At 44.6% G+C, this 51,546-nt stretch overlaps 1 protein-coding gene and 1 long non-coding RNA gene across 2 annotated transcripts; both read left to right on the forward strand.

The window, feature by feature from the left end:
- The first annotated feature begins 12,114 nt into the window (after window positions 1–12,114).
- On the forward strand, window positions 12,115–26,516 carry LOC123723981 (uncharacterized). Its single transcript, XR_006759366.1, has 3 exons — window positions 12,115–12,446; window positions 13,790–13,918; window positions 25,564–26,516. It is a non-coding gene; the product is annotated as an uncharacterized lncRNA (long non-coding RNA).
- An 8,714-nt stretch (window positions 26,517–35,230) lies between these two features.
- gpr157 (G protein-coupled receptor 157) lies at window positions 35,231–45,716 on the forward strand. The gene is made up of 4 exons (XM_014147474.2): window positions 35,231–35,785; window positions 42,105–42,318; window positions 42,626–42,820; window positions 44,460–45,716. Exons 1-4 carry the CDS (start codon window positions 35,409–35,411, stop codon window positions 44,697–44,699), a joined length of 1,026 nt encoding a protein of 341 aa, XP_014002949.2. The 5' UTR covers window positions 35,231–35,408; the 3' UTR covers window positions 44,700–45,716.
- Window positions 45,717–51,546: the final 5,830 nt, after the last annotated feature.

Genomic DNA, 51,546 nt, shown 5'->3' on the forward strand with positions numbered 1-51,546 from the left:
AGGTGTTACATTAGAAGGAACGGAGAGGCAGTACGTGTAATCCTCGTGCGTAGTGGGAGAGGAATCAAACGCAGGAAGCAGCGATACAGGGTAGTGGCTTTTAATGAGCCAAATGGCGAAAACACAAGCCACCCCAAACAGCGATGAGAGCGCACACAAAACAAAGTGCCCCAAACACAGGGGAAAACACAGTCGGCGCAAAAACCACGCACTAGCGCAAAAACACAATCAGCGTGTACACAAGCAAACAACAGAGAAACAATCCCGCACAAAGAGCAGGCGGGCCAGCTAGCTCATATATCCCCGCTAATCAACCCAACTAAGGACAGGTGCAAACAATAACAGAAAGGGGGAAAACAAAAAAGGAATCAGTGGCAGCTAGTAGGCCGGTAACGACGACCGCTGAGCGCCACCCGAGCAGGAGGGGGCGCCACCTTCGGTGGGAGTCGTGACAGTACGACATAAGTACAACCAGAGAATCATAAAATCTGGTGCTTCTGAAGCGGAGTGTGTGTGTGTGTGTGTGTGTGTGTGTGTGTGTGTGTGTGTGTGTGTGTGTGTGTGTGTGTGTGTGTGTGTGTGTGTGTGTGTGTGTACACACTACTGTAATTCTGAAAGGATGGTGTAATAATTTAGCTGTACTATTTAAAAATGAATTAAGCGGAGGATGAAGGAGGATGAGGAGGGACCCTCTCGCGAGGAGTTTGTTGGTTACCCTGCTAGGGGGACAGAGGGGGTGAGTTTAGGGGGAGGGTGGTCTAAGGCTATGCAAACACTATCTGTGTCCCAAATGGCACCCTATGCCGTTAGTTTGTAGTGCACTACTCTTGACCAGGGAATAGGGGGCCATTAGGGACAACACACTGACCCTGTAGGTTACTGCTGCCTTGTTCACACACACACAGTGACCCTGTAGGTTACTGCTGCCTTGTTCACACACACAGTGACCCTGTAGGTTACTGCTGCCTTGTTCACACACACAGTGACCCTGTAGGTTACTGCTGCCTTGTTCACACACACAGTGACCCTGTAGGTTACTGCTGCCTTGTTCACACACACAGTGACCCTGTAGGTTACTGCTGCCTTGTTCACACACACAGTGACCCTGTAGGTTACTGCTGCCTTGTTCCCCTTTAAAAGTGCTGTCCCACTCAGATACGCAGAGCAGCCCTCCTCTCTCTCTCCCCTCATGATGCAGGATCCGCTGTGCTGCAGTAGAGAGAGAGAGAGAGAGAGAGAGAGAGAGAGAGAGAGAGGGCGAGGGGAAATACACTGCTGAGCGGTGCAGTTTGTGCTGCCAGTGAGAGTGCGAAACAGGAGAAGGAGGAGGAAGAGGAGGAGGAGGAGGGGAAGCAATAGAGAGAGCACAGCGCAGGAGAAGGAGGAGGAGTGAGGGATAGAGAGAGAGAGAGCAAACAATGTCATTCTGTTCAGGAGGCAATGCTGCAGTCAACTTTGCGGCGACGTGAAGGAAGCTGCACATCCAGTAATCTCCACCTCCAGCAGCAGCAGCAGCAGCATCCCAGCTCCACTGAACAGACTAAAGACAGAGTCAGTGAGTAACAGAAGTTTCTCTGTCTGTGTGACGCTGCAGCTAGTTCTTCAGGCTTCGTCTTCAGGACTAAATGCTGGTAATTTACACTCTTCTTCTATGGGCTGGATAGCCTTTTGGTGGAGTCTGCTTGCAGTAAGATAGGGTTCATTTCCTCTCATGGTAATTTATTTATCCTTAACATGGCTCTCTCTCTCTCTCTCTCTCTCTCTCTGTGATGCTGACCCAGTGATTCTTAAAGGAGCCTAACAGCTGTCTATGCCAGTCTGACCATAGTAATATAATGACTGTCTGACCATAGTAATATAATGACTGTCTGACCATAGTAATAGAATAACTGTCTGACCATAGTAATAGAATGACTGTCTGACCATAGTAATAGAATGACTGTCTGACCATAGTATTATAATGACTGTCTGACCATAGTAATATAATGACTGTCTGACCATAGTCATATAATGACTGTCTGACCATAGTATTATAATGACTGTCTGACCATAGTATTATAATGACTGTCTGACCATAGTAATAGAATGACTGTCTGACCATAGTAATATAATGACTGTCTGACTCGCAGTCTGCTGTCACAGTTATAGTAGCTCTGAGCGGATAGATAGATAGATAGATAGCATCAGTGTCCCAGGCAGTCACTGCACCAGCTAGCCAGTTAGTGGTCGGCTGTGACAGTCACAGTGCACCAGCTAGACAGTTAGTGGTCGGCTGTGACAGTCACAGTGCACCAGCTAGCCAGTTAGTGGTCGGCTGTGACAGTCACAGTGCACCAGCTAGCCAGTTAGTGGTCGGCTGTGACAGTCACAGTGCACCAGCTAGCCAGTTAGTGGTCGGCCGTGACAGTCACAGTGCACCAGCTAGCCAGTTAGTGGTCGGCCGTGACAGTCACAGTGCACCAGCTAGCCAGTTAGTGGTCGGCCGTGACAGTCACAGTGCACCAGCTAGCCAGTTAGTGGTCGGCCGTGACAGTCACAGTGCACCAGCTAGCCAGTTAGTGGTCGGCCGTGACAGTCACAGTGCACCAGCTAGCCAGTTAGTGGTCGGCTGTGACAGTCACAGTGCACCAGCTAGCCAGTTAGTGGTCGGCTGTGACAGTCACAGTGCACCAGCTAGCCAGTTAGTGGGTCGGCCGTGACAGTCACAGTGCACCAGCTAGCCAGTTAGTGGTCGGCCGTGACAGTCACAGTGCACCAGCTAGCCAGTTAGTGGTCGGCTGTCACAGACATAGTGCACTGCGGCTCTGCTGCTCTCCCATCCATGTTTAACACATGGTAGAGGGCTGCTCTGAGAGGCTTTAAATAGCAGGCAGTCTGTGGGGCCGTCCATGAGGTTTGCTGCACTGCACTCCACTGAGAAATGACTCAGGAGATACACTGTTCTGGTCTGTTCTGAATGTGACGGAGTCTTACATACAAAGGTTATCCCTTATTTACTTTCTTAGCTTTTGGTAAGCAAGGAAGGTAGAATTTAATATAAGTCCGTGGATCACAGCTTTCTGCGTACTTTGCGGTACTCTCTCTGTGAGTTGTCTTGGTATGCTACGTAGCTTTACGGTTCTTTGACTTAGGACAGCCCTCTTCAGTTGGTTCATCGTCTCATTGGCCAGGTGATATGATAGGTAAGTTGTGCCAGGTGAATATTGATTACGTTGATATTGATTACTGCATTTGTTTTGTGTTTGGCGCTTTGCAAGAAAGACATTTCTCTATGCATGTAACATCAAAACATGAACTGATGAACTGATAAGGAGTTGGAGGAGTGAACTCTGAGGCGACGTCGGAAAATAGAACCCTACTCCCTACGTAGTGCACTACACCCAGTTGGCCCTGGTCAAAAGTAGTGTCCTACACAGGGAATAGGGTGCCATTTGGGATGTAACCTCAGAATGAGGCTAGAGGAACGGCCTGCACGGGACGGGACAGACAGAGGGACCTTCTGCTGCAGTGAAGTCATCGCGAAGTTGTGTCATAGTACAGAAGACTGACCCCAAAACAGAGGAGGCAGTGAGTGGACATCATTTTGATGATGTTTGTTATTATTATTGAAGAGAGGGGAAAGAATGAAAGCTGCAGGTAAATGAAACGAGTGGATATCATGGGGGTGAACTTAAAGAGTTGTCTGTATAAGTGTATACATAATATAATATATACGGTTTAGGATCATTATACAGCTTGTGTGTGTATGTGAGCCTACATATTATATACTACCAGCTACCAGTATGTATGATAGAGAGAGAGAGAGAGAGAGAGAGAGAGACAGAGAGAGAGAGACAGAGAGAGAGAGAGAGAGCAAGGACAAAGAGAGAGAGAGAGAGAGAGAGAGTGAGCAAGGAGAGAGTGAGAGAAAGACAGGGAGGTAGGGAGAGAGACAGAGAGAGGTGAGGGAGAGAGCAAGGAGTGCAAGAGAGAGAGAGAGAGGAGAGAGCAAGGAGAAGAGAGAGGGAGAGAGCAAAGAGAGAGAGAGAGAGAGCAAGGACAAAGAGAGAGCGAGAGAGAGCAAGAAGAGAGTGAGAGAGAGACAGGGAGGTAGGGAGAGAGACAGAGAGAGAGGTGAGGGAGAGAGCAAGGAGTGCAAGAGAGAGAGAGAGAGAGAGAGAGAGGAGAGAGCAAGGAGAAGAGAGAGAGGGAGAGAGCAAAGAGAGAGAGAGAGCAAGGACAGAGAGAGAGAGAGAGAGCAAGGAGAGAGTGAGAGAGAGACAGGGAGGTAGGTAGGGAGAGAGACAGAGAGAGAGGTGAGGGAGAGAGCAAGGAGTGCAAGAGAGAGAGAGAGAGAGAGGGAGAGAGCAAAGAGAAGAGAGAGAGAGGCTCATCATTCTCTCAGTACTGCAGAGCAGAACTCTCTCCTAGACTTGTCTCTTTTGCACTTGCATCAAATCTCTATGCGACTCTCTGTCTCATCGCACACTAGGACGCTAGGTTAGTGTATGCTCTGTGGGGTCTACGCTGGGTAATCTGTAAAGCACTTTGTGACAACTGCTGATGTAAAAAGGTTTTTTATAAAATACATTTGATTGATCACGCTAGTGTATCGATATGTGTATTGCTCTTGTGTTATTTTGTTTGTTTGTTTATTATCAACGTTTCTGAGTGAAGGTGAAGTAAGGGTACCTAAACTAGTGCTCACCTGCCCCTACAGGTTCATTGTGAATCCAGGTGGTAGTCTTTCTGATGGTGTGCAGGGTTAGGGTTCACCTTTAGGTTACTGTGTTAAGACCTTGAAAGAAAATGGCCTTTCTTCTGTCATCTCGGCAGGTCGTTGGGGTTTAGTCCAGGTCGTTGGGGTTTAGGCCAGGTCGTTGGGGTTTAGTCCAGGTCGTTGGGGTTTAGGCCAGGTCGTTGGGGTTTAGTCCAGGTCGTTGGGGTTTAGGCCAGGTCGTTGGGGTTTAGTCCAGGTCGTTGGGGTTTAGGCCAGGTCGTTGGGGTTTAGGCCAGGTCGTTGGGGTTTAGGCCAGGTCGTTGGGGTTTAGGCCAGGTCGTTGGGGTTTAGGCCAGGTCGTTGGGGTTTAGTCCAGGTCGTTGGGGTTTAGGCCAGGTCGTTGGGGTTTAGGCCAGGTCGTTGGGGTTTAGTCCAGGTCGTTGGGGTTTAGGCCAGGTCGTTGGGGTTTAGGCCAGGTCGTTGGGGTTTAGGCCAGGTCGTTGGGGTTTAGGCCAGGTCGTTGTGGTTTAGGCCAGGTCGTTGGGGTTTAGGCCAGGTCGTTGGGGTTTAGTCCAGGTCGTTGGGGTTTAGGCCAGGTCGTTGGGGTTTAGGCCAGGTCGTTGGGGTTTAGGCCAGGTCGTTGGGGTTTAGTCCAGGTCGTTGGGGTTTAGGCCAGGTCGTTGGGGTTTAGGCCAGGTCGTTGGGGTTTAGGCCAGGTCGTTGGGGTTTAGGCCAGGTCGTTGGGTTTTAGGCCAGGTCGTTGGGGTTTAGGCCAGGTCGTTGTGGTTTAGGCCAGGTCGTTGGGGTTTAGGCCAGGTCGTTGGGGTTTAGGCCAGGTCATTGGGGTTTAGGCCAGGTAACTGTGAAGAATGTTGTGACAACTGCTGACGTAAAAAAGGCTTTTATAAATAACATTTGATTGATTGATTGATTGAGTCTTCCATAAGAACAAAATAGTAAAGAACATCTCTTCAGTAGCGTGAGGATGAGGATAAAGATCTGTAGTTATTCTCTAGCAGGACAGAGGACAGGACAGAGTACAGGACAAAGGACAGGACAGAGGACAGGACAGAGGACAGGCCAGAGGACAGGCCAGAGGACATGACAGAGGACAGGGCAGAATACAGGACAGGACAGGACAGAGGACAGGACAGAATACAGGACAGGCCAGAACAGAGGACAGGACAGAGGACAGGACAAAGGACATGGCAGAATACAGGACAGAATACAGGACAGGCCAGAACAGAGGACAGGACAGAGTATAGGACAGAGGACAGGACAGAGGACAGGCCAGAGGACAGGCCAGGACAGAGTACAGGACAGACCAGAGGACAGGACAGGCCAGGACAGAGGACAGGACAGAGTACAGGACAGCCAGGACAGAGGACAGGAAGGAGTACAGGACAGCCAGGACAGAGGACAGGACAGAGTACAGGACAGCCAGGACAGAGGACAAGACAGAGTACAGGACAGCCAGGACAGAGGACAGGACAGAGTACAGGACAGCCAGGACAGAGGACAGGACAGAGTACAGGACAGGCCAGGACAGAGGTCAGGACAGAGTACAGGACAGCCAGGACAGAGGACAGGACAGAGTACAGGACAGCCAGGACAGAGGACAGGACAGAGGACAGGACAGAGGACAGGACAGAGGACAGGACAGAGGACATGACAGAGTACAGGACAGAGGACATGACAGAGTACAGGACAGCCAAGACAGAGGACAGGACAGAGGACAGGACAGAGGACAGAACAGAGGACAGGACAGAGGACATGACAGAGTACAGGACAGAGTACAGGACAGAGGACATGACAGAGTACAGGACAGCCAAGACAGAGGACAGGACAGAGTACAGGACAGAGTACAGGACAGCCAAGACAGAGGACAGGACAGAGGACAGGACAGAGTACAGGCGGCTGATATTATAAAGTACTTTCACATCCGTGCCAGAACTGGGGCCTGCCATCATTCTTAACATCTGCAGTTTTACTAAGGAGGGTCTTTCTCTCTCTGTCTCTTATTTTTACTGAGGGGAGGTTCTCTGTCTCTCCTGATTGGGGGAGGGGGGTTCTCTGTCTCTCCTGATTGGGGAGGGGGGTTCTCTGTCTCTCCTGATTGGGGGAGGGGGGTTCTCTGTCTCTCCTGATTGGGGGAAGGGGAGGGGAGGTTCTCTGTCTCTCCTGATTGGGGAGGGGGGTTCTCTGTCTCTCCTGATTGGGGGAGGGGGGTTCTCTGTCTCTCCTGATTGGGGGAAGGGGAGGGGAGGTTCTCTGTCTCTCCTGATTGGGGAGGGGGGGTTCTCTGTCTCTCCTGATTGGGGGAAGGGGAGGGGAGGTTCTCTGTCTCTCCTGATTGGGGAGGGGGGTTCTCTGTCTCTCCTGATTGGGGGAGGGGGAGGGGAGGTTCTCTGTCTCTCCTGATTGGGGGAGGGGAGGTTCTCTGTCTCTCCTGATTGGGGAGGGGGGGTTCTCTGTCTCTCCTGATTGGGGAGGGGGGGTTCTCTGTCTCTCCTGATTGGGGGAGGGGGGTTCTCTGTCTCTCCTGATTGGGGGAAGGGGAGGGGAGGTTCTCTGTCTCTCCTGATTGGGGAGGGGGGTTCTCTGTCTCTCCTGATTGGGGGAGGGGGGTTCTCTGTCTCTCCTGATTGGGGGAAGGGGAGGGGAGGTTCTCTGTCTCTCCTGATTGGGGAGGGGGGGTTCTCTGTCTCTCCTGATTGGGGGAAGGGGAGGGGAGGTTCTCTGTCTCTCCTGATTGGGGGAGGGGGGTTCTCTGTCTCTCCTGATTGGGGGAGGGGGAGGGGAGGTTCTCTGTCTCTCCTGATTGGGGGAGGGGAGGTTCTCTGTCTCTCCTGATTGGGGGAGGGGGGTTCTCTGTCTCTCCTGATTGGGGAGGGGGGTTCTCTGTCTCTCCTGATTGGGGGAGGGGGGGTTCTCTGTCTCTCCTGATTGGGGGAAGGGGAGGGGGGTTCTCTGTCTCTCCTGATTGGGGGAAGGGGAGGGGGGGTTCTCTGTCTCTCCTGATTGGGGGAGGGGGGGTTCTCTGTCTCTCCTGATTGGGGGAAGGGGAGGGGGGTTCTCTGTCTCTCCTGATTGGGGGAGGGGGAGGGGGGGGGTGCTCTGCTGCAGCTGCACTGCCAGAAATCAAATTGCCGCACTCACCTGATGTTCTTTCCTTGCACCTGAACCCTCCCCCTTCTCCTCCTCTCTAGTTTCCTTTTACTGTAGTCTCACTCTCTCTCTCTCCCTCCCTCTCCATCTCTCCCTCCCTCCCCCAATCTCTCAAGAGTCCCATTGCCCCTGCACAGTGCATCACAATCATACTGCTCTGCACCTATGTAATTCAGGACTCCTCCCCCTTTCCTCCTCCCCTTCCTCCTTCCCCCTTCCACCCCTTCCTCCTTCCCCACCTCCTTCCTCCTCTCCCTTCCTCCTACCCCTCCTAAAACCGTATGCAGCAGCAAAGCTGCTGTTCCGTCCCACCATCACCACTCTCCATCATCCTTGAGCAATTTGCCTGAGTGAGGGAAAAGAGGGGGAGCCGGTGTGTGTGTGTGTGTGTGTGAGAGAGAGCATCAGCCAGCCAGCCAGCCAGCAGAACAGAAAACAGCAGCAGCCCTGCAGTGTCCTGCAGCAGTATGAACAGTTAGCTCTGTTGCTGAATTCTGCAGTGCTGGTTGGACTATCGTGGCAGTAGGCAGGCATACTCTAGTCAGCAGTCACATGGTGCAGAGAGAGAGAGAGAGAGAGAGAGAGAGAGAGAGAGGTAGCTACTGGCCGGCTTTGAGCGGTCTGTCTACAGGCTGGGGGTGAGTGAGTTGGGGAGAGGACAAGGAGCAGGGGGGGGAGATGGGGGGAGATGCCTGCGTGAGCAGGAGGAGGCCCAGAAGGAGGGAAGGGGGGGGCATAGCAGTGTACGACCATTAATTTACCAGATCAGCTGCCTGCCTGGCTGTCCTCCTCGCCTCTCATCCCTCTCTCCTCTCCTACCCCTTTCGCCTCTCCTCTCCTCCCCCTCTCCTCTCATCCTCCTCTCCTCCTCCTCCTTTCTCCTCTCCTCCCCCTTTCTCCTCTCCTCCCCTTTCTCCTCTCCTCCCCCTTTCTCCTCTCCTTCTCCTCTCTTCTCCTCCTCTCCTCCCCCTTTCTCCTCTCCTCCCCCTTTCTCCTCTCCTTCTCCTCTCTTCTCCTCCTCTCCTCCCCCTTTCTCCTCTCCTCCCCCCTTTCTCCTCTCCTTCTCCTCTCTTCTCCTCCTCTCCTCCCCCTTTCTCCTCTCCTCCCCTTTCTCCTCTCCTCCCCCTTTCTCCTCTCCTTCTCCTCTCTTCTCCTCCTCTCCTCCCCCTTTCTCCTCTCCTCCCCCTTTCTCCTCTCCTCCCCCTTTCTCCTCTCATCCTCCTCTCCTCCTCCTCTCCTCTCCTTCCCCTTTCTCCTCTCCTCCCCCTTTCTCCTCTCCTCCCCCTTTCTCCTCTCCTCTCCCCCTAATGGTGCATTGTCCCATTCAGACGCTAGCTCCACTTCCTGATGATGTAATAAATGCAGCAAGCTTTGAACTTGCTGGGGTAAGGGTTCTCTCTTTTTTCCTCTCGTTTCCCCCACTGACACGTTACCCTCCAAGAGGGAGGTTGGGGCCTCCTTCAATGTATGTGCCAGAAATGAACGTGTTAAAGCGCGGAATAGGATGATATGATGAGGTTGTAGCAACGGTCCGATTTGTTTTATAAAAATTAAAATTAAAAAAAGAAAAAAATTGTAACGCTTATTTAGCATTCTTTAAAAAAAAAAAGTTCTAAAGCAGATAAATACGCATTATAAATGATTTGGTTATCATGATCTCACCAAACCAAAGATTATACAGCAATGAAAATATAAACTATATCTGATTTCATTTAATGCCACGGTATTAAAATGATCTTGTTCAGTTACAGCCCTATATTATCATCAGCATCATCATATTCCCTCCTGTCAGCAGGAATATACAGATGATTGATACTACAGTAGCTTTTACAGAAGGATCGCTGAGCTGCACTGGAGGGTACAAGGGCATAATATAGCATATATTAAAACATGATACATTTACATTATAAACCCATCTCTGATTTTATATAAAAATAAAAAAAACACTTAATCAACGATATCGTGCACAATCAGCATCCAGCTGGTTATTCTATTCTATAGCTTCTACTGGAACGAGATGTAGTGGGTATCCCAAACTGCACCCTATTCCCTGTATAGTGCACTACATGGGGAATAGAGTGAAATTCCACTCTGAGTTCCACTGGAGGGTACTGTGAGGTCATCACTGCTCTAGCGGAAGTTGATCACCAGGCAGAATTGAGGAGCTGTACCCCTTCTCTGTACCTTACTGGAGCTATACCTTCTCTGGTTCCATCTCTCTCTCTCTCTCTCTCTCTCTCTCTCTCTCTCTCTCTCTCTCTCTCTCTACTGCAGAGGGGTGCTGGGACACACATCCACACACACACACGGAGAGAGGAGAGAGAGGAGAGAGAGGGGAGAGAGAGGAGAGAGAGGAGAGAGTGAGGAGAGAGGAGAGAGAGGGGAGAGAGGAGAGAGAGAGGAGAGAGTGAGAAGAGAGTGAGGAGAGAGGAGAGAGAGGGGACGAGAGAGGAGAGAGAGGAGAGAGTGAGGAGAGAGTGAGGAGAGAGGAGAGAGAGGAGAGAGGGGAGAAAGGGGAGAGAGAGGAGAGAGAGGGGACGAGAGAGGAGAGAGTGAGGAGAGAGGAGAGAGGGGAGAGAGGGGAGAGAGAGGAGAGAGAGGAGAGTGAGGAGAGAGGAGAGAGAGGAGAGTGAGGAGAGAGGAGAGAGAGGAGAGAGAGGGGAGAGAGAGGAGAGAGAGGAGAGTGAGGAGAGAGGAGAGAGGAGAGAGAGAGTGAGAGACCTTATAATTTTACAGTGATCTGGAAATGAGCATTTTACACACAAAGTGACATGATACCGTTTGAGAGTCAGAGATCTACCTGCAACACGTTGCGTGGTGCTCCAGATCCGGTTGCGGATATCCAAGATAAATCAGGAAACGAATTGCCTTGTCTTTTTTTTTGCACGGCTGCAATATTCCTAATTATAGGGAAGGAGAAATATTCTGCGGCATTCCCAATGTAATATCTGGAGCCCTTCCACTGCCATCATCTACCACTGAAGGTAGTTCTTCATACATTTCATAAGACATATAATGAGATTATTTTCTTCAGAAAAAAAATGGTAAATGTTTTTTTTTCTTCTAAAACATAAAACATACACATTTTATGTGAATTGAGCATCTTCATCCACGATGTCATGTCTTAACCATATTAATATGCATGGTTGCCATTGGCAATTAATATTCATGGTTGCCATTGGTAGTTCATGTAGGCCTGTTGGTAATTAATATTCATGGTTGCCATTGGTAATTCATGTAGGCCTGTTGGTAATTAATATTCATGGTTGCCATTGGTAATTCATGTAGGCCTGTTGGTAATTAATATTCATGGTTGCCATTGGTAGTTCATGTAGGCCTGTTGGTAATCGTAGGTTGTCTGCAGTGTGTGTTTTCTGGACGTAAAAGCGCAGCATCAGCAGAGTAAGGGCTCTATTCAATCCGCATTGCGGAAGTTCAGCTTTACAGCGTGATTGAAATTTAAAGGCAGTGTTCGTGCTTTCAGAGGAGACTGTGTTTACGTTGAACGCTACATATGTCTGCTCAATCTGAAATGACCTTCACATTTCTATTATAAAATCTGTTATGCTTCTGCTTGAATAAAGCCCTAGGACTATCCTACGCAGAGACCTTGGGAGAATCTCAATTGCATATTCCTTGCGTCCCTCCCTCCCTCCCCTCGCTTCGTTCTCAAAACCCATTGGAGTGGAAGGTCAGAGGGGGAGGGGGGCCTCTGGGTTTCTCATCCAATGGGTTTTGAGAAGGAGGTTGAGGAGCGAGAAAAGAGGATGTAATTGAGTTTCTCCCCTAGAGAAGGCTACCAGAGTCATGCAGATTCTACCACGATTACATATTTGCCAAACTATTTATAATTCCTGTAGCTGCTGGTCATTGAAGATGTTTTCTGGAAAAGTAAACGCTGAATCAGCAGTTTTGCTCCAGAAAATCCAGTAGATCTATTCCTACGTGTAGTGAGTGACCTCCACTGTAGTCCATCCATGAGGGTGCAGAGAGATGTGAACAACAGACATTAAAAAGTGAAAACTATCTGAAGGGAAAATAGTACATAGGTTTTTAGAGATAAACATCATACATTTACTGACACAATATACGTCAGCTTAAAGCTCCTCCTACAGTCAGTCTTTCAGGATCTTTCCACTTTTGTTGGTTTGTATTCTGATATGCTTCTCAATGTTTTAGAACTATATGACCCCCCCCCCATGTTTTGTCCCTCTGTTTGTCCCTCTCACTCTGCTCCTCCCCTCTCCTCCCACCTATAGTGTGTGAGTAGATTCACTCTGATGGCCTCTGCCTGGGCTGGCTGAGCTGTGCTTGTTGGAACATGCCTAGACTTGTACTGACTCGCCTGGCTGAGGAAAGAGAGAGCCTTGAGCCCTGCCCTCAACAGTTTCACCATGCCCTGCTTGAATTGACCCTCAGGCAAACAAACAAAACCAGCAGAGTGGCTCAACACTGGCAGTTGACTGTCCTGGTGGACATTCAGAGTGGACGGACACACTGGACAGAACCAGAACAGGACCTTGGATCTTCAGCTGTACCCAGTCTAAAATCTGTCCTCAATTCTAACACTACTTTACTGGTAAGTCTGATGTTTAATAGATACCCTCTTGAATGGACTTATTTTAGCTTAATCCTACTGTAGGTACCTTCTACTAGCTCTCTCAAATAACTCCCGGTCTCTTACTTCTACACTATTGAAAAGAGTGGTAATGGTAACCTACTGTTTCACTAGCATGTAGCTATAGTATATAATGGTAGTCTACTGTTTCACTAGCATGTAGCTATAGTATATAATGGTAGTCTACTGTTTCACTAGCATGTAGCTATAGTATATAATGGTAACCTACTGTTTCACTAGCATGTAGCTATAGTATATAATGGTAGTCTACTGTTTCACTAGCATGTAGCTATAGTATATAATGGTAGTCTACTGTTTCACTAGCATGTAGCTATAGTATATAATGGTAGTCTACTGTTTCACTAGCATGTAGCTATAGTATATAATGGTAGTCTACTGTTTCACTAGCATGTAGCTATAGTATATAATGGTAGTCTACTGTTTCACTAGCATGTAGCTATAGTATATAATGGTAGTCTACTGTTTCACTAGCATGTAGCTATAGTATATAATGGTAGTCTACTGTTTCACTAGCATGTAGCTATAGTATATAATGGTAGTCTACTGTTTCACTAGCATGTAGCTATAGTATATAATGGTAGTCTACTGTTTCACTAGCATGTAGCTATAGTATATAATGGTAACCTACTGTTTCACTAGCATGTAGCTATAGTATATAATGGTAGCCTACTGTTTCACTAGCATGTAGCTATAGTATATAATGGTAACCTACTGTTTCACTAGCATGTAGCTATAGTATATAATGGTAGTCTACTGTTTCACTAGCATGTAGCTATAGTATATAATGGTAGTCTACTGTTTCACTAGCATGTAGCTATAGTATATAATGGTAACCTACTGTTTCACTAGCATGTAGCTATAGTATATAATGGTAGTCTACTGTTTCACTAGCATGTAGCTATAGTATATAATGGTAGTCTACTGTTTCACTAGCATGTAGCTATAGTATATAATGGTAGCCTTGTGGTTCTTGTGTCAATAAATCCCACAGAAAGAAACAAAGTAACTCATAAGTTATTACTGTGTCATTACCATTTGACCATGTAATATCTCAGTAAATGGTCATTTTTTATCATAAAATAAGTGCATTTATACAGCGAGTTAACAATTATACACTTCTACCCTCTGGACTGTCCTCTATGAATGACTCAGCATTGTCATATTTCCTTTTGGCTGGAGAAAGTTTATGAATGACCTATCCCCCTGAAAGAGCAAAAGTAAGTCAATGGACAATATTACTAAAGAATTAAAAAGGTACTTATTTTCTCTGCTCCTCTACCTAGCTCTTGGGGATTCCCCTTCACAGTGAAACCTCCTCTTCATCAGCCGAGACAGCAGGCATCCTCCACTAACCTACCAGCTGCCACAGAGGAAACACAACGTTCATCAAGGTGGGAAGCAGGCAGACTTGGGTAAGAGACACTATTCATTTTCTATTTGTGTTGCATATAATGAACAGTGATCTGCCCTTTGATGTAGGCATATAGAAGGAATAAAAGAGAACCCATCTAACAGATGTAATATTCAGTAAGTCCTGTAGTAACTCATTATAGATCAGATATGTGTAGTCAGGATCCCTGGATGTTTTTCTCACCTCTCCAGACTATACAAGCAGGTAGGTAGTTACTGAGGCAACAATGTTAGTGTTTTGTGGTAACGAGGAGTGTTGAAGCTCCCGAGTGGCGCAGCGGTCTAAGGCACTGCATCTCAGTGCTAGAGGCGTCACTACAGACCCTGGTTTGATTCCAGGCTGTATCACAACCGGCCGTGACTGGGAGTCCCATAGGGCGGTCGTCCGGGTTTGGCTGGGGTAGGTCGCCATTGTAAAATAAGAATTTGTTCTTAATTTAACCTGGTTAAATAAATAAAAAAATAAAATAAAATAAAGCTTGATGCATGTGTCTGAGGTAAAACTGTTGAATTGCAAACACAAGCCAAGGTGAGACAGTGAGACAGACATATTGTAGTGAGAACGCAGCCCTATTCAATCCATATCGCCGATGTTCAGCTTTATAGCCCGATTGACAATTAAAGGCGACGTTCCCTGCGGTCACGGTAAACACTAAGTATGTTCCCTGCGGTCACGGTAAACACTAAGTATGTTTCATGTTTCCCTGCGGTCACGGTAAACACTAAGTATGTTTCCCTGCGGTCACGGTAAACACTAAGTATGTTTCATGTTTCCCTACGGTCACGGTAAACACTAAGTATGTTTCATGTGGTCACGGTAAACACTAAGTATGTTTCATGTGGTCACGGTAAACACTAAGTATGTTTCATGTTTCCCTGTGGTCACGGTAAACACTAAGTATGTTCCCTGCGGTCACGGTAAACACTAAGTATGTTTCATGTTTCCCTGCGGTCACGGTAAACACTAAGTATGTTTCATGTTTCCCTGCGGTCACGGTAAACACTAAGTATGTTTCCCTGCGGTCACGGTAAACACTAAGTATGTTTCATGTTTCCCTACGGTCACGGTAAACACTAAGTATGTTTCATGTTTCCCTGTGGTCACGGTAAACACTAAGTATGTTTCATGTTCCCCTGCGGTCACGGTAAACACTAAGTATGTTTCATGTTTCCCTGCGGTCACGGTAAACACTAAGTATGTTTCATGTGGTCACGGTAAACACTAAGTATGTTTCATGTTTCCCTGCGGTCACGGTAAACACTAAGTATGTTTCCCTGTGGTCACGGTAAACACTAAGTATGTTTCCCTGCGGTCACGGTAAACACTAAGTATGTTTCATGTTTCCCTGTGGTCACGGTAAACACTAAGTATGTTTCCCTGCGGTCACGGTAAACACTAAGTATGTTTCATGTTTCCCTGTGGTCACAGTAAACACTAAGTATGTTCCCTGCGGTCACAGTAAACACTAAGTATGTTCCCTGTGGTCACAGTAAACACTAAGTATGTTCCCTGCGGTCACAGTAAACACTAAGTATGTTTCATGTTTCCCTGCGGTCACAGTAAACACTAAGTATGTTTCCCTGTGGTCACGGTAAACACTAAGTATGTTCCCTGTGGTCACGGTAAACACTAAGTATGTTCCCTGTGGTCACGGTAAACACTAAGTATGTTTCCCTACGGTCATGGTAAACACAAAGTATGTTTCATGTTTCCCTGCGGTCACGGTAAACACTAAGTATGTTCCCTGCGGTCACGGTAAACACTAAGTATGTTTCATGTTTCCCTGCGGTCACGGTAAACACTAAGTATGTTTCATGTGGTCACGGTAAACACTAAGTATGTTTCATGTTTCCCTGTGGTCACAGTAAACACTAAGTATGTTTCATGTTTCCCTGTGGTCACGGTAAACACTAAGTATGTTTCCCTGCACTAGTGCCCTTTTCAATGATGACCTCATGTCTGTTCTTTTCTCTTCATCTGTCTATTCTTCTCCTCCCTCATTTTAAAATTTAACTAGGCAAGTCACTTATGAACAAATTCTTATTTACAATGAAGGCCTACACCGGCCAAACTCGAGCCAATTGTGCGCCGCCCGATGGGGAGTCCCAATCACGGCCCAGTTGTGATACAGCCTGGGTTCGAACCAGGGTGTCTGTAGCGACGCCTCTAGCACTGAGACACAGCGCCTTAGACTGCTGCGCCACTCGGGAGTCCTCGTACAGTCCTCTGATCTGTCCGTCCATAACCCGACACTTCCTAATAGAAACAGCTTTCATCAGTTCTGTCATTTCCATAAGATGTTTAAGATGAAGAGATGGTTTAAAGGCATCATCTTGAGTAAGGAGAGACACCATCTAATAGGACAACATGAAGTGTAGCTGGTGTGTGGAATATGGTATCTCAATAATCTATAACATCTTTTTGTTGACTTTGTTCTCAGCCTGAAGAATGAGACGGGAGTGTGACTGACTGCCAGACTGTTGTGTGTGTGTGAGAGAAAGAGAGAGAGAGATAGAGAGAGAGAGAGAGAAAGAGAGCGATAGTTTCCTCAATGAAATGATCAAATATACAGACAACACATTCCAATTGGCTATACTAAAACTATTTTACATCATCCTCAGCTCTGGCATTTTCCCCAATATTTGGAACTAAGGACTGATCACCCCAATCCACAAAAGTGGAGACAAATTTGACCCCAACAACTACCATGGGATATGCGTCAACAGCAACCTTGGGAAAATCCTCTGCGTTATCATTAACAGCAGACTCGTACATTTCCTCAGTGAAAACAATGTACTGAGCAAATGTCAAATTGGCCCTTTACCATAGTATCGTATGACAGACCACGTATTCACCCTGCACACCCTATTTGACAAACAAACAAACCAAAACAAAGGCAAAGTCTTCTCATGCTTTGTTGATTTCAAAAAAGCTTTTGACTCAATTTGGCATGAGGATCTGCTATATAAATTGATGGAATGTGGTGTTGGGGGAAAACATACGGCATTATAAAATCCATGTACACAAACAACAAGTCTGCGGTTAAAATAGGCAAAAAACACACACATTTCTTCCCACAGGGTCGTGGGGTGAGACAGGGATGCAGCTTAAGCCCCCCCCTCTTCAACATATATATCAACAAATTGGCAAGGGCACAAGAACAGTCTGCAGCACCCGGCCTCACCCTACTAGAATCTGAAGTCAAATGTCTACTGTTTGCTGATGATCTGGTGCTTCTGTCACCGACCAAGGAGGTCCTACAGCAGCACCTAGATCTTCTGCACAGATTCTGTCAGACCTGGACCCTGACAGTAAATCTCAGTAAGACCAAAATAATGGTGTTCCAAAAAAGGTCCAGTCGCCAGGACCAAAAATACAAATTACATCTAGACACCGTTGCCGTAGAGCACACAAAAAACTATACATACCTTGGCCTAAACATCAGCGCCACAGGTAACTTCCACAAAGCTGTGAACGATCTGAGAGACAAGGCAAGAAGGGCATTCTATATGCCATCAAAAGGAACATAAAATTTGACATACCAATTAGGATCTGGCTAAAAATGCTTGAATCAGTTAGAATTCATTGCCCTTCATGGTTGTGAGGTCTGGGGTCCGCTCACCAACCAAGAATTCACAAAATGGGACAAATACCAAATTGAGACTGCATGCAGAATTCAGCAAAAATATCCCCCATGTACAACGTAGAACACCAAATAATGCATGCAGAGCAGTATTAGGCTGATACCCGCTAATTATCAAAATCCAGAAAAGAGACGTTAAATTCTACAACCACCTAAAAGGAAGCGATTCCCAAACCTTCCATAACAAAGCCATCACCTACAGAGAGATGAACCTGGAGAAGAGTCCCCTAAGCAAGCTGGTCCTGGGGCTCTGTTCACTAACACAAACAGACCCCACAGAGCCCCAGGACAGCAACACAATTAGACACCACCAAATCATGAGAAAACTAAAAGATAATTACTTGACACATTGGAAAGAATTTACAAAAAAACAGAGCAAACTAGAATGCTATTTGGCCCTAAACAGAGAGTACACAGTAGCAGAATACCTGACCACTGTGACTGACCCAAACTTAAGGAAAGCTTTGACTATGTACAGACTCAGTGAGCATAGCCTTGCTATTGAGAAAGGCCACCGTAGGCAGACCTGGCTCTCAAGAGAAGACAGGCTATGTACACACTGCCCACAAAATGAGGTGGAAACTGAGCTGCACTTCCTAACCTCCTGCCCAAAGTATGACCATATTAGAGACACAAATGTCCCTTTGTACATTAACAATTTGCACATGGTTACAATACTGTATATATACATAACATGACATTTGTAATGTCTTTATTCTTTTCGAACTTCTGTGAGTGTAATGTTTACTGTACATTTTTATTGTTTATTTCACTTTTGTATACTATCTACTTCACTTGCTTTGGCAATTATAACATATGTTTCCCGTGCCAATAAAGCCCCTTGAATTGAATTGAATTGAATTGAGAGAGAGAGAGAGAGAAAGAGAAACAGAGAGAGAGAGAGAGACAGAGAGAGAGAGACAAACAGAGAGAGAGCGACAAACAGAGAGAGAGAGGCAGTGTGAGAGAGAGCGGCAGTGAGAGAGACAGAGAGAGAGAGAGAGAGAGAGAGAGAGGGGGGCAGTGAGAGAGAGGGACAGTGAGAGAGAGAGACAGTGAGAGAGAGGCAGTGAGAGAGAGAGAGGGGCAGTGAGAGAGAGAGGGGCAGTGAGAGAGAGAGAGAGGCAGTGAGAGAGACAGAGAGAGAGAGAGAGAGAGAGGGGCAGTGAGAGAGAGAGAGGCAGTGAGAGAGAGAGAGAGAGAGAGAGAGAGAGAGAGAGAGAGAGGGGGCAGTGAGAGAGCGAGAGAGAGGCAGTGAGAGAGAGAGCACTGTACTGACAAGCAAAGCTATTTTTATTACAATGCATGGTTATGTCAATAAATATCACTCCTAGTGAGGTGATAAAAGAACAAGAAAGAAATTGCCATGGGTTTGTTGTCAAAGCTCATACTTCCCTGGTAACAGCACAATACCTCAAACCCAACTCCCATAGAGCATGTTGAACTGTGACTCAACAGAAGAAACCAATCAGTTATGGGTAACCCAGGGCGATAAGCCATGCCACAAAAACATAACACGCCTAACTACCCTATACAGATAAAATAACAGTCTTAACTACCCTATACAGATAATATAACAGTCCTAACTACCCTATACAGATAATATAACAGTCCTAACTACTAGAGGTCAACCGATTAATCGGCATGGCTGATTAATTAGGGTCGATTACAAGTTTTCGTAACAATTACATTGCATTCCACGAGGAGACTGCGTGGCAGGCTGACCACCTGTTACGTGAGTGCAGCAAGGAGCCAAGGTAAGTTGCTAGCTAGCATTAAACTTATCTTATAAAAAACAATCGATCTTAACATAATCACTAGTTAACTACACATAGTTGATGATATTACTAGGCTAACTAGCTTCTCCTGCGTTGCTTATAGTCAGGGCGGCAGGTAGCCTAGTGGTTAGAGCGTTGGACTAGTAAAAGAGAGGTTGCAAGATTGAATCCCCGAGCTGACAAGGTGAAAATCTGTCGTTCTGCCCCTGAACAAGGCATTTAACCCATTGTTTCTAGGCCGTCATTGAAAATAAGAATTTGTTCTTAACTGACTTGCCTAGTTAAATTAAGGCAAAAAAAAAAAATGCAGTGCCTGTTAATTTATCATCGAATCCCAGCATACTTTGCCAAACGGGTGAGGATTTAACAAAGGTGTATTCATGAAAAAGCACTGTTGTTGCACGAATGAGTACCTAAACATCAATGCCTTTCTTAAAATCAATACACAGAAGTCTATTTTTTTAAACCTGCATATTTAGTTAAAAGAAATTCATGTTAGCAGGCAATATTAAACTAGGGAAATTGTGTCACTTCTGTTGTGTTCATTGCACGCAGAGTCAGGGTATATGCAACATTTTGGGCCACCTGGCTCGTTGCGAACTAATTTGCCAAAGTTTTACATAATTATGACATAACATTGAAGGTTGTGCAATGTAACAGCAATATTTAGACTTAGGGTTGGACTTAGGGATTTGAAATTTGATAGAGCAAACTTTCAAACTTTACTGTGTTTGCCAGCAGCTCTTAGCAATGCTTGATTCACAGCGCTGTTTATGACTTCAAGCCTGTCAACTCCTGAGATTAGGTTGGCAATACTAAAGTGCCTTATAGAACATCCAGTAGTCAAAGGTATATGAAATATAAATGGTATAGAGAGAAATAGTCGACGTGTCATAATTCCTATAATACCTGCAACCTAATATTTCTTAACTGGGAATATTGAAGACCTGGGAATATTGAACCACCAGCTTTCATATGTTCTGAGCAAGGAACTTAAACGTTAGCTTTTTTTACATGGCACATATTGCACTTTTACTTTCTTCTCCAACACTTTGTTTTTGCATTATTTAAACCAAATTGAGCATGTTTCATTATTTATTTGAGACTAAATAGATTTTAATTATGTATTACATTAGGTTAAAATTAAAGTGTTCATTGTTCATTCAGTATTGTTGTAATTGTCATTATTATATATTATGTATATTATATTATATATAAAAAAAAATGGCCCGATTAATCGGTATCGGGGGTTTTTGGTCCCCCAATAATCGGTATCGGTATCGGTGGTGATTTTTTTTTAATCATAATCGGTCGACCTCTACTAACTACCCTATACAGTAAGATAACAGTCCTAACTACCCTATACAGTAAGATAACAGTCCTAACTACCCTATACAGGTATTATAACAGTCCTAACTACCCTATACAGGTAATATAACAGTCCTAACTACCCTATACAGGTAAGATAACAGTCCTAACTACCCTATACAGGTAAGATAACAGTCCTAACTACCCTATACAGGTAAGATAACAGTCCTAACTACCCTATACAGATAATATAACAGTCCTAACTACCCTATACAGTAAGATAACAGTCCTAACTACCCTATAGAGGTAAGATAACAGTCCTAACTACCCTATACAGTAAGATAACAGTCCTAACTACCCTATACAGATAATATAACAGTCCTAACTACCCTATACAGTAAGATAACAGTCCTAACTACCCTATAGAGGTAAGATAACAGTCCTAACTACCCTATACAGTAAGATAACAGTCCTAACTACCCTATACAGTAAGATAACAGTCCTAACTACCCTATACAGGTAAGATAACAGTCCTAACTACCCTATAGAGGTAAGATAACAGTCCTAACTACCCTATACAGGTAAGATAACAGTCCTAACTACCCTATACAGGTAAGATAACAGTCCTAACTACCCTATACAGTAAGATAACAGTCCTAACTACCCTATACAGGTAAGATAACAGTCCTAACTACCCTATACAGTAAGATAACAGTCCTAACTACCCTATACAGGTAAGATAACAGTCCTAACTACCCTATAGAGGTAAGATAACAGTCCTAACTACCCTATACAGGTAAGATAACAGTCCTAACTACCCTATACAGGTAAGATAACAGTCCTAACTACCCTATACAGTAAGATAACAGTCCTAACTACCCTATACAGGTAAGATAACAGTCCTAACTACCCTATACAGTAAGATAACAGTACTAACTACCCTATACAGATAGCAGTACTAACTACCCTATACAGATAATATAACAGTCCTAACTACCCTATACAGATAATATAACAGTCCTAACTACCCTATACAGGTAATATAACAGTCCTAACTACCCTATACAGGTAAGATAACAGTCCTAACTACCCTATAGAGGTAAGATAACAGGCCTAACTACCCTATACAGATATTATAGCAGTCCTAACTACCCTATAGAGTAAGATAACAGTCCTAACTACCCTATAGAGGTAAGATAACAGTCCTAACTACCCTATACAGATAATATAACAGTCCTAACTACCCTATACAGGTAAGATAACAGTCCTAACTACCCTATAGAGGTAAGATAACAGTCCTAACTACCCTATAGAGGTAAGATAACAGTCCTAACTACCCTATACAGATAATATAACAGTCCTAACTACCCTATACAGGTAAGATAACAGTCCTAACTACCCTATAGAGGTAAGATAACAGTCCTAACTACCCTATACAGATAATATAACAGTCCTAACTACCCTATACAGATATTATAACAGTCCTAACTACCCTATACAGTAAGATAACAGTCCTAACTACCCTATACAGGTAAGATAACAGTCCTAACTACCCTATAGAGGTAAGATAGCAGTACTAACTACCCTATACAGGTAATATAACAGTCCTAACTACCCTATACAGATAATATAACAGTCCTAACTACCCTATACAGGTAAGATAACAGTCCTAACTACCCTATACAGGTAAGATAACAGTCCTAACTACCCTATACAGTAAGATAACAGTACTAACTACCCTATACAGGTAATATAACAGTCCTAACTACCCTATACAGTAAGATAACAGTCCTAACTACCCTATACAGTAAGATAACAGTACTAACTACCCTATACAGGTAATATAACAGTCCTAACTACCCTATACAGTAAGATAACAGTCCTAACTACCCTATAGAGGTAAGATAACAGTCCTAACTACCCTATACAGATAATATAACAGTCCTAACTACCCTCTACAGGTAAGATAACAGTCCTAACTACCCTATACAGATAACAGTCCTAACTACCCTATACAGGTAAGATAACAGTAATAACTGTCCCGTGTGGCTCAGTTGGTAGAGCATGGTGTTTGCAACGCCAGGGTTGTGGGTTTGATTCCCACGGGGGACCAGTACAAAAATAATAAGAAAAAAAATGTATGAAATGTATGTATTCACTACTGCAAGTTGCTCTGGATAAGAGCGTCTGCTAAATGACTAAAATGTAAATGTAAAACCTACATCTATATAACCTCATCTGAATCTAAGTCTATATAAGCTGTGTCAGACACAGGGGGCTGATGGTAGGCTGATGGTGTGTGTTAGTTACTGTGTCCCAGCCAGCCAGTTGGGAGGTGGTTGTTTCCCTGAACCAGAGTTCTATTCTGCTATCCTGTATTAGTAAAGGGTTACATCAAGACTAAAGCAGGAAGGAATTCTTGTTGTCATGTGGTTACCGTCGCCACGGCAGCAAGCGTCTGGCTCACACACATATACACAGACAACTGCATTCATTTAGCAACTGCAGCAAAAAGCAGGTCACGGGGTGTGTGTGTGTGTGTGTGTGTGTGTGTGTGTGTGTGTGTGTGTGTGTTATTATATCCTTGTGTGGACCTAAAGTCCCCACAAGGACAGTAAAACAAGGACAATTCTCTCTCATGGGGACATTTCCCACATCCCCATGAGGACAAAGGCAATTTTAATCTTAGGGGTTAGGTTTAGGGTTAGGGTAAGAATTAGGATTAGGGTTAGATAAAATAGGATTTTGAATGGAAATTAAATGTAGGTGCCCACGAGGATAGATTAACATGATGTGTGTGTGTGTGTGTGTGTGTGTGTGTGTGTGTGTGTGTGTGTGTGTGTGTGTGTGTGTGTTCCTTAGTCAAAATATTGGGTCTGTCCCTTGCTATTTTCCTCCACACAAAAAAATGACAGCATCCCCTGCCTAAGGTTAACACTCAGCACATGCTATAAAACACAAGTAAACAACAATTTAACAACAACTCCAACAACTCAACAACAACTCCAACAACTCCAACAACAACTCCAACAACTTAACAACAACTCCAACAACAACTCCAACAACTTAACAACAACTCCAACAACTCCAACAACAACTCCAACAACTTAACAACAACTCCAACAACTTAACAACAACTCCAACAACTCCAACAACAACTCCAACAATTTAACAACAACTCCAACAACTCAACAACAACTCCAACAACTCAACATCGCCAAAATGGGTTCCTTTGTTTCATTCCAGAGGCACATGACCACATGGCTAAACTGTAATGCTAACTCTGTGTCACACTCATAGCTGTGGATTTAAACAGTGATGTAGTCAGAGCCCTCCTCCCTTCAACTATGCTTGAATGCTTCTTCATAGGACAATGTGGTCACATACTCTGGCAGCTAGTGCTTAACACTAATTAATACTAATTTCCCCCCCTTTCATCGTTCTAGTTTAATATTCCAAGGACGGAGCACCCCTTCAGCGATCCAATATATATTTTTAATTCTTAGTTAAGAGAGACAGCCCAGTGAGCAGCAAGAATACTACAGCTATTAAGTGTGTTTGAGTGGAGTGTTGATCTCCCTTCCTTTATGCTCTTGGCAGTACCCTCCCACCCTTTACTGGTCCTCTATGTCTCCCTTCCTTTATGCTCTTGGCAGTACCCTCCCACCCTTTACTGGTCCTCTATGTCTCCCTTACTTTATGCTCTTGGCAGTACCCTCCCACCCTTTACTGGTCCTCTATGTCTCCCTTCCTTTATGCTCTTGGCAGTACCCTCCCACCCTCCCACCCTTTACTGGTCCTCTGTCTCCCTTCCTTTATGCTCTTGGCAGTACCCTCCCACCCTTTACTGGTCCTCTATGTCTCCCTTTCTTTATGCTCTTGGCAGTACCCTCCCACCCTTTACTGGTCCTCTATGTCTCCCTTTCTTTATGCTCTTGGCAGTACCCTCCCACCCTTTACTGGTCCTCTATGTCTCCCTTCCTTTATGCTCTTGGCAGTACCCTCCCACCCTCCCACCCTTTACTGGTCCTCTATGTCTCCCTTCCTTTATGCTCTTGGCAGTACCCTCCCACCCTTTACTGGTCCTCTGTCTCCCTTCCTTTATGCTCTTGGCAGTACCCTCCCACCCTCCCACCCTTTACTGGTCCTCTGTCTCCCTTCCTTTATGCTCTTGGCAGTAGCCTCCCACCCTCCCACTTTACAGGTCCTCTGTCTCCCTTCCTTTATGCTCTTGGCAGTACTCTGCCACCCTTTACGGGTCCTATATATCTCTCTCCCCTCTCACTCACAAGCTACTAGAAGGCTCCCCCATAGCACTACTGTCCTGTCAGCAGAACCTATGCCAGTGAGGGGCTGAGGAGTGTATTGTACTGTAAGGAATGGACTCTCTGCCCGCCTGCTCAAAATAACTCTGCAGTGAGGGAGGCAGACTGATAGCACGCACACACACACACACACACACACACACACACACACACACACACACACACAAGCGCAAAAAAATAAGCTCTGAATCAAAACTAATCTTTTTGTTGCAAGAGTATAAATCACGGCAAGGCTATTTTTAGTTGAGGTGTTTTTGGTTCATGTTGTGTACACTCACAGTGTACAGTGGTTCTGTGCTTTTCCTCTCCTCTATGTGTCGCCATAATAGCAGTCAGAAATGGTTCTCCCAATGCATCAGATTTGTCCCTACATAACTCATTGTCCTGGCATAGCCCCTTGCTTTCAGTTTGCAACTGTGTTACAATCAAATGAATCTTCCCACAAAAGGCTCATTTCCGTGTTGAATATAGCCTGACAGAAACTGATGGAGAGGCAAAAGGTTAACCTCTTAATGACCTTTACCAATTAATTGACTGCCATTCAGATTGTGACCTAACATGACCTTTACTGTATGCATCTGATCTCTTTCAGGAGGACTACAACACTATTCACCCTCGACGCGGAAACCTATTGAACTGACCATTCTCTGACAACATCACCAGGTCGGACCTGATAGTGGCCCGTGTGTGTGTGTGTGTGTGTGTGTGTGTGTGTGTGTGTGTGTGTGTGTGTGTGTGTGTGTGTGTGTGTGTGTGTGTGTGTGTGTGTGTGTGTGTGTGTGTGTGTGTGTGTGTGTGTGTGTGTGTGTGTTAGATTCCCTGTTGGAAACATAGCAGGGAGAAACTGTACCAACCAGTGATGATGAAGAGGCCAGTAACTCAGGATCTGCTGGATGGATGTGGCTGCTGGGAGTGTTTCTCTGGCAGTGTCTTAGCTGGTTGTTGTGAGGGAGAGAACGAAGCAATCAGCAAGTATACTGCCGCAGAAACTCTTCGCACTACGAGCCCAGGCCCCTGGAATCAGCAAGTAGGCCATTGGCCCTGGAATCAGCAAGTAGGCCATTGGCCCCCTGGAATCAGCAAGTAGGCCATTGGCCCCTGGAATCAGCAAGTAGGCCATTGGCCCCTGGAATCAGCAAGTAGGCCATTGGCCCCTGACTCTCAGATGTCATTCCCCCAGAGCGACAGAAGGAATGAGGAAGAGAAGAGCACTATTTTTAGTATGATTATTACCACTGGACTCATGTCGGATGATAGACTGATGATGCGTTTGGGATATGGTAACGTTGTGTGTATAACCTGAGTATAACCTGAGTGCGTGGTATTCTGTTTTAAACGAATGCAATCCTCTAGCGCCATCTTGTGTCTCAAATGTTAAGTTGAGCCAAATTGTGCATACATCAACACACCGATAATGTGTTGATGTATAATGAAGTTATTACAGTTATTACCGGTTTGTATCTCTTAAAATATATATTTGCAATGCTTTTTTGCAATCACTTGCTCTGGGTTATTGAAAATAAACAGAAAATATTGAAAAAAGAACTGTCAATATAGTCATGTCTTGTCTTCGTCATTCGTCATTTCCTGTTTGATCTGCACAGACCCAGGCTTGAAGACGATCTTGAGTCAAGAGAAACATTGTATGGGTGGTAGTTAGTCTAGTGGTTAAAGACAGGTAGTCTAGTGGTTAGCGTGTCGGGCCAGTAACCGAAAGGTTGCTGGATTGAATCCTCGAGCTGACAAGGCAAAAAACTGTCGTTCTGCCCCTGAACAAGGCAGTTAACCCACAGTTCCCCGGTAGGCCATCATTGTAAATAAGAATTTGTTCTTAACTGACTTGCCTAGTTAAATAAAGGTTCAAAACATTGTATATTGACTACAGTTACTTGAGTTTGTTTGACTGTCGGATCCATTTGCATTGTCCGGTTATCATAAAGCAAAATGCAAACATGGGAATATAAACAGGGAAGTTGACATTAGATATGTAATCTGCTAACATTCACTACTGGTCAAAAGTTTTAGAACACCAGTCATTCAAGGGTTTTTCTTTATTTTTACTATTTTCTACATTGTAGAATAATAGTGAAGACATCAAAACTATGAAATAACACATATGGAATCATGTAGTAACCAAAAAAGTGTTAAACAAATTAAAATATATTTCATAATTGAGATTCTTCAAATAGCCAACCTTTGCCTTGATGACAGCTTTGCACACTCTTGGCATTCTCTCAACCAGCTTCACCTGGAATGCTTTTCCAACAGTCTTGAAGGAGTTCCCACATATGCTGAACACTTAATTGACTGCTTTTCCTTCACTCTGCGGTCCAACTCATCCCAAACCACCTCAATTTGGTTGAGGACTCCAGACCAAAGGACAAATTTCCACCAGTCTAATGTCCATTGCCCGTATTTCTTGGCCCAAGCAAGTCTCTTCTTCTTATTGGTGTCCTTTAGTAGTGGTTTCTTTGCAGCAATTCAACCATGGAGGCCTGATTCACACAGTCTCCTCTGAACAGTTGATGTTGAGATGTGTCTGTTACTTGAACTCTGTGAAGCATTTATTTGGGCTGCCATTTCTGAGGCTGGTAACTCTAATGAATTTATCCTCTGCAGCAGAGGTAACTCTGGGTCTTCCATTCCTGTGGCGGTCCTCATGAGAGCCAGTTTCATCATTGCGCTTGATGGTTTTTGCAACTGCACTTGAAGAAACTTTCAAAGTTCTTGACATTTTTCCGGATTGACTGACCTTCATGTCGATGGACTGTCATTTCTCATTGCTTTTTTGATCTGTTCTTGCCATAATTGTCACGGTTGTCGTTGGGAAAGGAGGACCAAAATGCAGCAGGTCTGTGGTTGCTCATCTTGAACTTTTATTAAACTCAAAAATGAACACCAAAATAACAAAACGAACTCACGATCAACAAACAGCCTTCTCAGGCTCACATACGCTAGACAAGAAACGATCTCCCACAAAACCTACACCAAACAATTACCCATATATAGGACTCTCAATCAGAGGCAACGAGGAAGCACCTGCCTCCAATTGAGAGTCCCAACCCCCCCATTAACCTAACATAGAAATACACTCACGCGACTAAACATAGAAATACCTAAACATAAAACATAAACCAAAACCCGGGAAATAATAAATCAAACGCCCTTCAACAAACACACCACCCCGAACCACATAAAACAAATACCCTCTGCCACGTCCTGACCAAACTACAATAACAATGAACCCTTATACTGGCCAGGACGTGACAGTACCCCCCCCTAAAGGTGCTAACCCCGGAAGCACCTCAAGAAAAACAAAAACCCCAAACAACAACAAAAAATCCCCCTAAACTAAAGGGAGGGAAGGGAGGGTGGCTGCCGTCACCGACGGCACTTGTGCTACTCCCCCCCCTCCCCAACCCACCTATGCAGGTGGTGGTTCAGACTCCGGCCTATTGTCCTCCAGAGTACCGACCCGATCAGCCTCGGACCGTAGGCAGACTCCCCCTGCTCCGGATCATGGGCAGACCTCCTCCTCTCCACCCTGTATGCAGACTCATCAATTATACAGTTAATCAAAATTCCTTTTAAATTGTCAGGCTTACTCAGTTCAGGGTTGCTGCTAAACTCCCTTGGTTTTGGGTCATCGGCAGACTCTGGGCCGATGGGCCGCTCCGGCTGATCCTGGCCGATGGGCCGCTCCGGCTGATCCTGGCCGATGGGCCGCTCCGGCTGATCCTGGCCGATGGGCCGCTCCGGCTGATCCTGGCCGATGGGCCGCTCCAGCTGATCCTGGCCGATGGGCCGCTCCGGCTGATCCTGGCCGACGGGCCGCTCCGGCTGATCCGGGCAGTCGGGCCGCTCCGGGTGATCCGGGCAGTCGGGCCGCTCCGGCATCTCCGGGCAGACGGGCCGCTCCGGCGACTCCGTGCAGACGGGCCGCTCCGGCGACTCCGGGCAGACGGGCAGCCCCGGCGACTCCGGGTAGACGGGCAGCCCCGGCGACTCCTGACTGACGGGCAGCTCCGGCGACTCCTGACTGACGGGCAGCTCCGGCGACTCCTGACTGACGGGCAGCTCCGGCGACTCCTGACTGACGGGCAGCTCCGGCGACTCCTGACTGAGCCGACGCACTGAAAGCCTGGTGCGTGGTGCTGGTACTGGGGTTATCAGCCTGGGAACACGCACCTCCAGGCTAGTGCGGGGAGCGAGAACAGGACGAGTCCGACTGGGCTGACGCACTTGAAGCCTGGTGCGTGGTGCTGGTACTGGACGTGCCAGACTGGGAACACGCACCTCCAGGCTAGTGCGGGGAGCGGGAACAGGACGAGTCGGACTGGGCTGACGCACTTCCGGGTCCGCACGAGAGACAGGAACTGGAAACCCAGGGCTATGGAGGCGCACAGGCGGTCTTGATCTTACCTCCTGCACAACCCGTCCTGACTGGATGGAACTAGTAGCCCTGTACGAGCGGGGTGCTAGTATAGGGCGAACTGGGCTGTGCAGGGGGCTGATGGTTGTCGTGCGTAGAGCGGGAGTAGGGTAGCCTGGTCCTAGGAGGCGTACCGGCGACCAGACGCGCTGCGCAGGCATCCTCCTACCAGGCTGGATGTCCACTCTAGCACGGCATCTGCGAGGGGCTGGAATAACTCGCACCGGACTGTGCGTGCGTATGGGCGAGATTGTGCGCACTTCAGCAAAACACGGTGCCCTCCACTCCATACACTCCTCCATATAATCACGGGTAGCTGGCTTCTGGCTCTTCCTTGGCCTAGCCAAACTACCTGTGTGCCCCCCCAAAGAAAAATTATTGGGGGTGCCTTTCGTGCTTCAACGCCAGTCGTGTTCCTCGGTAACGTTCCCGGTCCTTACCCCATTTTCTCCATGGGCCCTCTCCGGCCATAATCTGTTCCCATGTCCATATTTCTCGTTGGTCCAACTCAATTTCCCACTGCTCCTTACAATCCACATGTTGCTCCTTCCTCTGCTGCTTGGTCCTTTTGTGGTGGGAGATTCTGTCACGGTTGTCGTTGGGAAAGGAGGACCAAAATGCAGCAGGTCTGTGGTTGCTCATCTTGAACTTTTATTAAACTCAAAAATGAACACCAAAATAACAAAACGAACTCACGATCAACAAACAGCCTTCTCAGGCTCACATACGCTAGACAAGAAACGATCTCCCACAAAACCTACACCAAACAATTACCCATATATAGGACTCTCAATCAGAGGCAACGAGGAAGCACCTGCCTCCAATTGAGAGTCCCAACCCCCCCATTAACCTAACATAGAAATACACTCACTCGACTAAACATAGAAATACCTAAACATAGAACATAAACCAAAACCCAGAAATAATAAATCAAACGCCCTTCAACAAACACACCACCCCGAACCACATAAAACAAATAACCTCTGCCACGTCCTGACCAAAGTACAATAACAATTAACCCTTATACTGGCCAGGACGTGACAATAATATGGACTTGGTATTTTACCAAATAGGGCTATCGTCTGTATACCAACCCCCCCTCCACAAATTAACTTTTAACAAGGCACACCTGTTAATTGAAATGGATTCCAGGTGACTACCCCATGAAGTTTGTTGAGAGAATGCCAAGAGTGTGCAAAGCTGTCATCAAGGCAAAGGGTGGCTACTTTGAAGAATCTCAAATACTTTTTTGGTTACTACATGATACCATATGTGTTTTTTCATAGTTTTTGATGGCTTCACAATTATTCTACAATGTAGATTTTTTTTTTTTTTAATAAAGAAAAACCCTTGAATGAGTAGGTGTTGTAAAAACTGTGGACCGGTAGTGCAATTCAAATCAGTTTATTGAAAAGTATAGAACAATGAAGATAATACTGTAGCTATAGATATAGAAGTAAAACATTTAAAACACAGGAAGAACAGCTATTTTAGAAAAATAGGTAAAATGTTCTTGTTTTTTTTAATTTACGGATAGCCAGGGGCAAACTCCAACACTCCGACATTTTACAAACTATGCATATATGTTTAGTGAGTCCGCAAGATCAGAGGCAGTAAATGACCAGGGATGTTCTCTTGAGAAGTGCGTGAATTGAACCATTTTACAGTCCTGCTAAGCATTCAAAATGTAACGAGTACTTTTGGGTGTCCGAGAAAATGTATGGAGTAAAAAGTACATGATTTTCTTTCGGGAATGTAGTGAAGTAAAGATAAAAGTTGTAAAAAAATATATAAATAGTAAAGTAAAGTACAGATACCCCAAAAAACGATTTAAGAAGTACTATAAAGTATTTTTACTTAAGTATTTTACACCAGTGCACACTCAAACTAAAGGACAACAGTAGGGCCAAATATAGTCCTTACTGCTTCTTTTTTAGAAGTCTCTAGTGCAGCTTTCCCAACTGAATGGTTTCCAGGTGAATGTTTTAAGGAGAGTCAATGAGGGGTTAATATGTCCAGCAGAGAAACTTTAGTGTTGTCCTACCAGTGTGTGACCAACATTAGCATGAGCAGCAATAGTGCAATCCGAGGTTTGCTTTCAAAATAAAAGCCCCCCCCATTGAAACACGCAACAACATTCCAAATTTGTTTAGAATTTCCCAAACTTTTTATAGTGCCGTACCCCTTCAAACATTCAACCTTCAGCTGCGTACCTCCTCTAGCACCAGGGTCAGCGTTTTTTGACATCATTGCAAGCCTGCCACACACACACACACACACACAATATGATACATTTATTAAACATAAGAATGAGTGTGAGTTTTTGTCTCAACCCGGCTCATGGGAAGTGACAAAGAGCTCTTATAGGATCAGGACACAAATAATAATATTATAATAATCAATCATTTCCCTCTTTATTTAGAACAGAACAGCAGCCTCTGATGAGACATGGGCGGGGACCTTTGCATATATATGCTGGTGCACAATATCTAAAGAAGTCTCAAGGTTTTGCTCGCCTGAGGTAGAGTACCTCATGATATCTGTATTTTTCGTAGCTGTCTACATACCACCACAGACCGATACTGGCACTAAAACTGCGCTCAATGAGCTGTATACGGCCATAAGCAAACAGGAAAACGCTCATCCAGAGGTGGCGCTCCTAGTGGCCGGGGAGTTTAATGCAGGGAAACTTAAATCAGTTTTACCTCATTTCAGCATGTTAAATGTGCAACTAGAGGGAAAAAAATTCTAGACCACTTTTACTCCACACACAGAGACACGTACAAAGCTCTCTCTCGCCTTCCATTTGGCAAATCTGACCATAATTCTATCCTCCTGATTCCTGCTTACAAGCAAAAATTAAAGCAGAAAGCACCAGTGACTCGGTCTATAGAAAAGTGATCAGATGAAGCAGATGCTAAGCTACAGGACTGTTTTGCTAGCACAGACTGGAATATGTTCCGGGATTCTTCCGATGGCATTGAGGAGTACGCCACATCAGTCATTGGCTTTATCAATAAGTGTATCGATGACGTCATCCCCACAGTGATTGTACGTACATACCCCAACCAGAAGACATGGATTACAGGCAACATTTGAAAGGCTGGTCACATCAACACCATTATCCCAGAAACCCTAAACTCACTACAATTTGCATACCGCACCAACAGATCCACAGATGATACAATCTCTATTGTACTCCACACTGCCCTTTCACACCTGGACAAAAGGAGCACCAATGTGAGAATGCTATTCATTGACTACAGCTCAGCGTTCAACACCATAGTGCCCTTAAAGCTCATCACTAAGTTAAGGACCCTGGGACTAATCACCTCCCTCTGCAACTGGATCCTGGACTTCTTGATGGGCCACCTCCAAGTGGTAACGGTAGGTAACAACACATCCGCCAAGCTGATCCTCAACACGGGGCCCCTCAGGGGTGCGTGCTCAGCCCCCTCCTGTACTCCCTATTCACTCATGACTGCACAGCCAGGCACGACTCCAACACCATCATTAGGTTTGCTGATGACACAACAGTGGTAGGCCTGATCACCAACAACGATGAGACAGCCTATAGGGAGGAGGTCAGAGACACTGCCAGGACCAACAACCTCTCCCTCAATGCTGTAGTGGAGCAGGTTGAGAGCTTCAAGTTCCTTGGCATTCACATCACCAACATGGTCCAAGCACACCGAGACAGTCGTGAAGATGGCACGACAAAACCTATTCCCCCTCAGTAGACTGAAAAGGTTTGGCATGGGTCCTCAGATCCTCAAAAGGTTTTACAGCTGCACCATCGAGAGCATCCTGACGGGTTGCATCACTGCCTGGTATGGCAACTGCTCGGCCTCCGACCGCAAGGCACTACGGAGGGTAGTGCGTACGGCCCAGTACATCACAGGGGCCGAGCTTCTTGCCATCCAGGAACTCGGTGTCGGAGGAAGGCCCTAAAAATTGTCAAAGACTCCAGCCACCCTAGTCATAGACTGTTTTCTCTGCTACCGCACAGAAAGTCTAGGTCCAAAAGCCTCCTAAATAGCTTCTACCCCCAAGCCATAAGACTCCTGAACAGCTAATCAGCTGCTGCTACTCTCTGTTATTATCTATGCATATCTATGCATAGTCACTAAAGCCTTATTTGTTCATCATTGTGAATAACTCACCACAGGTTAATGAGAATTAGAAGGGATTGCTTGAAAGGATGCACATAACTCTGCAATGTTGGGTTGTATTGGAGAGAGTCTCAGTCTTAAATAATTTTCCACGCACAGTCTGTGCCTGTATTTAGTTTTCATGCTAGTGAGGGCCGAGAATCCACTCTCACATAGGTACGTGGTTGCAAAGGGCATCAGTGTCTTAACAGCGTGATTTGCCAAGGCGGGATACTCTGAGCGCAGCCCAATCCTGAAATCTGGCAGTGGCTTGTGATTAAATAACATTTTCACAGAACCGCTTGTTGCAATTATCGATGAGGCTCTCTTGTTCAGATATGGGTAAGTGGACTGGAGGCAGGGCATGAAAGGGATAACGAATCCAGTTGTTTGTGTCGTCCGTTTCGGGAAAGTACCTTTGTTATTGTGCACCCAACTCACTCAGGTGCTTCGCTATATCACATTTGACATTGTCCGTAAGCTTGAGTTCATTTGCACACAAAAAAAATCATACAATGATGGAAAAACCTGTGTGTTGTCCTTGTTAATGCAGACAGAGAAGAGCTCCAACTTAATCATAGCCTCAATTTTGTCCCGCACATTGAATATAGTTGCGGAGAGTCCCTGTAGTCCTAGATTCAGATCATTCAGGCGAGAAAAAACATCACCCACATAGGCCAGTCTTGTGAGAAACTCGTTATCATGCAAGCGGTCAGACAAGTGAAAATTATGGTCAGTAAAGAAAACGTTAAGCTCGTCTCTCAATTTAAATAAACATGTGAAAACTTTGCCCCTTTATAACCAGCTCACTTCTATATGTTATAAAAGCTTTACATGGTCGCTGTCCATATCATTTCATAGTGCAGAAAATACAGGAGAGTTCAGGGACCTCGCTTTAACAAAGTTAACCATTTTCACAGTAGTGTCCAAAACGTCTTTCAAGCTGTCAGGCATTCCCTTGGCAGCAAGAGCCTCTCGGTGGATGCTGCAGTGACCCAAGTGGGGTCGGAAGCAACTGCTTACACGCGCGTTACCACTCTACTATGTCTCCGTATCATAGCTTTTGCGCCATCAGTACAGATACCAACACATCTTGACCACCAAAGTCCATTTGATGTCACAAAGCTGTCCAGTACTTAAAAAATATCCTCTCCTATTGTCCTGTTTCCAGTGGTTTGCAGAAGAGGATGCCTTCCTTAATTGACCCCCCATAAACGTAACGGACATATACCAGGAGCTGTGCCAGGCCTGCCACCCACGTCTGTTGACTCATCCAGCTGTGACGCATAGAATTCACTGGCTTGTATGTGAAGCAGTAATTGTTTCAAAACATCTCCTGCCATGTCACTGACTCGTCGTGAAACAATGTTGTTTGATGAAGGCATTGTCCGTATAGTTTTTCTTGGCCTTTTCATCACCCAAATGTACAGCCCCGTTGGAAAATCTAAATGAACTGTTTGAAAATGTGAATCACATTTTTATTTGGCTTACCCCCGACGGCATTGCGCGTACACCTGGGGGTGTATCTCAGTTTGGTAATAGCCTATCTAGTTCAATTTTGTTGTGATTACACATTTGGATCCGTTTGCATGTTTCGATGGGGGACTTTTATTTTGAAGGCAACCCGCCGATTCCACGAATGTGCTCACGCTAATGTTGTTCACGACACACACATGAACTTTACAACTACCTGGGTTACACTACAGTTTTCAGGATCCTTTGACGCGGTGACTTGTTCACCCAAGCAACTAGACGTATTCGTTGATGGAATAAGTTTATATTGGAATGCTGGGAAACTATTCGTGCCTTGTTAGTGAGTGTAGATTGACCTAGCGCCCAGTAGTTTTGGATATCATGGCCGTTGATAATCAGACTGTTGTGTATATTTCAGAACAGATAGTTATTTTGATTTCGTGTGCCCTGTCTTTTTTGGGCTCTTTACTTATTATCTGTACGTACATCATTTGGCCAGATTTGAGAACAACGCCGAGAACACTTCTGGTCTACTTGTCCGTGGCTGACTTTTTGTCTGCGGGCTCGTACGCATACGGAGTTTGGAGTGTCTTTGAATCAAACTCTGTGGATTGCGTCGTTCAAGGAGCGATATCTACTTTCGCCAACACAAGTTCGTTTTTCTGGACTGTCGCTATCGCTATATATCTGTACATTTTAATCGTCAAGTCGAATCAAAGACAAGCTGACAGCTTCGTGTTATGTTTTCACGTTATCAGGTGGGTACGTGCGCTTGATTCATTTTCATATCATAATAATAACAGTTGTATAAACTGTGAAATGTTTTTGATTGATTAGATTTGAGTTTGGGATAGAGTCTGTGAAATATCAAGGCCAAGAGTCACCTGATCCAGCTATGTTGTTTCTCTACTCTAGTATGACGCGTATTATGAATATTCATGAGGAATATATTACCTTCCAATACCTGGGAATTTCAGCACTTCTGACGTTTTAGGCTATTTCACCATGTAACTTGGTATTAATTCTGCGTTCACATGCTAGTCGCAACTATGAAACTGACATTTCCAACCTTCTAACTGGTTGTAGTTATGAACGTGCTGCGTTCAAGGAATCAGCAAGTCAGACATTTCCCAGTTTTCTAGTTCGGGACCAGTATGTGAACGCGGCATATAAATTCTGTCACCTGGTATTGTACATATGGTAGACGTATTATACATTGTACTACGTACTGTAGTGTAAACTATTGATACTATTTCAAACCTTATGAAAATGAGACTCTGAGCATCTTTGGGGCTACACCTGAAACACCTGCACACCTATTGTGTCCTGTTTACTCAATTAGGCTAAATTAACACCGAATTAACTCAATTAATGGTCAATTAATACCAAATGACACATTAGAGCATGTTTTGCAGTACACCTTACATCCAGTCCAGTGAAATAGAGTAGAGTTGAATAGACACCACAGAAACACATGGTAGGTTTCTTATTGATAAACAATACAGAAAGGATAGTCTGCCTTTTGGACAATTCTTCACTGAGTTGCTATTTAAGCAATAAGGCCTGAGGAGGTGTGGTATATGGCCAATATACCTCGGCTAAGGGCTGTTCTTAGGCCCGACGCAATGCGGAATACCTGGGTATATTGGCCATATACCACAAACCCCCACCCTAGGTGCCTTATTGCTATTATAAACTGGTTACCAATATAATTAGAGCAGTAAAAATATATATTTGGTCATACCTGTCATATACGATCTGATATACCACGGCTGTCAGGGCTCGACCCACCCAGTTTATCATTTTTTTTGTATATAACATCAAAACCCTTTCTCCACCCCAGAGCCCAGGCAATGGACATGCCTTGTCACAATGTGTGTTGTGTTCTATAATGAATTCTTCAGTGATCCCTTTTCTATTGAACCTCGCACAACAGAACCATTTTACACAACAAGGCCATTCATAGTACATGAATAATAACAAACGTACAGTTGAAGTCGGAAGTTTACGTACACCTCAGCCAAATACATTTTAAACTCAGTTTTTCACAATTCCTGACATTTAATCAGAGTAAAAATTCCTTGTCTAAGGTCAGTTAGGATCACCACTTTATTTTAAGAATGTGAAATGTCAGAATAATAGTAGAGTGATTTTTATTTCAGATTTTATTACTTTCATAACATTCCCAGTGGGTCAGAAGTTTACATACACTCAATTAGTATTTGATAGCATTGCCTTTAAATTGTTTAACTTGGGTCAAACGGTTCGGGTAGCCTTCCACAAGCTTCCCACAATAAGTTGGGTGTATTTTGTCCCATTCCTCCTGACAGAGCTGGTGTAACTGAGTCCGGTTTGTAGGCCTCCTTGCTCGCACATGCTTTTTCAGTTCTGCCCACCCATTTTCTATGGGATTGATGTCAGGGCTTTGTGATGGCCACTCCAATACCTTGACTTTGTTGTCCTTAAGCCATTTTGCCACAACTTTGTAAGTATGGTTGAGGTCATTGTCCATTTGGAAGACACATTTGCGACCAAGCTTTAACTTCCTGACTGATGTCTTGAGATGTTGCTTCAATATATCCACATAATTTTCTTTCTCATGATGCCATCTATTTTGTGAAGTGCACCAGTCCCTCCTGCAGCAAAGCACCCCCACAACATGATGCTGCCACCCTCGTGCTTCACGGTTGGGATGGTGTTCTTCAGCTTGTAAGCATCCCCCTTTTTCCTCCAAACATAACGATGGTCATTATGGCCAAACAGTTCTATTTATGTTTCATCAGACCAGAGGACATTTCTCCCAATAGTACGATCTTTGTCCCCATGTGCAGTTGCAAACCTTAGTCTGGCTTCTTCCTTGCTGAGCAGCCTTTCAGGTTATGTCGATATAGGACTTGTTTTACTGTGGATACTTTTGACCCTGTTTCCTCCAGCATCTTCACAAGGTCCTTTGTAGCTGTTCTGGGATTGATTTGCACTTTTCGCACCAAAGTACGTTCATCTCTTGGAGACAGAACACGTTTCCTTCCTGAGCGGTTTGACGGCTGCGTGGTCCCATGGTGTTTATACTTGCGTACTAATGTTTGTACAGATGAACGTGGTACCTTCAGGCGTTTGGAAATTGCTCCCAAGGATGAACCAGACTTGTGGAGGTCAACAATTTTTTTCTGAGGTCTTGGCTGATTTCTTTAGATTTGCCCATGATGTCAAGCAAAGAGGCACTGAATTTGAAGGTAGCCCTTGGAATACATCCACAGGTACACCTCCAATTGACACAAATGATGTCAATTAGCCTATCAGTAGCTTCTAAAGCCATGATGAAGTTTTCTGGAATTTTCCGAGCTGTTTAAAGGCACAGTCAACTTAGTGTATGTAAACTTCTGACCCACTGGAATTGTGATACAGTGAAATATCGGTCTGGAAACAATTGTTGGAAGAATTAATTGTGTCATGAACAAAGTAGATGTCCTAACCGACTTGCCAAAACTATAGTTTATCAAGAAATTTGTGGAGTGGTTGAAAAACGAGTTTTAATGACTCCAACCTAAGTGTATGTAAACATCCCACTTCAACTGTATATGTGATTATAGATGCCAAGTCAGACTTTGGTTCCAGTACTATATGAAATCATTTGTAGTACTTTATCTGGCCTTGATTGAGCTTGCCTGCTGCAATGGAAGCAATAGAATAGTTGCAAAAGTGCAACCCCCCATCCTGCACTCTAGACAGACCAGAGCAAACGCTGAAATTATTTGTAAGATGTTGATTAGTATTTGAACCAAGTTTTGATCCCAGTACACTTTTTATATAAACCAGCTCAAAAGGGAGCAGCAATCCAGTCGATTGAGGTTTCTGTCCCTTCAGCTGTGTCCCATTTTACATTTTTTACATTTTAGTCATTTAGCAGACGCTCTTATCCAGAGCGACTTACAGTAGTGAATGCATACATTTCTGGCCCCCCGTGGGAATCGAACCCACAACCCGGGCGTTGCAAACACCATGCTGGCGTTGCAAACACCATGCTCTACCAACTGAATGGCACTCCATTCCCTACAGCGCATTCAGACCCCTTCCCTTTTTTCACATTTTGTTACGTTACAGCCTTATTCTAAAATTGATTCAATTGTTATTTTTCCCCTCATCCATCTACACACAATACCCCATAATGATGAAGCAAAACGTTTTTTTTTAAATCCTTATTTACATAAGTATTCAGACCCTTTGCTATGAGACTCGAAATAGAGCTCAGGTGCATCCTGTTTCCATTGATCATCCTTGAGATGTTTCTACAACTTGATTGGTGTTGTCTCTACCTTCTTTCCCTTTGTGCCGTTGTCTGTGCCCAATAATGTTTGTACCCTGTTTTGTGTTGCTACCATGTTGTGTTGTCATGTGTTGCTGCCTTGCTATGTTGTTGTCTTAGGTCTCTTTATGTTGTGGTTCCTCTCGTTGTGATGTGTGTTTTGTCATTTACTTATTTATTTATATATAATCCCAGCCTCCGTCTCCGCAGGAGGCCTTTTGGTAGGCCGTCATTGTAAATAAGAATTTGTTCTAAATAAGAATTTGTTCTTAACTGACTTGCCTAGTTAAATAAAGGTTTAAATAACAAAAAATTGGAGTCCACCTGTGGTAAATTCTATTGATTGTACATGATTTGGAAAGGCACACACCTGTCTATTTAAGGTCCCACAGTTGACAGTGCATGTCAGAGCAAAAACCAAGCCATGAGGTTGAAGGAATTGTCCGTAGAGCTCTGAGACAGGATTGTGTTGAGGCACAGATCTGGGGAAGGGTACCAAAAAATGTCTGCAGCATTGAATGTCCTCAAGAACACAGTGGCCTCCATCATTCTTAAATGGAAGAAGTTTGGAACCACCGAGACTCTTCCTAGAGCTGGCCACCCGGCTAAACTGAGCAATTGGGGGAGAAGGGCCTTGGTCACAGAGGTGACCAAGAACCCGATGTTCCTCTGGAGATGGGAGAACCTTCCAGAAGGACAACCATCTCTGCAGCACTCCACCTATCAGGCCTTTATGGTAGTGGCCAGACGAAAGCCACTCCTCAGTAAAAGGCACATGAAAGCCCGTTTGGAGTTTGCCAAATGGCACCTAAAGGACTCTCAGACCATGAGAAACAAGATTCTCTGGTCTGATGAAACCAAGATTGAATACTTTGGCCTGAATGCCAAGTGTCACATCTGGAGGAAACCTGGCACCATCCCTACGGTGAAGCATGGTGGTGGCAGCATCATGCTGTGGGGATGTTTTTCAACGGCCGGAACTGGGAGACTAGTCAGGATCGAGGGAAAGATGAACGGAGCAAAGTACACAGAGATCCTTGATGAAAACCTGCTCAGGACCTCAGACTGGGGGTGAAGGTTCACCTTCCAACAGGACAACGACCCCAAGCACACAGCCAAGACAACACAGGAGTGGCTTCGGGACAAGTCTATGAATGTCCGTGAGGGGCCCAGCCTGAGCCCGGACTTGAACCCGATCTAACATCTCTGGAGACCTGAAAATATCTGTGCAGGTCCCCTCTAACCTGACAGAGCTTGAGAGGATCTGCAGAGAAGAATGGGAGAAACTCCCTAAATACAGGTGTGCCAAGCGTGTAGCCTCATACCCAATAAGACTCGAGGATGTACTTGCTGAATGCACTGTATTTATGAAATTTTGGCCTTACCCATGCCTCCTTTAAGACTCTGTAATGTTTCGTCTGTATGTGTTACAAAGCAAAAATGTGTCATATGAAGGTTTACCACTTCCTCTCTAATATGAGTAGTATTTTGAATTTGAAAACATTTTTTTTCTACATTTAATTTATAAATATTGAAAAATGATACATGAATATTGAACTATTTTTCATTTTGTAAATTGTTCAATATATTGTTTAACATAATATACTCTACGAGCATATACATTCCAGAGTGGGATCACTGGGGGGGGGGGAAATAAGATCATTTTTGTATTTATTAATTTGCTAAAATTTCTCAACCTGTTTTTGCTTTGTCATTTATGGGGTATTGTGTTTAGATTGATGGTGGGGGGGGGTTGTAATCCGTTTTAGAATAAGGCTGTTGTGTAACAATGTGGAAAATGTCAAGGGGTCTGAATACTTTTTAATGCCCTGTGTATATAATGCCCTGGTCAACAGTAGTGTCCTATATATGGAATGGGGTACCTGAAAGGAATGAGTCCAGAAATATTCTTCAATTCTATAATGAGTCATGAAATGTTAAGAGTGAATTGAAGATGTTGGCCCCTCAGTGAGTGGAAGATTACCTGAACACGCAGGGCGTCATGCTCTCCCCAGAACTGCTGATCTGCGCTTCAGTGTCACAAGTGACGCAATGGGCTTGTTGAGCTGACGACAGTGCAGGTGACTACCGACTGACTGCTCTACAAATCACCTTGTGTCATATTTAACTGCTCACTTATTATTTTTAGATCAGTTACCATTTACCCCCAATGCATCATGGATTTGATTCTCTCGAACACGGCCAACATCTCATCTTGGGTTTTAAGGCTCAAAATTTAAAGGGGCAGCATGCTGAAATGTTAGCCTTGATCCATTTTTACATTTTAGTAATTTAGCAGACGCTCTTATCCAGAGCGACTTACAGTAAGTGAATACATACATTTCTTTTTTGAAAAAATTTTCTCCGTACTGGTCCCCCGTGTGAATCGAACCCACAACCCTGGCGTTGCAAACACCATGCTCTACCAACTGAGCCACACGGGGCCACACTGAGTGGTTCTGTTTCGTATAGTTAAACAATGTTGAAATCAATTCAGTTTACATACAGGCTACTGGAATGTTACACTATATGTGACTAGTGTGACTTTGCAGGAAGTGAGTTGCAGATTTGGGGTTGCTCCTTCAACATGTAGCAATATAGCGAGCTTTCCTTGGTAGCATGACATAGTTGCACACAATGATCACCAGACTTTAGAGGAAGTGTACGGCTGGCAAGCTAGTCAGGAGGTTCACAATTATATGTTCATGAATTCATTCTTCCTGCTCATCTTCCTCCTCTTCCTCCATCTCTCTTCCCCCCCCCCACCCACCCAGCTGGGGCATCCCTCTCGGTATCACAATAGCAGCTCTGGCTCTGGGCCGTATTGGCTACGATGCATCGGAGGTGTCTGTGGGCTGGTGCTGGGTGAGGATCCAGGCTCCAGACCATGTCCTGTGGATGCTGCTCACTGGGAAGATATGGGAGTTCCTGGCCTATCTCACCCTCCCTGTCCTCTACGTCCTCATCAAGAAGCACATCCACAGAGCAGTGAGGATCTGTTACAATCTATACCCCACTACTATTGATAAGTATAACTGGGGAGGAACGCATGTAATGATATCACTGCGGTTTTACATTGATTTCCCAGAGTTCTCGAGGTGGCTTTACTAATTCCAGTGTAGACTTTACTAATTCCGGTGTAGACTTTACTAATTCCGGTGTAGACTTTACTAATTCCGGTTTCCGGTGTAGACTTGACTAATTCCGGTGTAAACTATCACAGACATTTTCCATGGCAGGTCTCAAGCACATTTATCCACTTGATAAATATTCCTGTTTTCTCTCTGTCGTCCAGCATGCGGCTCTGTCTGAGTACCGGCCCATCCTGGCCTACAGTCCTCTGTCCCAGTCCCTTTCCAATATGGCCGACAGGAAGTTGACCCTTATCCCCATCATCTTCATCGCCCTGCGTATCTGGAGTACTGTGCGTTTCCTGCTGATGCTGGCTGACTCCCCCGCCAGGCAGAACCCTGTGCTCGTCACTCTACATGTGAGTTTGTGTTGGTACATCTCCAGGACTCCTGTTCTATCCTCACCAATGATTGTCAAAACCTGCCGCAGCATGTGTGCAGTAGGGTTTCCGTTAGCGGGTAATAGCAGACATTTGTCCGATTTAGAAAAGCCAATAAATAAAATTGGCACCGGCCCAGTTGTCCAGGAGAAGAAGAAACAATCCCATTGTGAAATAATGTTTTGTAGCCTCTTCATTGATGAAAATACATTAGACTGCTTATCGGTCTGTAGGTTCATTAGCAAAATATAGTGGCATTAAATGGACGTTTGTGCAGTATATTCGTTATGGATCTTATTCATCACACGTGCACAGCATACAGATAGATGACCTTTGAGTGGAACGTCTATCAGACAGCGCAAGAGCTGCTGCTACAGCATCTTATGGTGCTTTCAAGACAACTGGGAACTCGAAAAATACGAGGTCAAATCATGACATCAGTGATCTTCTGGTCGGAAAGTTGGAGCTCTCGAAAGAGGCTTGACTTCCCGAGTTGGAATTCCGAGTAACTGAAGTCTGAGATTTCCGAGTTCCCAATTGTTTTGAACGCGGCATCAAACTACAACGGAAGGCAGGCTTCATCAGCGCGACACACCACTTTGCAATGAGGCGGTATGCATTTTGTCATAAACATATACTTAATCGTTTGAAACCTCAACATTTGAATACATATTAAGAGGCACGTCTTACCTTGCTTTAAAGTAGCTTAGTAGATCTCATCTTCATTTTTAACGGATGTTTTCATCTTTGTCACATGAAACCGCTCGCATTTGCAGTGTGCCCTTTTGACAACGGTGCTTTTCCCGCGAATTGCATTATGGAACAAACATTCGCGTATTGCTCCTCTTATAATGTGAATAAATAATAGTTTATCAACATTTTAAGCTAACTGTTATCTGTTGTATCAGACTCTCTGCTTTTTCAATTTTTTTTTATTTGACCTACTGGTTGTATGAAATAGGGATCCGTCTTCCCACAATTGTCCCAGAGTCTGTTTGGGAATAGACTATTTTGTTTCTCGACAAGCTGATCAATAGACTAGGTAGCCTAAACTTTTCTATTAAAGTAGATTGACATTTCTTTTTGTGCTGTTCATTATTCTTCTTGTTGGCTGAGGAAAAGTTAAATTGGACAGTTATTCTAACATGTTCAAAGTGCGCATCAGAATTCGTTGCGTTTTCGACTCGCATGTTCTGTTAATCTGTTCTAAATGTTTGTCATTTAGAGCACAGTGGATGAACACTAATCATGTTACGCACTGTAAAATGTCCGGTACATTTGAATTCTAACCCCCCCCCCTTAAAAAGATTTAGATGCACTATTGTAAAGTGGTTGTTCCACTGGATATCATAAGGTGAATGCACCAATTTGTAAGTCGCTCTGGATAAGAGCGTCTGCTAAATGACTTAAATGTAAATGTAAAATGTTGCAGGTCAAATGTTCAGCACTACATTTTCCTAATGGAAACCCTTGTATGCAGTATAAGAACCTTTTGCAACAAATATCAGTACCTAACTGTCTATCCATCCACCAAACCCCTCTTTCCTTCATTCATCTTTACATTCATCCTTTAGTCATATATCCATCCGTCCATTAATGGGTTAATCTGTTTCTCTAGGGAATTGGGAACACCTTCCAGGGAGCTGCAAACTGTATCATGTTTGTCCTGTTCACCCAGCCAATCCGCTCCCGTCTCTCCGCCATGCTCTGCTGTTGCACCTGCAGGGTCCGGTCTGGGGCCTCCTTCATACCCTCCGATACACCCAACCACAGTGGTTTGGGCCTGGATGTGGAGACCCCCTCACAACCAGAGGACACCCCCAATACCAGCCGTCGTGGCTGGCCGGACGGCTGCTGACCCTGGGTCTGAATGGATGGACGGAGTACACTCGCACCCTGGCTGACTGTCTGAGACACTTTTCACACTATTGAGCCGAGCTGTACTCCGCTGGCCTGGTTCCACATCCTCTGCTATAGATGCCTGGTGCTGTGTGAAAGGAGAACGTCAGAGCTAGCACCGTAGTGTGAAAAGGGCAGGTCTAATAGACGTTGGGGGGGGGGGGGGGGGTGGAAACAAGCTTCCGTACTGCAGTCCACTCATTAATACAAGTGCCCCCCGGCCCCCCCCAATGGAGGGTCGCAAATTCTGCAGACGTGTGCACGTTGTACGGCCTCTCCTGACAGGCCACACACTCAACGTGCACTTTAGGCGATGAGGATAATCAAAGCAGTAAGCAGGCGTGTAGTTTCTTCTTTTTGGAAGAGATGTCTTGCTGTGCTCAGTCACTAGCATTGGACCATCCATAAGGGTGATCGCCAAGGTCATTCTAGCGGTGAAGTTGTACGTAGGGGCTCTGTTCAAAAGTTGTGCACTATATAGGGAATAGGGTGCCATTTGGGATGCACATGTGGATGTATTTTTAAGGGTTTTTCCTAGGCAACATTTTATATTGTTCTAACATATCGGTGTCTTCCTATTCTTGTATTAGAGCAACAGACACTGCACAGTGCAATTTAATATTGTTATTTTTATACCGGGTTATCGTTGAGTTTATAGCATTGTTTAACAATGTACTTTGTATATCAAATTAATGTTGCATCTACTGTTTTGGAAAATGGCACCATATCACTACTACCAATGAAGTTTACAAAAGCCACAACCTACTGAAAGATGGTGTGGAATTTGGCTGTACGAAGCGTCTATGTTCTGAAAAGGGCTCTCACTGAACATGGTCCATTGGTAAAGAGGAAAGTCAAGTTGTGCCTTATCCATAGCTATCTACTATGCCATATCTCCTTCTACTTTTTGTTTTTTAAAACTGACATTTTTGAAATGTAAATCATAATAAAGACTAATAAATCCACTGAAGACTGATCTCTGAGCTACAGCTGTCATTTTCCCCCTGTCAGCTAGATGTCTTGAACAATGTACTTTAATTAGGCGATTCATTGCTTTTTGCAGAAAAATAACATTAAAGCCTTTTTTATTTTTTATTTTTTTTTGCTGATGTGTCAAGGCCTGGTCAAAAGTAGTGCACTATATAGGATTTATTGATCATTCTGTGGTCTCTCTAATCAATTAGACATGTTATGTGAAGGGGGGGGGGAAAGAGGAAGAAGAAGATTGCTTTATTGTTTTGTCACAAGACACACAGAATAGTTTTTGTATCTCTGGTTTGGTGGATGTGTTCCTCTGTGGGCAGTCTAACGCTGTATGTGGTGCCATGGGGGATCAGTCACCCCTTCTCCTTTATGCCCTAACCAAAACATACAGTCCCTACATTGTGCTCTTGATGTTGCAGTTCAGTTTCCCTTATTTATTTTGGGGTCAACAAACAATGGATTATTTGTTTTATAAAAACGACAACAAAGGCCTGAGGATAGACCCTATTCTAGCCTGGTGCCAGATCTGTTTGTGCTGTCTTGCCAACTCCTATGGTCATTGCAGTGGAGGCTGCTGAGGGGAGGACGGCTCATAATACTGTCTGGGAACCATGTATTTGAAACCATTCCGCCGCATCCATTACCACGAGCCCGTCCTCAACAATTAAGGTGTCACCAACCTCCTGTGGGTTGTCACATCATACATGTTTTTGTTTTGTAGATCTGGGACCAGGCTAGAAAGACCCAGGCCTGTCCTTGTGGAAGGAAAGGCTATGGTCATATGCATCAGTTCTGTTTTAGATGGCCTAGCAGTTAGTCTGCTGCCAGAATCCTAGAGGGCTGCCAGTTTAAATCCTGCATCTGACAGGAAGAAAAAAAATCAGGTGAGAATCCTAGATGTCAATGCCTGTCTGCTGTTGTGCCCTTAAGCATTGCACTTAACCCATCACAACGGCTGCTCTACGGACATCCCGCGGTGGCAGTCCCATCTCTAACCTTGTGTGTGTTTCAGAGGGGTTGGGATAGAGCGGAAGTCAACATTTCGGTTGCACCTTGTGTACAATTGACAAATAAAGGGATCGTATTGAAATATAATTGTCCTTCCGCTATATAGTATAGTTGACCTATAGCCAACAGTCACAATGACAACGCGTGATGATGGCTTGGAGGCTGTTGAAGTGTAGGACCTCGTCCCAAAATGGAACCCTATTTTCTATATAGTGCACTACTTTGACCAGGGCACTTTTGGGACACTGTCCTAGGTCTGTTTATGCTGATGAAAATGGACAGGAAACAGTTTTGTACCCTTGAGAACAACCAGAGACTGAGGAGGGAGGGGGGGGGGTGTAAAGACTGTACTGCATTTTTGTCCACGGATACGTCCCAAATGGGACCCTATTCCCGATTTGTAATGGGCCTCTGGTCAAAAGTAGGGCACTATGTAGGGAATAGTGACCCATTTGGAATGCTGGGTCATACTATGACTAAATCCATTGTGTTGGTCTTGGGAGTGATTGGGCACATTTGGCTGACATTGAAACGGCTTTATCCCCATAGACAGAGGATGGTATGTGTTTTTCTCTCTGTCTGATGCCTATCTACCCACTTCATTAACTTATGACTGGGACCTATTGGAGTAGAGGGGCTGGAGGGGGGCACCATGATAATGCAAGGCCTTCCACTCACAACAGTGTCCATTACAGTGTGTTGATGGCTCTTTGAACCAATGCCAGGTTGAATGTATTAGGCCGACGGTTGGAGGGGGGAAAAAAGGTTGGGTCAAAACGTGAAATATCTCACTTGTTAATTAGGGATGAGATAAATACGATGACTGAGTGATGTTTTCACCACTAACGAATGAGAGATCAACAGCGTTTAATGCTGGAGGTGGACGGTAATAACCTGGTCTCAGGTCTATTCATGCACTCTACCCAACTTGGCAAATTAAATGCAGACCAAAGACAAAGTATTCAATCTAGCTAACAGCATTGCGATTTTATGCACAATGACATGTACAATGCACAATACATGTGATTTGAAGCATACTTGAATCAAGCATACTTGAAGGGGTGGCTGTAGCCTAGTGGTTAGAGCGTTGGGCCAGTAACCAAAAGGTTGCTAGATTGAATCTCCGAGCTGACAAGGTAAAAATCTGTTGTTCTGCCCCTGAACAAGGCAGTTTAACCCACTGATCCTAGGCCGTCATTGTAAATAACAATTTGTTCTTAACTGACTATTGCCTAATAGATCGACAGCGCCATCTTTAGGGCACAACCGGTCTGCAACTACACACAGTCTCTGCTCTGGAACGCCTCTGCGGTTCAGCACCGGGGGTACCGATACTAACTAGTCCATAGAGCTGGACTACAATATATGGCCAGTGGGGGGTGCCAACATTCTGTGCAAATGTATATATAAAGGGTATTACCAAAGACAATACAGTATGAAGAAAGTCTAAAACTGCTTCTCCAATAGAAATCCCCGATCACACTTGTAGGCGATGTCAAGGCGATGTTGGCTAGTAAAACTCAGGTTCACTTTGTAAACGGCATCGTGTCTGCGCAATGTACCAGGCAGGAAAATCAAAGTCACTCCTTGCGATATAAAGTTGATTTTGACGAAAAAGACATTGGCTCGAAATCTAGGTCGTGACTTTAGATTTCGAGAAAATTAACAACTGGTCTGTTTCGCAAGTGTTCCCGGAAGTCTTGTGATGTTGCACCTCTGGGTTTAGAAACTCTGTAGTTTCCCGCTTCGTTCCGCTTGTACATCAAATCAAATTGTATTTGTATTTGTCACATACACATGGTTAGCAGATGTTAATGCGAGTGTGTCGAAATGCTTGTGCTTGTAGTTCTCACTGTGCAGTAATATCTAACAATTCCCCAACAACTACCTAATACACACAAATGTAAAGGGTGAATGAGAGTATGTACATGCAATAAGTACAGTTGAAGTCGGGAAGTTTACATACAGCTTAGCCAAATACATTTAAACTCAGTTTTTTTTTTACAATTCCTGACATTTAATCCTAGTAAACATTCCCTTGTTTTAGGTCAGCTAGGATCACCACTTTATTTTAAGAATGTGAAATGTCTGAATAATAGTAGAGAGAATTATTTATTTCAGCTTTTATTTCTTTCATCACATTCCCAGTGGGTCAGAAGTTTATATACACTCAATTAGTATTTGGTAGCATTGCCTTTAAATTGTTTAACTTGGGTCAAACGTTTTGGGTAGCCTTCCACAAGCTTCCCACAATAAGTTGGGTGAAATTTGGCCCATTCCTCCTGACAGAGCTGGTGTAACTGAGTCAGATTTGTAGGCCTCCTTGCTCGCACATGCTTTTTCAGTTCTGCCCACAAATCTTCTATAGTATTGAGGTCAGGGCTTTGTGATGGCCACTCCAATACCTTGACTTTGTTGTCCTTAAGCCATTTTGCCACAACTTTGGAAGTATGCTTGGGGTCATTGTCCATTTGGAAGACCCATTTGCGACCAAGCTTTAACTTCCTGACTGATGTCATGAGATGTTGCTTCAATATATCCACATAATTTTCCTTCCTCATGACGTCATCTATTTTGTGAAGTACACCAGTCCCTCCTGCAGCAAAGCACCCCCACAACATGATGCTGCCATCCCCATGCTTCACGGTTGGGATGGTGTTCTTCAGCTTGCAAGCCTCCCCCTTTTTCCTCCAAACATAACGATGGTCATTATGGCCAAACAGTTCTATTTTTTTTTTCATCAGACCAGAGGACATTTCACCAAAAAGTACGATCTTTGTCCCCATGTGCAGTTGTAAACCATGGCTTTTTTATGGCGTTTTGGAGCGGTGGCTTCTTCCTTGCTGAGCAGCCTTTCAGGTTATGTCGATATAGGACTCGTTTTAATGTGGAAATAGATACTTTTGACCCTGTTTCCTCCAGCATCTTCACAAGGTCCTTTGCTGTTGTTCTGGGATTGATTTGCACTTTTCGCACCAAAGTACGTTCATCTCCAGGAGACAGAACGCGTCTCCTTCCTGAGCGGTATGACGGCTGCGTGGTCCCATGGTGTTTATACTTGTGTACTAATGTTTGTACAGATGAACGTGGTACCTTCAGGTGTTTGGAAATTGCTCCCAAGGATGAACCAGACTTGTGGAGGTCTACAATTTTTTTCTGAGATCTTGGCTGATTTCTTTTGATTTTCCCATGTTGTCAAGCAAAGAGGCACTGCGTTTTAAGGTTGGCCTTGAAATACATCCACAGGTACACCTCCAATTGACTCAAATGATGTCAATTAGCCTATCAGAAGCTTCTCAAGCCATGATATAATTTTCTGGAATTTTCCAAGCTGTTTAAAGGCACAGTCAGCTTAGTGTATGTAAACTTCTGACCCACTGGAAGTGTGATACAGTGAATTATAAATGAAATAGTCTGTCTGTAAACAATTGTTGGATTAATTACTTGTGTCATGCACAAAGTAGATGTCCTAACCGACTTGCCAAAACTATAGTTTGTTAACAAGAAATTTGTGGAGTGGTTGAAAAATTAGTTTTAATGACTCCAACCCAAGTGTATGTAAACTTCCGACTTCAACTGTATATGGATGAGTGATGGCCGAGTGGCATAGGCAAGGTGCAATAGATGGTATAAAATACAGTATATACATGTGATATGAGTAATGTAAGATATGTAACCATTATTAAAGTGGCATTATTTAAAAGTGCCATTGTTTAAAGTGACTAGTGATCCATTTATTAAAGTGTCCAGTGATTGGGTCTCAATGTAGGCAGCAGCCTCTCTGAGTTAGTGATGGCTGTTTAGCAGTCTGATGGCCTTGAAATAGGAGCTGTTTTTTCGGTCCCAGCTTTGATGCACCTGTACTGACCTCGCCTTCTGGATGGTAGCGGTTGTGAACAGGCAGTGGCTCTGATGGTTGTTGTCCTTGACAATCTGTTTTTGGGGCCTTCCTGTGAAATCGGGTGCTGCATTATGATCCTAATCCATAATAGCTATGTTTTGCCTTGTTGGTTAAAGAACTTGACCGGGACTGACTTCAATGTGACTAAAATATTATTCTGTACATAGGTTACGTCACAATTTCACACCATTTAACCAACAATGGGTGAATTCAACAGCAAACTGAGACTAATCTACTGATGTACGATTTTAATTTTCTGACTGTTTGCCACAGCATGAAAATAATCCTGCAGCAACAGGAAATGTAAATTGTTATGTGGATTATAACATTTCTTGGACATTTTTGTAGGGGTTGATACATTTTTCTTAAGGGAAAATGAAGTCTGAAATGTCAACGTGGAAATTACAAACTTTAGAAGCCTTCAAAAGGATGTGGACATGTCCTCAAATGAGTGGATTCAGCAATTTCAGCCAAATGGTGAAGCGTGATTCATCACTCCAGAGAACAAGTTTCCACTGGTGTGAAATTGTGACGTAACCTATGTACAGAATAATATTTTAGTCACATTGAAGTCAGTCCATGAAGCTCCTGACGAACAGTTATTGTGCTGAGGTTGCTTCCAGGGGTAGTTTTGGAACTCGGTAGTGTGTGCTACGCGCTTCAGCACTCGGTGGTCCTGTTCTGTGAGTTTGTGTGGCCTACCACTTCCGGGGCAGCTCTGGCAGTGCAGGAATTTAACAAACAAATTTGTTGGAAAGGAGGCATCCTATGACTGTGCCACGTTGAAAGTCACTGAGCTCTTCAGTAAGGCCATTCTACTGCCAATGTTTGTCTATGGAGATTGCATGGCTGTGTTCTCGATTTTCAGCAACGGGTGTGGCTGAAATGGCCAAATCCACTAATTCTGAAAGTG

This window comes from Salmo salar, chromosome ssa15 (genome assembly GCF_905237065.1).
Source record: "Salmo salar chromosome ssa15, Ssal_v3.1, whole genome shotgun sequence".
Lineage (NCBI taxonomy): Eukaryota > Metazoa > Chordata > Actinopteri > Salmoniformes > Salmonidae > Salmo > Salmo salar.

Excerpts from the sequence above, each read along its gene's own strand:
- gpr157 (XM_014147474.2), top strand. The coding sequence starts at position 35,409 with ATGGCCGTTGATAATCAGACTGTTGTGTATATTTCAGAACAGATAGTT. Across the intron at positions 35,786-42,104 it reads TTATGTTTTCACGTTATCAG|CTGGGGCATCCCTCTCGGTA; the intron begins GTGGGTACGTGC and ends CCACCCACCCAG. Across the intron at positions 42,319-42,625 it reads AGAAGCACATCCACAGAGCA|CATGCGGCTCTGTCTGAGTA; the intron begins GTGAGGATCTGT and ends TCTGTCGTCCAG.